Genomic DNA, 72,089 nt, shown 5'->3' on the forward strand with positions numbered 1-72,089 from the left:
ATGGGTTGGATGAGATTTACCATGTGATCAAGTTAGTTTTGTTAGGGTTTGATCCCTAGTATCCACTATGTTTTGAGATTGATGTTGCTATGACTTTGCTATGCTTAATGCTTGTCACTAGGGCCCGAGTGCCATGATTTCAGATCTGAACCGATTATGTTTTCATGAATATATGTGTGTTCTTGATCCTATCTTGCAAGTCTATAGTCACCTATTATGTGTTATGATCCGACAACCCCGAAGTGACAATAATCGGGATACTTCTCAGTGATGACCGTAGTTTGAGGAGTTCATGTATTCACTATGTGCTAATGCTTTGTTCCGGTTCTCTATTAAAAGGAGGCCTTAATATCCCTTAGTTTCCACTAGGACCCCGCTTCCACGGGAGGGTAGGACAAAAGATGTCATGCAAGTTCTTTTCCATAAGCACGTATGACTATTTACGGAATACATGCCTACATTACATTGATGAATTGGAGCTAGTTCTGTGTCACCCTATGTTATAGCTATTACATGAGGAATCGCATCCGGCATAATTATCCATCACTGATCCATTGCCTATGAGTTTTTCATATATTGTTCTTCGCTTATTTACTTTTCCGTTGCTATTGTTACAACTACTACAAAACCCAAAAACATTTATCTTTGCTTTTGCTACTGTTACCTTTATTATCATACTACTTTGCTACTAAATACTTTGCTGCAGATACTAAGTTATCTAGGTGTGGTTGAATTGACAACTCAACTGCTAATACTCAAGAATATTCTTTGGCTCCCCTTGTGTCCAATCAATAAATTTGGCTTGAGTACTTTACCCTCGAAAGCTGTTGCGATCCCCTACACTTATGGGTTATCAAGACTAATTTCTGGCGCCGTTGCCGGGGAGCATAGCTCTATTCTCTGAGTCACTTGGGATTTATATCTGTTGATCACTATGAAGAACTTGAAAGACGCTAAAACCAAGATTTTGCCCTCAAGTACGAGGGGAGGTAAGGAACTGCCATCTAGCTCTGCACTATATTCTCCTTCCGTTATTAGTAAGCTTGCGACACCTAAACCTGCTACTGCTATGAATTCTGATATGTCGCATGTTATTGATGATGCCACTTCTGCTATGCATGATGAAACTACTTCTATGTTTGATACTACTTTGCCATTAGGTGAATTTCTTGATGAACAACTTGCTAGAGTTAGGGGGAATGAAATTACTGAAGAACCTATTATTGATGATAGTGATGATGAAGGTTCTCCCAATGATTATGTATTACCTGTTGTTCCTAAGGGTTATGTTATGAATGAAGAAGCTGCTAGGGAAATCTTTGCTTGCAATGATAGATATGATCTTAAGAAATTATTAGCTAAATGGAAGCAGCAGTCTCTTAATGCTAGAATGAAACCCGACCCTGCTTTTGCTACTTCACCTATCTGTGTTACTGATAAGGATTATGAATTCTCTATTGATCCTGAGATTATTACTTTAATTGAGTCTGATCCTTTTTATGGCCTTGAATCTGAAACTGTTGTGGCACATCTTACCAAGTTGAATGATATAGCTACCCTATTTACTATGATGAGAAGTCTCGCTATGTTTATATCCTTAAGATATTCCCGTTCTCATTAAAGGGTGATGCTAAGACTTGGTATAATTCTCCTGCTCCTGGTTGTGTGCGTAGTCCCCAGGATATGATTTATTACTTCTCTGCTAAATATTTCCCTACTTATAAGAAACAAGCTGCCTTGCAGGGAATATATAATTTTGTGCAAATCAAAGAAGAGAGTCTCCCACAAGCTTGGGGGAGGCTTCTCCGGTTACTTAATGCTTTGCCTGATCATCCTCTTAAGAAAAATGAAATACTTGATATCTTTTATAATGGACTAACCGATGCTTCCAAGGACTACTTGGATAGTTGTGCTAGTTGTCTTTTCAGGGAAAGAACAGTCAATGAAGCTGAAATACTATTGAATAATATGTTGACTAATGAAAATAATTGGACTCTTCCTGAGCCAATTCCTGAAGTAATTCTTGAACCAATTGAGCCAACTCCTGAGCCTATTCCTAAATCCACTCTGAAGAAGAGAGCTGTTTTATTTCTCAGTCCTGAAGATATGCAAGAGGCAAAGAAATCAATGAAAGCAAAAGGTATTAAAGCGGAATATGTTAAGAATTTACCACCTATTGAAGAAATACATGGTCTTAATATACCTCCTGAAGAATCATATTGTCTTGATAACCCGACACGGGTAGTAAAGGTAAATTCTCTCTATAGATATGATAAAGTTGAAATCCCCTCTACTAAATTTCATAGCCCATGCTTAGATGAATTTGATGACTTTATGGCTAGACAAGAAATTTTTAATGCTTATGTTGGTAGAGAGTTAAAGAATAATGCTTTCGAGATAGGACGTGTAAGTGATAGTCTGGCTAGAGTTAAAGATGGACTTCACCGCATTAGCAAATATGCTTCTATGGTTGCTACTCAAGCTGAGCAAGTATTGAAAGCTTAGAATGATTTGCTTGATGAATTAAATAATAAAAATGACTTTGCTGTTAGAGTGGCTACTAGAACTAGTAGAATGACTCGGGAACCTTTGTATCCTGAAGGCCACCCTAAGAGAATCGAGCAAGATTCTCAGAGAAATAATTTAGAGGCACCTGGTTCTTCTAAAAAGAAGAAGAAGAAAAACGATAGGACTTTGCATGCTTCTAGTGAACCTACTGTAGACACACCTGAGAATCCCAATGATATTTCTATTTCTGATGCTGAAACACAATCAGGTGATGAACATGAACCTAGTGATAATGTTAATGATAATGTTCATGTTGATGCTCAACCTAGCAAAAACAATGATGTAGAGACTGAACCTGCTGTTGATCTTGATAACCCGCAATCAAAGAATCAACATTATGATAAGAGAGATTTTGTTGCTAGGAAGCACGATAAAGAAAGAGAACCATGGGTTCAGAAACCCATGCCCTTTCCTCCTAAACCATCCAAGTCAAAGGATGATGAGGATTTTGAGCGCTTTGCTGAAATGATTAGACCTATTTTCTTACATATGCGCTTAACTAATATGCTTGAAGTAAATCCTTATGCTAAGTATATGAAGGATATCATCACAAATAAAAGAAAGATACCGGAAGCTGAAATTTCCACCATGCTTGCTAATTACACTTTTAAGGGTGGAATACCAAAGAAACTTGGAGATCTGGGTGTACCAACTATACCTTGTTCCATTAAAAGAAATTATGTTAGAACTACTTTATGTGATCTTGGAGCCGATGTTAGTGTTATGCCTCTCTCTTTATATCGTAGACTTGAATTGAATAAGTTGACACCTACTGAAATATCTTTGCAAATGGCTGATAAATCAACTGCTATACCTGTCGGTATTTGTGAGGATGTGCCTATTGTGGTTGCAAATGTCACTATATTAACGGACTTTGTTATTCTTGATATTCCCGAGGACGATAGTATGTCTATTATCCTTGGTAGACCTTTTCTTAATACTGCAGGGCCTGTTATTGATTGCAACAAAGGCAATGTCACTTTTCATGTTAATGGTAATGGGCATATGGTACACTTTCCGAGGAAACAATCTCAAGTTCATAGCATCAATTCTATTGAAAAGGTTCCAACTATCATTTTTGGAGGTTTTGAATTTCCTCTCCCTACTGTCAAGAAAAAGTATGATATTCTTATTGTTGGGGATTTTCATATCCCCGTTGAGGTAACTTAGTGCTATTCAAAATTTCTCCGGTTTCGTGTTACTCGGAATGAGTTTGTTAACAAGACTTGATCAACCTTGTTAGTGGATTCATTTTGATGATCACGAGATGGATGAAACTAGAAGGCACAACCTTCTGTACCCACTTTTTACTTTCTGTTATTTAGAATAAATAAAGCAAAAATAGTATTATCCGTCTGTTCTCTGAAATATCCGTGCATTAAAAATAGTCTGAAAATAAAAGTGCTCCAAATGCCCTGCAAATTTAGTATGATTTTTTCTGGAATATTTGAGGATTTTAGGCACTGAAAACACTACAGGATGGGCAAGCACCAGGCCACGAGTGTGGAGGGCCCCCCCCCCTATAGGGTGCGCCCCCCTATCTCGTTGGCCCCTGGTGGCCCCCCTCCACTTATGCCAGCACCCACACACTTCAACTTCTACCCAAAAAATCCCCATCCAGCTCAAGCACGAGTTCTAGCTTGTTTTGCTACGATTTTCGATCTCTTAGCTCAAAGCTCCATTCCAAAACTGCTTTGGGAGATTGTTGCTCGGTATGTGACTCCTCCATTGTTCCAATTAGTTTTTATTCTAGTGCTTTATTCATTGCAAAATTTTGCTGCATAGGTGACCATGTTCTTGACTTTGCATGTTAAATTTTTGAGGTCCCAAGCAATTCCAATGCATGATATAGGCTCTAGGCACTTGTAGGAGTAGTTGCTATCAATCTTGTTTAGTTTTATTCACTTTTATTTTGAAGTTACTAAAATTTCAGAAATTTTCAGAAAAAGAAATATGCTTAGAAGAATGTACGAAGGTGGTTCCTCGGCAAAGAAAGGGCCAAGGATTGCTATACGTGAGCAAGATGTTAGGGTTTGATCCCTAGTATCCACTATGTTCTGAGTTTGATGTTGCTATGACTTTGCTATGCTTAATGCTTGTCACTAGGGCCCGAGTGCCATGATTTCAGATCTGAACCGATTATGTTTTCATGAATATATGTGTGTTCTTGATCCTATCTTGCAAGTCTATAGTCACCTATTATGTGTTATGATCCGACAACCCCGAAGTGACAATAATCGGGATACTTCTCAGTGATGACCGTAGTTTGAGGAGTTCATGTATTCACTATGTGCCAATGCTTTGTTCCAGTTCTCTATTAAAAGGAGGCCTTAATATCCCTTAGTTTCCACTAGGACCCCGCTTCCACGGGAGGGTACGACAAAAGATGTCATGCAAGTTCTTTCCCATAAGCACGTATGACTATTTACGGAATACATGCCTACATTACATTGATGAATTGGAGCTAGTTCTGTGTCACCCTATGTTATAGCTATTACATGAGGAATCGCATCCGGCATAATTATCCATCACTGATCCATTGCTTACGAGCTTTTCATATATTGTTCTTCTCTTAATTACTTTTCCCTTGGTACTGTCACAACTACTACAAAACCCAAAAACATTTATCTTTACTTTTGCTACCGTTACCTTTATTATCATACTACTTTGCTACTAATACTTTGCTGCAGATACTAAGTTATCCAGGTGTGGTTTAATTGACAACTCACCTGCTAATACTCAAGAATATTCTTTGGCTCCCCTTGTGTCGAATCAATAAATTTGGGTTGAATACTTTACCCCTCGAAAGCTATTACGATCCCCTACACTTGTGGGTTATCACCCACTATAATACTTATGCTATCTTGAGAGAAGCCACTAGTGAAACCTATGGCCCCTGGGTCTAACTTTTATCATATAAGCTTTCAATCTACTTTTATTTGCATCTTTACTTTTCCAATCTGTATTATAAAATACCAAAAATATATTTATCTTATCATATTATCTCTATCAGATCTCACTTTTGCAAGTGGCCTTGAAGGGATTGACAATGCCTTTATTGCGTTTGTTGCCAGTTCTTGTTTGTTTGTGTAGATGCGTGGATTTTTGAGGAGCCTCCTTCTGGATTGATACCTTGGTTCTCAAAAACTGAGGGAAATAATAACGCTACCAATGCTGCATCACCCTTTCCTTTTCATGGAAAACCAACGCAAGCTCAAGACGTAGCAAGAAGGATTTCTGGCGCCGTTGCCGGGGAGGTCTTCGCTCAAGTCAAAACATACCAAGTACCCATCACAAACTTATCTCCCTCGCATTTACATTATTTGCCATTTGCCTCTCGTTTTCCTCTCCCCCACTTCACCCTTGCCGTTTTATTCGCCCTCTCTTTCCCAATCTCCTCTCTCTCTTTCGCTTGCCTTCTTCTTCTTCCTCGCTCTTGTTTGCCGTTATGTCTGAAATTGGGGAGATTATCGTCGATATGGACAATAATGATAATATGGAAAATTTCGATGCTCCCGCTGAAGAACACCCTATCTTGCATACTAAAAGGTTTCAAATCGGTATTGGTAATATTATCGGAAAAGGGGTTATTCAAGATTTCTTTACTTGTGCTGGTGCTTTACCCTCTATGGGTGGTTCTATTCTTCATAGAACTAGTAGTTTCATGGATGTTATCGATATGCTTGTAGTTGAGCTTAAAAGACAATTTATGCATATGCATCCTTGCATACAAAGAGCTTTCCTGGAATTTTCCAGTATTGAGCATTCTTCTGTTAAGCGCGCCGTTACTATCTTTTTGGCTCATGAGTTTAGATTTATAATAAGAGAGGCAAAAGAAATCTTTTATGGCACCCCGATCCGCATGGAGCAGGGGGCCTTCGCACGTCAGCCCAGGATAACACCTGACGCACGACAGGTCCATGATACAACATTCCAGGTACAAGAATATTCATCAAATACATGTGTATATGAGTACATCAGTGATGAATATAATCTTCTGGCATAGCCCTAAGGCTATTTACATGGCAGCAGAAATCTATTTAAATGGCGGCGGAAGTCTTGGCGGCATATCACTCTGGCTGGGCTCCACAACTCACAGGACTGGCAAGATTACAGCCTAGCACGACAGAACAAGTGAACGACCTACAAAACTGGCATGACACGCCAGGTCAGTACATTTAATGTACTTGCAAGACAACCAAATACATAGCATCCAAACGAACAGAAGACAAAGCAGGAACCAAGCGTATGCAACAACCTACTTCATATCAGAAACTAAGCATGGCATGATATCAACCAAAGACATAAATCAAACCAACATCATGGCATCTACTAGCATGGCAACAACATAGTATATCAAATTTACTTCTAACATGGCTATAGCAAAACATAACATATCATCTCATGCAAATAAAAACTTACTACTCATGCAATGCAGCCAAACTTGTGCACTGAGTCTCTCGGACTCTCTTACCAACGGTGATCGCTACTGAGTCACAAACGTGCGAACCTAGAGACATCTCGTGATCCTTACGGCGATCACAACCACGACCAATATTTGGTCTCAAACCATGATCCTTACGGTGATCACAACCACGACCAATAAGTGGCCCGTGATCCTTATGGTGATCACAACCACGACCAATAACTGGCATGTGATCCTTACGGCAATCACAACCACGACCAATAACTGGCCCGTGATCCTTACGGTGATCACAACCACGACCAATAACTGGCTCGTGATCCTTACGGCGATCACAACCATGACCAATAACTGGCCCGTGATCCTTACGGCGATCACAACCACGACCAATACTTGGCCCGTGATCCTTATGGCGATCACAACCACGACCAAGAACTGGCCCGTGATCCTTGCGGCGATCACAACCACGACCAATAACTGGCCTGTGATCCTTACGGCGATCACAACCACATTAATCAGCTAAATTATTTCAGGTTTATACTCAATTTCGACCAAGACTCGATTGTGTACCCTACTACGAACTTGTGCCCATGACCGAGGACGTGGCTATTGATAGTTTAAATACACTCTGCAGAGGTAGCGCATTGTACCCACACCATGGAACCCATGGCCTCGTCATCCCATTCGGGTGGACCAACGGCATTCCAACGAAACTGATCTACTGCCATGACACTCTCCTAGCCACTCCGACTCACTCCCCTCTGGGCTAAGTCATGGGTGGCCCCGTGTCTACCTCAATACACAACGACCACCATCGTGGCCACGATCCACACTGGGACCCGGTACCAAAAAACTTAACAACGGGCTCACAAGGCTTATGTCCGCCTACCTGATCAGGGTAGCGCGCGCCCATAACCTTCCCTAGTTGGAGGCACCGACCAGAGGCACGACAATAGATCGCATTAAGGCCACCCCACACCAGCAAATGTGGCTGCACTGAAAAAGTTCGATTTGGCGGCACTATGACTCGATCCCATCGATGACGGAGGAGGTTTGTTATTATTATGTCATTTTATTTCCTTCTCCATCATCATGAAGATGAATGCAACAATGAGCATACATCGTACAATGCTTTCATAACATATCGAACAGCTCAAGTGAACAACTATAACATAAAGAACATGACAATACCAAGTACTAGCATATCAACGGTGTACCACAATCATCATAGCATTTTTATAACAATGACATGAAAATAAAGTAGAGTAGTGACATGGCATTATCAATAACAACATTCTAACTATCATGGCAAAAGATAGCATGAAAACACAAGCATGCATGGTAAGCATAATGGAATAACTGCAGATGAAAACGAGAAGAAATAACTGCAACTACACACACACAAGGTGCAAGCAAAGTCAACATGCAAGTTCGGAGCCCATGATAAGAGGTTGGCTTGCCTGGGGGTCGACAAATACTCCGGGAAGAAGTGAGAAATGATCGTGGACAAGGGCAAAATGGTCATTTTCAATATGTCAAACCATAGTGAAAATGATGGGAACGGAACGGGCTCGATGAGACGAAGACGTGGGCGTTGGATTTACCTCAGTCAGAGTTACGGTTGTCGAGATATGAAGGGTTGAAGTTCAGGGACCTATCGGTGAAATTTTTTCAGCCAACAGGCCCCTGGAGGAAAAATTGAACGCGTATTTCTGAGAATACATTTTCAAATCAGGAAAACGGCTTCGCGGCGGGCGCCTCCACTTATCCACGCTGGCGTTGGACCAGCCAACGCGGCCGAGGCGGGGCCGGGCGCCTGGGCCACTGCCAGGTGGGGCCACGGGGCTCGCCTGGACCGCCTGGCCAGGTCAACGCTCCTGCCTGGCCGCTTCCTTCTTCTCCCCGGCGCGCGCCCACGGGGCTAAGGATAGCCGCGCTCTGGCGATGAGCCCCAGCGACACAGGCCACCTCCGGCGAGGCTCCGGCCACCGGCGTGCTCCTCGGGGAGTGGCGCATCCATTCGCCCACTCCACAGACTCCAACAACGAGGGGAGCGACGAAGACCTTGAGAATGGTGGATGACTGAGAAGGGCTTCGATCGACGGCAAGGCAGCAGTTTCAACGGGGAAAAGAAGGGGCTGAGGCTACGGGGAGGCTCACCGGACCTCGGGGGATGCTACTGGTGGAGGAAAGGAGGCAAGGGGAGCATAGCACTGGCCCAATTTAGGTAGCGGCCGGCAGTGAGGCTTCTTCCATGGAGCGTACAGGGAGCTCCGAGGTGAGGGGGAGAGCTACGAGGATGGATGGTGGACTGCGAGAGAGCTCAGGAGGGATACTTATAGCCACGGGGAGAGCTCGGGAAGAAGGGAAGGAGGTGGCACACGGCAGGCCACGTGTCCGCCCGTCGGTGACGGCGGCAGCGTCGGCAGGCGCGGCCAAGGCTCACGAGACAGCGTCGGGTAGGCGACGAGGAGGATGCAGCCGAGCAGCAGAGGCTCACGAAGCAAGACAACGCCAAGGAGGCTCAGGGAGGAAGAAGACAGAGGAGGAAGGCGACGGTGCACACGGGCGCTTACTGCTCGACCTTTGGAATGGCTCGTCGGGGATGAAAATGGAGGGGAAGAGGGGTCCAGGCGCACGGCGATGACAAGGGGGAGCTATAGGACATTAATGGCGAGGTCAGAGATGGTCGGAGCACCGTTGTCGATGGGAACAGTGGCTAGACCACCGTTTTGGCTGGCTGCCCTTGTGGTGACCACGGACAAGGCGTGCTCTGGATGATTTATTGGGGACAAATCTTGTCTACCGCGTAGTCCTTCGAAGATATATTGTTACTACGGTAAAGGAACAGGCAGAGACAAATGGAGTTGAGTAAACCAAGCTCCACAAGTTTACTGTTGCAAACTTGGCAACATCCTAGAGGTAAAACCAGAGATGTTAAATGGTAAACTTGATGTCTAGGAGTCTTAGGGTAGCAAGGACTACGGTCCTGGGAATTATGAGGACATTAGCACAATGATTTAGCATAGCTGCAGTGCAAATGCCAAATCTGGTCTAGAAACTAGATGATGAACAAGCACTCACTAGGTGTGTTGTATTGATCTATAACTTGGCAAATCCTCATGATTTGGTCATAAGTAGATGCTGTAAAAAGATCACACCAAATGGATTTTCCAAATTGGTACTTGCTTCACAAGCATCACTTTTGACCAGAAACTTGGGAACATTCCAGCAAAATGTTGGCTACATGAAATGATCCAAATTCTTGGGTAGGTGGTTTATAGGCATAGGAGAACGCTTGGAATTATTTTTAGCCATAATGGAGCAAGATAAAATATACTTGCTTCACAAATTGAAAATTTGGATAGAAAACAAGAATTGCTCATGTGCTCACATAGCTCAATGAAATGAGCTGAATTTGGGTTAAGGCTAATTATTTGGGATCCTTGAGAGGATGGCAAAGTTTCATCTCATTTGGAAACTCTATGAAGGTACTTCCTTCACAAAGTGACAATCTGGTCAGAAACTTTGAAAAATTGCACAGGGAGCTAGGATGATTGGATTGAGCTCATATTTGGTATCCATGGGTGATTTATCAATATTAATCACCCTGCCAAATTGCAGCTCAAATGGAATTAGGAATAAGGCACTTCCTTTGCAAAATTTTAGAGAAGGCAGAATCTTGCATTGGATCATGTGCCCAATTTTTGATCTGATGAACATGAGATGATGATGTAACTAGTGATTATATATCAAGGACAAGCTCCAAAATTTATGTGAGAATTTTCGCTGCTATAAAATAGTAGTTCCTTTAGAAAATGGCAGAATTGGAATATTGGCATAAAATAAGGAAAGGCAATTTTCCTTATTTAATTATGGCCAATATAATTGCCAGAGCTTGGATTAGGCATAATTATCAACTCTACCAATTCACATGAATTTAGGAGATGGATAGCTATGCCTTTTGATTTTATTCCTTAAAAAAGCAAGAAAAGGAATAAATCATAATTCAAAAATATTGCATGGCACTTGGCAATATTTTTGCATATCCAAGGTTGAAAAGGATAGGAGGGTCTCAGGGAATAGATGAGATGATCAACAGGTCAAGTAAAATGATGGCTCCTTTGTAATCACAAAAGGCACATTCAAATTCCAAAAATTTGGAATTAGGGTTTGAGAGGGGGTTTAAGATGATGCAACTGAGGTCTTGCCCACTGAAAAAAGACATGAGCAAGTTTTGAAAGGTTGGAAATGACAAGAAATCTCAGACTCATCCAACAAACTCAGGAGAAAGATTTTGAAAAATGAGTGCCAGGAAGAAATAACAGCACAAAAATTGATAACCCAATTTTGGGGCTATTACATCTTTGCCCACTATAGGGTGGACGCCGGTCGTCCTCCCATAGAGGCGATCCTCTTTGATCAAGAGGAAATTAGGCGTTTTCAATCTTTGGACTATGTTGCTTTCAATGAAAACCTTAGAAAAAAGGTTCCTACCAATGTCCTAGTTGATAGGATTTCTGAACTTAATAATGATTTTGCTCTTCGAAACAATGAGCTAGGATACTCTCTTGAGTATAGGCTCACGAAGTTCTGCCAAAAGAATGCTTATAATGATGAATTAGTTGTGCAATATGAAGGGCCAAAGGAGGAACCCATACCTCCTGAGATTGATCTTGGGGACTTTTGTCCCATTAAATTTAGCCCTTTTGATTACTTTTGCTTGCCTCAAAGAAAACTTGTTGCTGAACGTAGAGAATATGAAATGAGTTTTCAAGATCTATCTTATTATTATGGCACTACTTAGCTTTTATGCCTAGCTAGGGGCGTTAAACGATAGCGCTAGTTGGGAGGCAACCCAATTTTATTTTTGTTTTTGTTTTTGTTTCTGTTTAGTAATAAATTTTGCGTCTACCTTCTGTTTAGATGTGTTTTTAGGTCTTATTTAGTGTTTGTGCCAAGTAGAACCTATAGGATAACCTACGAAAAACAGAAACTTTGCGCGCACGAAAATAATTTTAGTAATTCACATAAACGTGATTTTGCGTTGATTCTTTTTGATGTGGATCATTAGACAAATTTCCCAGGACTTCGTATTTTGGTAGGATTTTTAGAGTTCCAGAAGTATTTGAGAGTTACATATTACTACAGACTGTTCTGTTTTTGACAGATTTTGCTTTTCATGTGTTGTTTGCTTATTTTGATGCATCTATGGCTAGTATGTAAGGGTATGAACCATAGAGAACTTGTAATACAGTAGGTTTAACACCAATATAAATAAAGAATGAGTTCATTACAGTACCTTATGTGGTGGTTTTTCTTTCTTTCACTAACGAAGCTTATGAGATTTCCCGTTGAGTTTTGTGTTGTGAAGTTTTCAAGTTTTGGGTAAAGATTTGATGGACTATGGAATAAGGAGTGGCAAGAGCCTAAGATTGGGGATGCCCATGGCACCCCAAGATATTCAAGATATCCAAAAGCCTAAGCTTGGGTATGGCCCCAGAAGGCATCCCCTCTTTCATCTTCATTTATCGGTAACTTTACTTGGAGCTATATTTTTATTCGCCACATGATATGTGTTTTTCTTGGAGCGTCTTGTATGATATTAGTCTTTGCTTCCTTGCTGTACACACCTTTTGGGAGAAGCCCACTTGATTAGAACTTATTAGAATACTCTATGTGCTTCACTTATATCTTTTGAGCTAGATAGTTTTTGCTCTAGTGCTTCACTTTTATCTTTTGGAGCACGGCGGTGGATTAATTTTGAAGAAATTGTTGATCTCTCATGCTTCACTTATATTATTTTGAGAGTCTTTTAGAATAGCATGGTATTTGCTATGGTTATAAATTTGGTCCTAGAATGATGAGCATCCAAGTTGGGTATAATAAAAACTATCATAGAAAGTGCATAAAACACTAGGATCAATTTGATACTTGATAATTGTTTTGAGATATAGAGGTGGTAATTTTGGAGTCATGCTAGTGGGTAATTATGAAATGGAGAAATACTTGTGTTGAAGTTGGCAAGTCCCGTAGCATGAACGTATGGTAAAATTTGTGTGACAAATTTGTTGCATGAGGTGCTCTTTTAATTGTCTTCCTTGTGAGTGGAGGTCGGGATCGCGCGATGGTTAACTCCTACCAACCCTTCCCCTAGGAGCATGCGTAGTAGTACTTTGCTTCTAGGGCAAGTAAACTTTTGCAATAAGTATATGAGTTCTTTATGACTAATGTGAGTCCATGGATATACACACACTCACCCTTCCACTTTGCTAGCCTCTATATACCGCGCAACTTTTGCTGGTATCATGCACCCATTATTTACCTTCCTCAAAACAGCCACGATACCTACCTATTATGGCATTTCCATAGCCATTCTGAGATATATTGCCATGGAACTTTCCGCCGTTCCGTTATTATGACACGCTCGATCATTGTCATATTGCTCTTTGCATGATCATGTAGTTGACATTGTATTTGTGGAAACGCCACTCTCATAATTTTCATACATGTGACTCTTGATTCATTGCATATCCCGGTACACCGCCAGAGGCATTCATATAGAGTCATATTTTGTTCTAAGTGTTGATTTGTAATTCTCGAGTTGTAAATTAATAAAAGTGTGATGATCTTCATTATTAGAGCATTGTCCCAAGTGAGGAAAGGATGATGAAGACTATGATTCCCCCACAAGTCGGGATGAGACTTTGGACTTTAAATAAAAAAAGGCCAAAAAAGAGAGAAAGGCCAAATAAAAAAATAAAAAAAAATAAAAAAAGTAAAAAAATGAGGGAAAAAGAGAGAAGGGACAATGCTACTATCTCTTTTCCACACTTGTGCTTCGAAATAGCACCATGATCTTCATAATAGAGAGTCTCTTGTGTTGTCACTTTCATATACTAAGTGAGAATTTTTCATTATAGAACTTGGCTTGTATATTCCAATGATGGGCTTCCTCAAAACGCCCTAGGTCTTCGTGAGCAAGCGAGTTGGAGGCACACCCACTTAGTTTCTTTTGTTGATCTTTCATACATTTATAGCTCAAGTGCATCCGTTGCATGGCAATCCCTACTCACTCACATTTATATCTATTGATGGGCATCTTCATAGCCCGTTGATACGCCTAGTTGATGTGAGACTATCTTCTCCCTTTTTGTCCTCACAACCACCACCATATACCATCATAGTGCTATGTCCATGGCTTGCACTCATGTATTGCGTAAGAGTTGAAAAAGCTGAAGCACGTTAAAAAGTATGAGCCAATTGCTTCGCTGAAACCGGGGTTGTGCATGATGGGAGTATTTTGTGTAATGAAAATGAAGGATGGCCTAACTATATGATTTTGTAGGGATAAGCTTTCTTTGCCTATGCTATTTTGATAGGACATGATTATTTGTTAGTATGCTTCAAAGCATTACTATTCTTTATGTTTTATAAGCTTTTATCTTGAATCATTTGGATCTGAACAATCATGCCACAATAAAGAAAATTACATTGAGAATTATGCTAGGTAGCATTCCACATCAAAAATTCTGTTTTTATCATAGACCTACTCGAGGACGAGCAGGAATTAAGCTTGAAGATGCTTGATACGTCTCCAATGTATCTATAATTTTTTATTGTTCCATGCTATTATATTACCTGTTTTGGATGTTTATGGGCTTTACTTCACACTTTTATATCATTTTTGGGACTAACCTACTAACCGGAGGCCCAGCCCGTATTGCTGTTTTCATTTGCCTATTTCAGTATTTCGAAGAAAAGGAATATCAAATGGAGTCCAAACGGAATGAAACCTTCGGGAGCATGATTTTTGGAACGAACGTGATCCAGAGGACTTGGAGTGCAAGTCAAGAAGCAGTCGAGGCGGCCATGAGGGTGGAGGGCGCGCCCCCCTACTGGGCGCTCCCACCTATCTCGTGGGCCCCTCGGGCATCCACCGACCTACTTCTTCCTCCTATATACACCCACGTACCCCGAGAACATCACAGGCGACCACGAATAACTATTTTCACCACCGTAACCTTCTGTATCCGTGAGATCCCATCTTGGAGCCTTCGCCGGCGCTCCGCCGGAGGGGGAATCGACCATGGAGGGCCTCTACATCATCTCAAAGGCCTCTCCGATGAGTTGTGAGTAGTTTACCACAGACCTTCGGGTCCATAGTTATTAGCTAGATGGATTCTTCTCTCTCTTTGGATCTCAATACCATGTTCTCCTTGATCTTCTTGCAGATCTATTCGATGTAACTCTTTTTGCGGTGTGTTTGTCGAGATCCGATGAATTGTGGGTTTATGATCAAGTTTATCTATGAGAAATATTTGAATCTCCTCTGAATTCTTTTATGTGTGATTAAGTTATCTTTGCAAGTCTCTTCGAATTATCAGTTTGGTTTGGCCTACTAGATTGATCTTTCTTGCAATGGGAGAAGTGCTTAGCTTTGGGTTCAATCTTGCGGTGTCCTTTCCCATTGACAGCAAGGGCAGCAAGGCACGTATTGTATTGTTGCCATCGAGGATAAAAAGATGGGGTTTATATCATATTGCATGAGTTTATCCCTCTACATCATGTCATCTTTCTTAATGCGTTACTCTGTTCTTTATTAACTAAATACTCTAGATGCATACTGGATAGCGATCGATGTGTGGAGTAATAGTAGTAGATGCAGGCAGGAGTCGGTCTACTTGTCACAGACGTGATGCCTATATACATGATCATGCCTAGATAATCTCATAATTATTCGCTTTTCTATCAATTGCTCAACAGTAATTTGTTCACCCACCGTAATACTTATGCTATCTTGAGAGAAGCCACTAGTGAAACCTATGCCCCCCTGGTCTATGTTTTATCATATAAGCTTTCAATCTACTTTTATTTGCATCTTTACTTTTCCAATCTATATTATAAAATACCAAAAATATATTTATCTTATCATATTATCTCTATTGGATCTCACTTTCGCAAGTGGCCTTGAAGGGATTGACAACCCCTTTATTGTGTTGGTTGCGAGTTCTTGTTTGTTTGTGTAGGTGCATGGGACTTTTGAGAAGCCTCCTACTGGATTGATACCTTGGTTCTAAAAAACTGAGGGAAATACTTACGCTACTATTGCTGCATCACCCTTTCCTCTTCAAGAAAAAACAACGCAAGCTCAAGATGTAGCATTAACGGACCAAGATGATGGGGCCCATGATGCGGATCGTACATAGTGATTTGCACAATGGCCCGATTATGTACCGTAATTTTACGGTTTGGTCGGTTTACTGCGAAAACAGGATATATATACAATACAATAACTACAACATCATGAATAAGAAAAAAAATCTAGACTATACAATAAAGAAATTACGGCATATTACATCCACCGGGCATCAAAGTTCGCCACTATCATAATAAAGCACAAGCAAACAGCAGATTAGATACACTGGGCATCAAAGATCGCCACCAGTGCAAATAAACACACCGAAAAAATAATATACAAAACTGGCAGCACTTCAGTAGAGTTCAAGAAAGGTTAGCCCTGCTCGGGAGCTGCAGCACAAGCAGCTGAGCAAGCTGATGAGAATGCGCTTCATTGACACTTATATCCTCCTCCCTCTGAAAGATAAACAAGCAGACAGATGACAGGTTTTGCACATATAAGTATCGGTGCTGACAATTCACCACATTTCTTACTCACGAATAAAGTGACACAGTTTAAAATAGCATTAACACGATATGGTATTGTTCAGATCAAGACATGGAAGGAAATGACATTGTGAAGGAGTTGGCAGCTTCACGACACCACTCGATTATAGATCAAGAAATCATAAGTATCAATGGTTAGTGCTACGTCTTGAGCTTGCGTTGGTTTTCCTTGAAGAGGAAAGGGTGATGCAGCAATAGTATCATAAGTGTTTCCCTCTATTTTTGAGAACCAAAGTATCAATCCAGTAGGAGGCTCCTCAAAAGTCCCACGCACCTACACAAACAAACAAGAACCTCGCAACCAACGCAATAAAGGGGTTGTCAATCCCTTCACGGCCACTTGCGAAAGTGAGATCTGATAGAGATGATATGATAAGATAAATATTTTTGGTATTTTTATGATATAGATTGGAAATTAAAGATGCGAATAAAAGTAGATGGAAAACGTATATGATAAAAGATAGACCCGGGGGCCATAGGTTTCACTAGTGGCTTCTCTCAAGATAGCATAAGTATTACGGTGGGTGAACAAATTACTGTCGAACAATTGATAGAGAAGCGCATAGTTATGAGATTATCTAGACATGATCATGTATATAGGCATCACGTCCGTGTCAAGTAGAAAGACTCCTGCCTGCTTCTACTACTATTACTCCACACATCGACTGACTCCTGCCTACATCTAGAGTATTAAGTTCATAAAGAATAGAGTAACACATTAAGAAAGATGACATGATGTAGAGGGATAAACTCATGCAATATGATATAAAACACATCTTTTTATCCTCAATGGCAACAATACAATACGTGCCTTGCTTCCCCTGCTGTCACTGGGAAAGGACACCGCAAGATTGAACCCAAAGCTAAGCACTTCTCCCATTGCAAGAAAGATCAACCTAGTAGGCCAAACCAAACTAATAATTCGAAGTGACTTGCAAATATAACTTAATCACACATAAATGAATTTAGAGGAGATTCAAATATTTCTCATAGATAAACTTGATCATAAACCCACAATTCAATGGATCTTGACAAACACACCGCAAAAAGAGTTACATCAAATAGATCTCCAAGAAGATCGAGGAGAACTTGGTATTGATAATCAAAGAGAGAGAAGAAGCCATCTAGCTAATAACTGTGGACCCGAAGGTCTAGGGAAAACTACTCACAACTCATTAGAGTGGCCTTGGAGATGATGTAGAGGCCCTCCATGGTAGATTCCCCCTCCGGCGGAGCACCTGCGAAGGCTCAAAGATGGGATCTCGCAGATACAAAAGGTTGTGGCGGTGGAATTAGGTTTTCGTGGCGCTCCTGGATGTTTTCGGGGTACGTGGGTATATATAGGAGGAAGAAGTAGGTCGGTGGACGCTCGAGGGGCCCACGAGGGTGGGGGCGCGCCCACCCCCAGGGGGCGCCGGGCACCATCGTGGCCGCCTCGGTTGTTTCTTGACGTCCACTCCAAGTCTCTGGGGTTTGCATTTGTTCCAAAAAGATCGCTCCCAAACTTTCTTCCCGTTTGGATTCCGTTTGATATTCCTTTTCTTCGAAACACTGAAATAGGCAAAAAAACAGCAATTCAGGCTGGGCCTCCGATTAGTAGGTTAGTCCCAAAAATGATATAAAAGTGTAAAGTAAAGCCCATAAACATCCAAAACAGGTAATATAATAGCATGGAACAATCAAAAATTTATAGATACGTTGGAGACGTATCAAGCATCCCCAAGCTTAATTCCTGCTCGTCCTCGAGTAGGTCAATGATAAAAACAGAATTTTTGATGTGGAATGCTACCTAGCATAATTCCCAATGTAATTTTCTTTATTGTGGTATGAATGTTCAGATCCAAATGATTCAAAATAAAAGTTCACATTGACATAAGAAATAGTAATACTTCAAGCATACTAACTAAGCAATCATGTCTTCTCAAAATAGCATGGCTAAAGAAAGTTATCCCTACAAAATCATATAGTCTGGCTGTTCCTCTATCTTCATCACACAAAGTATTTAATCATGCACAACCCCGATGACAAGCCAAGCAATTGTTTCATACTTTAGTAATCTCAAACTTTTTCAACTTTCACGCAATACATGAGCGTGAGCCATGGACATATCACTATATGTGGAATAGAATGGTGGTTGTGGAGAAGACAAAAAATGAGGAAGATAGTCTCACATCAACTAGGCATATCAACGGGCTATGGAGATGCCCATTAATAGATATCAATGTGAATGCGTAGGGATTGCCATGCAACGGATGCACTAGAGCTATAAATGTATGGAAGCTCAACAAAAAAAACTAAGTGGGTGTGCATCCAACTCGCTTGCTCACAAAGACATAGGGCATTTTGAGGAAGCCCATCATTGGAATATACAAGCCAAGTTCTATAATGAAAATTTTCCACTAGTATATGAAAGTGACAACATAGGAGACTCTCTATCATGAAGATTATGGTGCTACTTTGAAGCACAAGTGTAGTAAAAAGGATAGTAGCATTGTCCCTTCTTTCTTTTGCTCACGAAGACCTAGGGCGTTTTGAGGAAGCCCATCATTGGAATATACAAGCCAAGTTCTATAATGAAAAATTCTCACTTAGTATATGAAAGTGACAACACAAGAGACTCTCTATTAGGAAGATCATGGTGCTATTTTGAAGCACAAGTGTGGAAAAGAGATAGTAGCATTGTCCCTTCTCTCTTTTTCCCTCATTTTTTTAATTTCTTTTATTTTTTTATTTGGCCTTTCTCTTTTTTTATATGAAGTCCGAAGTCTCATCCCGACTTGTGGGGGAATTATAGTCTCCATCATCCTTTCCTCACTTGGGACAATGCTCTAATAATGAAGATCATCACACTTTTATTTACTTACAACTCGATACTTAGAACAAGATATGACTCTATATGAATGCCTCCGGTGGTGTACCAGGATATGCAATGAATCAAGAGTGACATGTATGAAAATTATGAAGGTGGCTTTGCCACAAATACGATGTCAACCACATGATCATGCAAAGAGCAATATGACAATGATGATGCGTGTCATATAAACAGAACGGTGGAAAGTTGCATGGCAATATATCTCAGAATGGCTATGGAAATGCCATTATTGATAATAGGTAGGTATGGTGGCTGTTTTGAGGAAGGTATATGGTGGCTGTATGGTACCGGCAAAAGTTGCGCGGCACAAGAGAGGCTAGCAATGGTGGAAGGGTGAGAGTGCGTATAATCCATGGACTCAACATTAGTCATAAAGAACTCATATACTTATTGCAATAATCTACAAGCCATTGAAAACAGAGCACTACGTGCATGCTCCTCGGGGGACAGATTGGTAGGAAAAGACCATCGCTCGTCCCTGACCGCCACTCATAAGAAGACAATCAATAAATAAAATTGTGCTCCAACTTCATCACAAAGCGGTTCACCATACGTGCATGCTACGGGAATCACAAACTTCAAAACAAGTATTCTTTAAATTCATAATCACCCAACTAGCATGACTCTAATATTACCACCTCTATATCTCAAAACAATTATCAAGTATCAAATTGATCTTGGCATCCAATTCAGTTTATATGATAGTTTTTATTATACCTAAATTGGATGCCCATCATTCTAGGACCAAATTTATAACCATAGCAAATACCATGTTGTTCTAAGAGACTCTCAAAATAATATACGTGAAGCATGAGAGATCAACAATTTCTACAAAATAAAGCCACACTACAAAAAAAATACACTTCCGTGATGATACGTGTTTGTCACAGTAGGTCGCGTTTTCTGTCATGCATGTACATCCATGATGATTTTATGACAGAATCAAGATAGTCATACCTGTGCTGTCGTAGAAGTGTTCCATGACATTACCAAAATTATCATCATAGAAGTGTCCACTTCCATGACGATAAATCGCACGTCACAGAAGTGCTTTCGTCAAGGGTGACCGACATGTGACATCCACCATAACGGAACGCCATTAAGCTATCGGGTCGGATTTTGGATCTGATAACCCGTTAACAGCCACGACCAATGCCGATTTTCCACGTGTAAAATTCTCATTGGCTGATGGATCCACGTGTCAGCTCCGCGTTGGCACTGGTGTCACTCATCCAACGGTCGAGATGGGCCTATGATATGTTGACACGTGGACCGGCCCAAAAGTGGCCCACAAAGTTTAAATGGCCCGGCCCAACCGAAGGCCCATAAGATTTAGCGGGCCATAATGGGCCGGCCCAGCTAAAGGCCGACAAAATTTAGCGGACCATAATGGGCCGGCCCAGCTAAAGGCCCACAAGATTTTGCGGACCACAATGGGCTGGCCCAGCTAAAGGCCCACAAGATTCGTTAGACCATAATGGGCCGGCCCAGCTAAAGGCCCAACAATCTCTGTCAAATCGGTCCGTCAACGGCCTAGTCTAAACTTGTCATCAATGCGGCCCATGGTCACTTCTGGCCCGTTAACAGTCTGTTAAGTAATTGGGCCGAATTACGGCTCGGTGTATTTCCGACGTGTTAAAGGTCCAGCTTCATTTGGTCCCATTTACAGGCCATCAAAACTTTCGGCCCATAAACGACCATGAAGGATTTGGGTCATATTCAGCCATGACTGTCATTCGGCCTGTTAGAGGCCCACTAAAGATTTGGGCCACATTCGGCCTATTGTCATTTTCGGCCTGTTAACGCCGGACGTAAACCATGGGCCATATGTGGCCCAACGTCATATCGGTCCCATTAACGGCCCATATAAAAATGACGATAATCTAGCCCGACCGAAGTTCTGTCCTGTTAAAGGCCCGTGTATTAGGTCGGCGCATTTACGGCTCGTCCGAATTTCGGCCTATCAAATATCCGCATCGTAAATGGGCCACCATTTCAGCCTCCTAAGTCCAGTGGGTTATTTGGCACAATCAGGGCCCAATCTCACTTTCGGTCTATTAAAGGCCCATGTTTTTTATGGGCTCGAGATATTTACACCTGTAAACGGCCTATTTTTACTGAGGGCCCAAATTATGTTTAGGCCTGGTAAAGGCCCACTATGGGCACAGGCCTACTAGAAAAATTTGAAAGCTTATACTGATTTAAGCCTAGATATTTTTAGTGGGCTACATGCCAATTTCGGCCCGTAATCATTTTTAGCCCAATTGGAATGGGCCCGACGAATGTTGGCATGTTGGGCTCCTACGAAGCTTTCGGCCGAATACATTACTAAGATAAACCTACACTATACAAAAATAGCGTTGTAATTACTGCAGTCTGTGGCAGCATCATAAATGTTGTATCACAACAAAATAAATTCCAATCATACAACAAAAGGCCTGTTGGCATAAAGTTTTCAGTCCTTCCAGATAAAAGCACCATCAGATGTATAGAAGCACAGATCATTTGACCTGAGTGCTAATGTTTCAGGCTGTAGAATCTGATGGAGTAGCATGATCTCCACCTTTTTTCCGCCATTGCTCTTCAACAACGAAGCGAATGTCTGATAGTCTGGTTTCAAAACCATTCATATCTTGACGACATTTCTCAACCACTATTCTTGTTTCCGAAACAACGTCCATTAGGGATTGGACTTGTGTCTCGAGCACAGATATATCACTCTGTCTAGCAGGAAGATTTTGTTCAGTAGGCGATTTGGACGAGGTTACCTTGACAACCAACCCAGAATTACGCAGGAAGGTGCTTTTTGCACTGTTAGTGGAGAGATACTGACGCACTGCAGCAAGAGGTGACATTGTGCCTGTAGTAGCCTCGTCACCTTCAGGTGGTTGTGGCTGTTCAATCATTTGTTCCATAGCTTCCTGAAAGTTTGAACTTGTAGATTAGTGTACCAGATAAGTTACTAATGAGACAAAAACAAACAAAGTAGGTTAAACGTTTATACATAACTTATTTTGGTGAACTATTGTAATACATTAGCATGTATTGTAGTGCCAACTACATAATAAAATCACTTTCGGAACATATGTCCATGTAGCATGCCTACTGTATTATCTATTTCCTCACATTCGTTGACATCTAAGGATAAAGAGACATGGTTTAAAGTAGGATGAACATAGTATGACATCATTCATATCATGGGCAAACAGATATAAAACAAATAGGCTATTTTATCATTGTGTGCGCACGTGAACATAACAACTAGATTACAGATCAAGACCAAAAGAATATCCTTCGTTTCTTTTAAACCATGTAAGGTGAAATGATACGTTAAGAAAACTGTGTATAAAAGTGAACAGAGTAACTGACATTGGCTGCAAACCAATTAGTTAAATGAATACATCACAGTACCAATCAGTTAAAGGCAGGAGGAGTAAGGACTTACAACAGCGGCTTGAACTGGTGTGCTCATGCCCTTCATCTTGCTAGTGTGGCAATCCTTGAAGATTTGCACTGCATTCGGTTCAGGTTCTTTTTGGTCCGCACGGGCTTTTCTATGTATTTGGAACAATTCAATATAGATACGATAATATGGCACAAAAAAAGAAGGAAGTAGCAGCTATTTACAAGAGCCTCGCAGTGTGCAATATAGCTACGAGATCCTGTTGTCTGTTGGAATTTCACTTTAGAACGGTTGGTTTTGTTCTTCAAACAGTTAGCCTAGAAGAAGATACACTTGTAAGGCACATACATAAATACAAGTTCAATATGTGGTCTGATCAAATACATATAGCCTACCTGATACTTTGGATCAGACCAGTGTTTAACGAGGGTTGTACAGTCTTCATTTGTAATATATTCCACTGGAGATGTTTGGGCAATTTCATTGTTAGCCTTGCCTTCAAAGTGAGATTTTCTAAGGTGGTACCGATACTGTCGTAGAGCAGACTGAAAAACATGAGTGCATGCTTGTTTAGTTGCATCATCTTTCGGATCCAACTTGAACCTCATCTGTTGAAAAAAGAATGTGAGTCTTATTAGGAGGAAGCTAGAAAGTATGGAACAGAGCAAGACAATATTACTAATTGCGATGAATAACATTACTTACGGATAAATGGTCAAGGAAGGTGTTAAACTGGGTATTGTCTTTCTCATTCCTGTACTGGATCCACGTTGGGAGGATACGCGCATGACACCTAACGGCAACGGCTGCCTCTGTACTAACTTGGCTGACTCTGTAGCATCACGTGGCCTTTTTAAACCTGCCTCAAAACGGATCTCCATTCTTCCTCCTTTAGATTTTGTTAATCTGTCAAGCATTATCCCTGATGTCTGTTTCCGCTTGCGCCGTGGTGCTAGTTCAACAACGAATATGGAAAGTGTTAGTGTACATCAAACTGTGAGAGTACATATAAAGGAGCATGCAACTGCAACTTGACTCAGTCAGGTACCGTCTTGGTGTTGATGCTTGAGGGATTCCTGGATTAGGGGGTATCCGGATAGCCAGACTGTGTACAACGTCCGGACTATTGAAGCATGAAGATATAAGACTCAGGACTTCGGCCCGTGTCCGGATGGGACTTTCCTTGGCGTGGAAGGCAAGATTGGAGATCCGGATATTATATTTCCTTCCTTGTAACCGACTCCATGTAAACCCTATCCCTCTCCAGTGTCTATATAAACCAGAGAGGTTGGTCCTTAGAAGGCTGATCAAAATTACATTCATACCATCATAGGCTAGCTCCTAGGGTTTTAGCCTCTATGATCTCGTGGTAGAGCTACTCTTGTACTACCAATATCATCAATATTAATCAAGCAGGAAGTAGGGTTTTACCTCCATCGAGAGGGCCCGAACCTGGGTAAACACCTGTGTCCCTTACTTCTTGTTACCATCAGCCTTGACGCACAGATCGGGACCCCCTACCCGAGATCCGCCGGTTTTGACACCGACATTGGTGCTTTCATTGAGAGTTCCTCTGTGACATCGCCGTCAGGCTCGATGGCTCCTTCAATCGTCATTAACAACGCGGTCCAGGGTGAGACTTTCCTCCCCGGACAGATCTTTGTGTTCGGTGGCTTCGCACTATGGACCAATTCGCTTGGCCACTTGGAGAAGATCGATAGCTATGCCCCCGGCCATCAAATAAGGTTCGGAAACCTGAACTACACAACGGATATCCGCGGAGACTTGATCTTCGACGGATTCGGGCCAGCGCCAGAAACTCCGAACAGTCGCGATGAGCACGGCTTAGACCTGCTGTCAGGCGTAACTCGGGATATCGTCCCCGCAGAAGCCTCGGATATAAATCTGGGACAGGTCGCTTCGCCTAAGGACGAAGGGCCAGACCCGCCCCGCAGGCCGTACCTTCATCGGCGATGGAGCTGAACACAGGTTTCACCTCTGAGGGATCCTGTGACTCTGGACCCCTGGATTCATATCCGGACGCAGGTTCCAGTCCGCGCGCCCCCGAGCCCGCCGATCCTGGTTGGGCTCCGGTGATGGAGTTCACCGCGACGGACGTTTTTCAGCATTCGCCCTTTGGCGACATGCTGGACTTATTGAAGTCTCTCTCCCTGTCAGGAGACTCCGGGCCGAACTATGTCCGGCTCGAGTGGGAAGCAAACAACGATGGAATTCGTTACCCACCCACCACCCACTTCATTGCCGCGATCGATGATCTAACCGACGTGCTTGACTTCGACTCCGAAGACATCGACGGTATGGACGATGATGTAGGAGAATCACAGGAGCCACCGCTCACCGGGCGGTGGACGACCACCTCTTCATACGATATATATATATATATATATATATATATATATATATATATATATATATATATATATGGTGGACACTCCGAAGGAAACTAACGGCGATGAGGCAATGGAGGACAACCCCTCGGGAAGAAAATCAAAGAATGGGAGTCGTTGGCGCCGCTCCAAGCCCCGCCATAGCAACACCGGCCCCGGAGGCGAAAGTAATCCGGATGGCGCCGAAGAAGAATATGACCCTGATCAGCCCGCCTTTGAGCAGGCCGAACAGGAAGACGAGCAAGTCATCCCAGAAGAACAGGCGACAGACGCATACACGGAGGAGGACAACTACATGCCTCACTCTGAAGACGAGATCAGCCTCGGCGACAACGAGTTCGGCGTACCTCAGGATCCCGTGGAGTAAGAGCGCTTCAAGCGTAGGCTTGTAGCCACTGCAAGGAGCCTGAAGAAGAAGCAGCAGCAACAACAAGCTGATCAAGACCTGCTCACATATAGATGGACTGAAGTCCTGGCAGCCGAGGAATATGGACTCGAGCGCCAAACGGCTGACCGGCCACCCCGTGGCCGGGACAAAACGGGATACCAGCCCGCACCTCCATGCCGATACACTATGGCTCAGGGCGGCGGCGAGATCGGTGGGGAGCAGGGCGGCGGCGCAGTCCATGGCAAGCGATGGGCGTCATCAGGTTAGGGATATGGGAGGACATTTTTTTGGCAACCATGCTAAAAGGACTGTGGGTTTTTCTAGGTGACTGTGGGGCTTCTTTTTTGTACAACCATTGTGAAAGAACGTGGGCCTTCAGGTTCCTCGGTGAAAGGAACGTGGGCCTTTAGTTTTTTTTGCGAATTAAGCACGTAATTAAGCGAAAATAACATGAGTTAATCTCCATCGTAATAACTCGGTCCCGCCAGATGAACGGCTCCTAATTTCTGATTAACATGGTAATTACTTGGGAATCTGTAATTAGTATAGGTATAGAGGTATAGATAGATAGATAGATAGATACCATCATAGGCTAGCTCCTAGGGTTTTAGCCTCTACGATCTCGTGGTAGATCTACTCTTGTACTACCCATACTAGTAGAGTGCCCGTGCGTTGCCACGGGCTCTTGAAATATTTTACCAGAGTTACATGTTAAAATTCACACATACAAACAATATAACACAAACTGAAGTCCATTATTGCAATGTCACAAGCTGAGTGATGTTACAACTTAATATCTATTACAAAAATATTAATATCTAGATGATGCGCTTAAGAAATTCTTTCACAATATCAGGAAAGTTTCCTCTAGCTTCATTCCCGTGATGTTTTAGCAAGTATAATAAAAAATGCTTCCTCAATTCGTACCCATCCTGCAGAAAAAACAAATGTAGTTTGTATGAAAAATTCACGGAGAAGGTCTTAAAACATGTAACCCACAATACTCACCGCGCAAACCGGCTTGACCAATTCTTTACCGTTCCACCAGAATATAAAATGAAAAACAAAATAGCCAGACATATTCCTGGAAAACTTTCAATTAATATTATAAATAATATGATGATAACAAAAATAAATATTCTTGTTATGAATTCATTACCCGTCTATACTCGTTGGAACACCGGCCGGAAATAAACGATGCCATTTAGATATATCAGAATTCCACCCAGGCAGCTTTATTTCGAGTGCTTCTTTGAAATCCCTTGAAAAACTTTTTAATTTCAGTGAATGCCTCAAGTTTTTATCCTCTGACGATTGTGATGATTGAATAGGATCCATAATATATAGATGACGTGCCTCTTTGTCGATGATGTACAGGATGTATCGATCGATGGATGCATAGGGAAGATAAATCTACAAGTGGAGCTATTAGAAACAAAAACAAACCATGATTACAATGGTCAAAATATTTTATTTACCTTATTGCAAGATGAGATGTCGGTCTCCATCCCAGGCCAGCTATCAAATAATGTTGCCAACGTCTGGATAGTTTCCTTCTCACAAAACTTCTGACCTCGTGTTGACTCTAGCAGCATGGACTAAGTAAAAGAAAAAATATATTGTTTCAACATGTTGATACTAATGGCACCTAGAATGAAGAGTTACGGTAACTTACACAAAATCATAGATCCATATAGTGTATAGGAGGGTCTGTGAACAATACTCCCTCGTCACATGCCAGCATAAGCACGGTGGTGTTGAAGCAATCATTGTCCATGGGCTGCTCCATGTTAAGTATGCACTGAAGTTTCTTAAGACTTAATCTCATTGGATCGGGTGTGGAGCTCCGGACCCATACTTTCCTGTAATTTGGATGGTAAGAAGAACAATAATATACATCCGCACATTAAATATTGATACATGATACTTACTCCAAAGATCCAGCATCATTGATCGACATGATGTAGTTGCAGAGGCCAACAAGTATTTCACGTTGGTCCGTGAGAATGATAGTGATTGGGGCGGGACGTTTCTCTTTGACCACGTCAGATGGATTATTCAGGATCTCAAGATCAGAATTAGCTAAAGTTTCTTTGTTGAGAGGTTGATGGTACATGGGACGTCCTTTTAACTTATTAAGCTCTGAATCGAGCAAAATAATTGCTATTTTTTGTCGAAAATGTTTCATATCCTCCTACAAAAAAATATAAAAACAATTTATAAGATATTTTGATAAAACATTATGAGATAATGTATAAAACTGAAATACCTGCGTAAACTAGTCTGACAGTCCATGTGGTGTCCAGTATTCCATATAAGTTAGCATGAACAATCCACATGATATGCTATAATATTATAAAATAATGCTTTAGAATATCACACAGATGAATCTAAAAACAAACTATTGAAACAAGTGCTTACCCATCGGTTTGTATTACCTCCTGAATTTTCTCTACAACCATCCATTTTGTAATATTGAGATCAGGCCACTTATGACCTTTGATAAACTCCGGACTATGCTCTGCAAGTTTCAGCCATTTCTCGAGCCATAATAACTTATATATATATATATATATATATATATATATATATATATATATATATGAGAAATGTTAAGGATGAAGTCAAACAAAATAAATGGGAAGATGAGAAAAGAAATAGATAGTTACCGTAGTAGCAAGGTCATTGCGTTTGACATTCTCACCAAGTGAGTCCAATACTTGGATCTCTCATTTTTTGGCGTTGGCAACTGCTAGATACCAATGGTAGCCCGGCATGTCAATCGGAATGAACAACTGGTGTAAATAAGATACAGGTTACAGTCACAATTATATTTAGTTATTAATAAATCATTAAACATATGAACTAAATAAAAACAATCCATAATTATATGCATGGATTACGAGACAAAAACTAACCATATCTTGTTGTAGATAACTATTAACATGACACACGATGCGACGATATTTTGATGGGTCTATGTCTCTTTCCCCGTCTTCTTTTATCTGGCCCGATACAGACGTGCTAATAATGTGTACCTTTTCACCCGCCCTGTCTTGTAGATGCTCGTGAGCAAGCATGCAATATATGTAAGCATTTATCACCTGCAAATAATATTTAGATTATATTTATAAATTATGATATTATATATAATCAATTAATTACAAAGATTGTGCAATTGGTCTTACACCGTCATGTAAGAACATGTCATTTTTAATAAGGCATTCCAAATCGTCTATTGCTAACAAGGCATCTCCAATGTCCATAAACTGGGTATTCTTAAGGGCAGACTTGATTGATTCGATGACTGTAATATCTCTAGGGGTACAAACATAGTCTATGAAATTCATAAAAAAGTGAGCCAGCTTAGTAAACAATAAAAGCCAAATTAGTTGAATACAAAAGATAATATCACAAAAAATGTTGATAATAATATAAAAAAATACCTTGTGGGATAACATGTAAATTAGCATCCTTTTTGGTTTATTATGAGATATAACCTCTTCGACGTGATTATGTTGTGATTTTCCGGCCCCTTGCAGCGACATTGCATCTGAACCTTCAATGGATTTTTTCTGTGCATCTCCAGAGTCCATATCCATGTATACTATATTCTGAAAAAACAAAAATATAAATACACCATTTGTTTTATCGTATATAATATAGATACAGAGTAAGGCTAGTTATATGCACCTTTTCTCGCGGTGTTTCAGTGCGGTCTGTCATCATTGCATGAGTGCGTATGTCGGAACCATCAATTTATATCTATACTAAAATATATTTAATATTTTTTACTACATCATAAAACTATGTATAATATATAATAGAACTGTATCTGAAACTAAAACAACTGTTTATCTGATAATAAGAAAAGCATTTGGTTATATTAGAAAAAAATGCTGCTTAAATCATTTTACAAACAGAATAATTCGGGGAAAACAACAATCTATAATGTTCATATAAGTTAGTAGGCGTTTGAAGTTGCTTAAACTATTTTAAATTAAATGATAGGCTATGGAAAATTGACAAACAGAAACTAAAACAAATAACCCAACATTAACAAAGTTTATTTGTTTCATCTATGTTTTTTTTGTGATACCCTTAATATATGTAACAAGCATAAAAATATCTATTGTCATGAACCATGTTTATATATATAGAATTTTGTTTAATTACAAATCAATAATTACAATTTTTTTGTTTAATATCATTTTTTGAGGTACAAACAAAATTACAAAAAAATCATCCCAGCATTAAAAACAGGTATACCATGATGAAATATATATGATGAAATATAAATGATATTTCCTAATGCATCATATTATTATATGTAGTATATATTAAACCAATTTGATATTATTAGAATTATATGTAACATAACTTATTGGTATGCAGAAAAAATTGTTTAAATAAATATTATCAGAAACCAATTTTCCTTTTTATTATATTTCCTACTAAAAAATGTTTGTAACACAACTTATTGGTATGCAAAAAATAAAACCAATTTGATATTATTAGAAATATATGTTGTTTAAATAAATGTCATACGCCATGTTCCTAAAAATATGTTTGTAGTTTTCAAAAAATGTTCATGATATTTGAAAAATCTTTTTGCTTTTTACATAAATGTTCTTGATTTTTTGATATTTCATAATGTTTTTTTCAAATTATGCAGGTGTTATTGCTTTTTAAATAAAACTGATATATATTATCAAAAAATGTTAGGTATTTTTAAAATTTGTTCCTCAAATTCGAAAAATGTATTTGATTTTTAGAATTTTTTTATGGATTTACCAATAAATGTTCTGACTTTTCAAAAATTGACCTGGATTTTCAAAAATAGTTATTGTTTATTGAAATTAGTTCTCAAATTTAATACAATGTTCATATCTTAAAAAAATGTTCACGTTTATGAAAATATTATGGATTTTTTAAAAAGATTACGATTTTCAAAGTTTGTTCTTAATATTCAAAAAATGTTTGTGCTTGTAAAGAACTGTTCACACTTCCAAAATTGTTCATTTTTAAAAAATGGATCTCATTTTCGAATGTTTTTTAAATATTCAAAAACTGTTTGTGGTCCCAAAAATTGTTCATTACCCAAATGACCCGTTGCGCCAATGGCGCAAAGGCCGAGTGTAAGCCAAATATTGAAAGAGTGAGCATATATTTCTTTTATCATGGTTGTTTCAAAAGCATACCACACAACAGTCTAAGCAGCAAACAACGCACATGATGGTCTTAGGGGATTACATAAGACCCAAAAGGATGATAAACACATAAGTCTTGGTATGCATTTATACTAATATTAAGTTATATAACAAGGGGCTCTTGCAACTTGTTTATATTGAGTAGACGATCAGGCGCAGTCCCTTGGAAGTGCATTTGAAGGCGAAAGCATATGCTTGCCCTTTGTTCATGTGTGCCTGACGGAAGAAGTCGCTCCGGCCTTTAGTGATGGTGGCCCTTTTGTCAACACCCTTGATAAAGCGGGTTGTGACAGCGGTAGTTCCGTCTCTAGTAGTGATTGGTAGTTCACCACAGTTAGCATCCATGTATGAGAAAAGGGAACCCGTAGAAAAGGGAATGCTAAAGTACTGAAAATAACAGTAAAGGTTAGTTACTATATCATTTTATACCATGCTATTGTATGAAATAGGACAGATTACCATTCTTTTGCCGTCTGCTGCAAATGTCTCGGTCATGTGGCACACATAGTAGCGATTAGGCGTGGTGGTGCTACGCATGATCTTTCATAGTCTATGAACATTATGCTTGCAGAGCTTAACTGTGTTGCCCCACACAATGTGGCGACTAAACTCATCTAAGTAGTGGATGCAAGGCTCACCTATGTTAAATTGTATCAAGTTATATCGTTTAGCAGTTGTTGCGAGAGCTGTTGCAATGAGAAGAGTAATATAGCCCTAACCAGGGCGAATGTACTTTCCAGGCTTTAGATGGATTTTCTTGTCTTTGAACTTTCGGATTGAGCTTGCTTTGCGTGGGCGATGAAGATACTCAAATGGCCTATTGTGCTTGCGACACGGTGGTTCGGCTGTGATGAATAGATAAGGAGATCATGGTAGGAGTTTGGAACATCAAATAGAGGACAACATAAACAAACAGAAGACCTATTAAATTCGAAAACACAGCTCATTTAATTGGATGGTTAATTAGCTTGTGTGTATTAGTGAAAAACAGAAAAAGCTATTTATCATGTATGATCAGTGAGAAGTAGTAAGCATTGCTTGTACATGTAACAACAAATAAACCAGAGCATCAATGAATAGCCAACAGAACACCTACTGGACCCTGAAAGATGTTTGTTTTATTAGATAGTGTTTTAGAAGATTTTATTAGATAGTTGATCAACTTGCATGCATAAGTGACCAAAAGGGTGCCACGACCCCAGTGTACTATAAGCATTTGGCCCAGCCCACATACATCTGACCCATATACATCGACTAACTCCCACGCACGCTCCTCTCACCTCATCCTTTCCCAGTTCTCCAAAAAAAATTCTCCTTCTTTCCCAAACCAAACCTTATCTGTTCTCCTCCATTCCCCCAAATTGACCAGACCACCAGTCTGTCACTCGCTTCTCACTGCTGCCAACCGCTGGTCGCCGGTCTTGCCAACTCTCGCCGCCCTCTGCAGTGAGGGCCCTCCAGGCCTCCACGCCAGGTGCCGGGTGTTGGCTGCTGGTGCTTCTCCTTCTCTCACTGCTTCTCCGCTCACGCTGCATGCTGCCGTGCAGTGGACCGCTGATGCTGCCGCCGGCTAGTAAACTAAACAGTGAACTGTTGTTGAAGCGTCGAAGGAGCAAGACTGCTGCAAGAGCAAAGGTATTTTTTCAAATTAATTAAAGGAAAAGGATTCAATGATGTTCTTCATAGACTTGCGTAATGTTTTGATTGCCATGTAATTTTTTAAGTTATGTATTGTGTGCCAAATCTCGATAGCCTAACCATCTATGATTTTTGTGCTATGTACATCAGTAATGAAGTACAATTTCAGATCCATCATTCATTCATGCTTTTCGGGCTATGCTTTTTTAGTAGTATCGGACAGTCAGCCGTCTTCTGATTCAGAAAAGAGGTGACAGTGATTTTGAATTTTTGGCTCAGGTAACAACCATGGTCTAGGAGAGCATATCTGTAGTTATTGGTTGTAGGCATCTTTTGGTCAGTCCGGTGTGTTCTACAGTTGTGGCTATGGAGCACTTTTGGCCAGTTCGGTGTATTCTACAGTTGTGGTTATGGAGCACTGGATAACAGTAGTAATTATCCACAAGACCAGGTATGTTGGTGTTCCATTCTCATAATTACAGATAACACTATATTTGCTAGGTTAATTAAGTAAGGTACATACCCTTGCCTTGAGGCGGAAGGGAGTGGGGTGGGTACAACATCGATAACATGTGAGGTGGCGATGAGCCCGGCCAGATGGCTCATCGTTCCACGGTAGAAGAACAACGGAGCAGGCGCAAAGAATCTTCAGCAATAACAGAAAACAAAAATTACAATTTTTCAGCTAGACAACACACCAGAACTATCTCAATCATGAACTGACATCTAAAACACCAGAAACTGAAGAACGTTATAGCAGCACAAATCTTCATCTTCATAAGAAAATCAATCTTAAATTAGGCAAGGGCATTGATATGCAAATTTGAGATAGAAAAATGTTTATTTTCCTAGGTAATAACTCGCAACTGGTCTACGAATACACTGAATAAAAAGATATGTAGATTAAACATGATATCCTACTGATAGAAACGAATGGAGTTTTGTTCTTGGTTGAAATCTGCAAGGAGGTACTCCCTCCGTCCGAAAATACTTGTCATCAAAATAGATAAAAAGGGATGTATCTAGAACGAAAATACATCTAAATACATCCCCTTTTATTCATTTTGATGACAAGTATTTCCGAACGGAGGGAGTAGTACCTAAAGGCTAAAGGACTCCTCAGCTAGAGGCCACACAAGTAAAGGTAGCCCCTGACAAAGAGCTCATGCTCTTGTATATCTGTTCAGTTTGTGCACAACATCAAAGCAATTTGTAAGGTGATCCTCTCGGGCCATGTAGTATGGTTTGCTTACAGTTTTAGCAAAGCTCTCATAGATGATGAATAAGCATTAGGTTCTGGGGCAAAAATGTCTTAATATATATTCTGAATAAATTGTATCAATTAAGTTAACTCCATTATGTAGGGATGGAAAATCAAGCAAAATGCAGTAGAAAATGTATATTTTACATAATTTAACAAGAGTTTCCACATTTGCCTTCAGAGGCTTGAAATTACTAAACAAATCAGAGGAAAAAATGGGAAGATCTACATCGCTTATTTTAGCAGATCTAGATTATAAGGTGCAAAGGTATGTTCCAGAGAATAGCAGTCCTGAAGAACACAGATGGCCCAAAATCAATTGCCTTTAGAGAACTCTTCTTATTTGTGTGTAACTTGTCTAGTTTAAGGTCCTGATGGATGACACCATTCCTAATGGCACATCTGTCATAATATATAATAAAAAGAATATGTGTCAGATGTCACAAAACAACCCAATATTGGAAGAAACACTTGTGGAACAAAAATCTGGACTGAAGGTAACAATCAATGGTGGAACCCTATGTAGTTTTCAATGACATGACAAATTTACATAATTCTCGGAGAAGCATGTAGCATATTTTGTATCTCTGGAGTTCAACATGGCAATATTTTGTATCTACAATACTTTGTTTCATCATGTGTTTTAAAGGTCAGGAACTACCCATGGTTTGCTGGGGTAGTGAAGGCTGTGGTTTTTTCGAAGGTGGTCCAGGATATTCCTATGAACTGAACATTAAACAGATTGGAAATGAGAAAACACTTGCCACTGCTCGCTCCTGGCATCGTCCACAACCCTTCCTCAGCTGAAAAGAATGACATAAACGTTCAAAAAAATTTGAGCTCTAAACTCAGTGCATTTATTGAAATCAGACCGCCAAACATAATAGCAAATACAAATAAAAGTCGATGCGAGCTCCAGACCTACCGTCAAAAAGATATCAGATAGCTAATGAAATTAAGGATCATTCTTCAACACAGATCGGAATTTTTTTATTATTGCTCCTTGAATTCCTAACTCCTAAGCTCGAGAACGCTCAAATGCTTCTATAAAAGCTTTAGACCACCAATAACATCATAAACCATGTATGTAGGCATTGCTCGAAAAAATCAGTAAAATAAGCAAACAAAATCTCAGTTAACCACCTTGTACACAAAACAAAGGACATTTAAATTCCGAAACCTGAAGATATGCTACAGGAGCACAGGTATGTTTGATAGAAACTAATGTACATGTATATGCATGATTACTAAATATGGCAAGCCTTAGTTTCGTTTGGAGGAAGTGGTTTGCTTAAGGTCATTCATCCTTCCCACTTTACTTATACAAGTGTGACAACAAAACCATTACAACACAAGGCAACAATACATATTATGTGGTAGCAGGAATAGGAACTTGGGTGTATTTTAGTTCAGAGATATAGAAGTGATAAGTGATCTAGTTTAGGGCACATACTCCCTCCGTTTCTTTTTACTCCGCGTATAAGTTTTGGTCAAAGTCAAACTACACAAAGTTTGACCAAATTTATATTAAAACATATAAACATCTACAATACTCAAACTATATAATATGAAAATACATTTGATGGTGAATCTGAAAATGTTGATTTCATATTGTGAATGTTGATATATTTTTAATATAAAGCTAGTCAACTATGCAAAGCTTGACTTTGACCAAACCTTATATGCAGACTAAAAAGAAATGGAGGGAGTACCAACAAGTAGTTACAAGAGAAAACATTTGTTCACAGTAAGTTAGTAACCCTAAAGGATCTACCTACTCGGAGAAATTCATAAGAACAAAACTGCATATACAGTAAAACACAATGAGCTTTGAATCAAAGTATAACTATTTGAAAATCTTTGGAGAAGATCAAACAATACATCCTTGCATCACTACTCGGGGTCACTAACGGAGGCGCCAATTCCTTCGAGCAGGGGAAAGGGGAATTGAAGGTGCCAAGCACAAGAACTGGAAGGGGGGGGATGAAAACCTCAAACCCTACCATTTGAAGAGCAGAGGATATATATTTAGGCACTCACAGAAATAATCACCGGAGGGCATGTACAGATACAAGTAGGTGGTGGCATCGCCGTCTCAGCTTGGTTGTCCAAGCAACACAGAATGTCCTGATCACCACAGTTGCAATTGAAAGTGTTTGCAACTCTACGAATTATATATATATGTATATATATATATATATATCCAAGGATTTAATTAGGAGTTTATTCTGCACAATTTCTGAGAACACACACTCACAAGCAATTCGTTGAGTAGACACCTTAGAAATAAAATTACATTGTGAAGAATACTATTTATCAAACAGGTGAAACAAACTAATCAGGTGCATCTTCGTGAGCAAAGAAAAAGGCAGACCAAAATCTATAGGATATGAGGCAGGCAGGCAGGCAGGCACTTCCATCCCTAGAGGGGGCGTTGAGGGTCGGCGACCATCACCTTGACGCTCGGCCCACGGGACTGCCAGGCAGGCAGGCAGGCAGGCAGGCAGGCACTTCCCATCCCTAGAGGGGGCGTGGAGGGTCGGCGACCATCACCTTGACGCTCGGCCCACGGGACTGCCAGGCAGGCAGGCAGGCAGGCAGGCAGGACAAACAAAAATAATACATAGGGCACAACAATGACAAGGCATTTCTAGATGCGAAAATTGTAGTGCAATTAGATGAAAAAATATGAGCCGGACATGAACACTCGGTAGGCTAATTAACCAGAGGAAAGAAACGGCCACGACCTAAACTTTGAATCTCACTTACGTCTCTATTCCTCGCCCTTCTGCTACCTCACATCCCAATCCTTTTTCCCTTCCCTCTGTATCTTGCCACACGACCATGACGGATTGCGGTTGTTCTTGGCCAATCTCTACAAAAATCAATAAGCAGAGAAGCTGAACCAATCTCTACAAAAACCAAAAGAAAAAAATGTGCACACACAAGCACATATCAGCCAGTTCTAGCATGCATCCATCCATCAAAGCATTAAGCCATCAGCCATCCATTAGAGAAGTGAAAAAAGAAAGGATTCAAACTTACACATCAATCCATCTAAGCATTAGGCCAAAGCCAGTGGGAGCGAAGTGCTCTGATGAATCCGCTTTGCACAACTCTGATCCCCTCGCGCATCTCGGCGGCGACGCAACCCCGGCCCCTTCACTTACCTCTACTGCGGCGCTAACCTGACCGCCTTTCTCTACCTTGTCCCTTCTCACGTCGCCCCCGATCGACATCCAGACAAAGGGCGCATGCGGCTTGGCCCAAGCTGTGCGTGGCAGTGGATCCACGGCGGCGGCGGCAGCGTCCTGGGGATGCTAATCCGTGACGGGCGATGTATCCTAGGCTAGGTGGGAGAGATTGCTCTTACTTTACACATTGAGAGAGACAGACACAAGGGCTTGATTCGTTCCTCACATGCAGGCTAGGCGGGAGGATTAGATAGCTGTTGTTGCTGTTTTTTCAATCTCCCCTCAAGTCTTGTGTAGACTACTAGTGAGATTTAATCACACTGCGTATATATGCTCAACCAAACATGGCCAATTCAAGCTGCCGTAGGAAATAATCTAATCCATGATGGATTATGCGCCAGTTTATCCTCATCCTAGATCCATCACTACCACTAATCGACACATCAGCAAGCTGCAGTCTTGGTAGGGAGGGGAAAGGAAGGAGGAAGAGGCGTACCTTGGGCGTACAGGTCTGTAGCCCGACGAGAGGGAGATGCTGCAGATGTCGCCGGCGTCGAGGTCCACCGCGGCAGCAAGCACCCTCATATGCCTTACCCCAGCACCGAGAGCAGGGGTTGGATCCCGAAGCTGACGGCTAGGCTTGGGTTCGTCGTCGGCCTACAGCCCGACGGGAGGGAGATGCTGCAGATGTCGCTGGCGTCGAGGTCCACCGCGGCAACAAGCACCCCCATATGCCTTGCCCAAGCACCGAGAGCAGGGGTTGGATCCCGATGCTGACGGCTAGGCTAGGGTTCGTCACCGACCTCCATCCGGATGCTGCGGATGCGGATCCGGCGGCGTTATCGCCGTAATAGATTCGTGGCCATCTCTGCCGCCCCATCATCCGGATCCTCGGGAGAGGATGATCGGATCGGAGGGTGGCGGCAGCGAGATCGCACGAGAGGACGGCGGCTCTGTGTCGTCTAGGGGATCGATAGGTATGGTTTTTTGGCTGCATAGGTGGGAGGGGTGGTGGGGGGAGGGGGACGGAAAAAAACCGGAGGTGGGAGGATGATGAAAAAAACCCAGCGAAAATAAACCGCGTAGACTATTCACCAAGTCGTCCATTAGGAGTAGAGATCATCAATATTAATGAAGCAGGAAGTAGGGTTTTACCTCCATTGAGAGGGCCCGAACCTGGGTAAACACATGTGTCCCTTACTTCTTGCTACCATCAGCCTTGACGCACAGATCGGGACCCCCTATCCGAGATCCGCCGTTTTTGACACCGACAATGCTCATGAGGTTCATCTGATCTTGCCAAGTCCTGTTGTGTCAGCAGTGCTTCGGAAGTAGTGTTAGGTGTGAAGGCAGCTTGGGAACTGGCCAGTTCCGGAGCAAACGAACGAGTACCTGATTGAGATGCTGGTACAGTTGAAGCGGATGTTGCAGCTGGTGGAGCAGGTGATACTGTGTTTGTAGATTTAGCCGGTGGACTTGGACCTTCTACTGCACTATAAGTACCAGCAGAATCCCGACGGCAGAACCTTTTCCGTTTCACCTGACGAGTAACAACACTCCCTACTATATTATTTTCCTTGCTCTTTTTTGACTTTGCCATGTCAAACTGTACCCACAACACAAAAGAATAAAATCACTCTTCAGAACTCATTGATGCATGATACAGACAAGCAATACTTTGATGGAAGACAACGGTATGAGGATGGAATATGTAAGAAAAACAGGATGACATGACATATTCACAGCTACGATGTGCAAACTAAGCAGAAGGATTTTAAAGAAAATAGAAGTAATGCAAGCTAGATACCATATGAAAGATGCAACCAATATTACTCTGCCAAGTTAAAAGTGTCTTGTCATAAGTGGTAATTCGAAAAATTAGAAGCAGTACAATGTAGAAATCAATGCAAGATGCAACCACTATCAAACTGCCATGTTAAAAGCATCCAATCATAAGTTACTGATGCAGGATACACAACAGCAGTACTTTGATGTAAGAACATGGTATGATAGATAGATGCAGTGTATTCTAGACACAGAAAACCATGTCATATGCACATGTATAACGTATAAACTCAGCAGGTGCAATTTAATCAAAATAGAAGAAATACAGGCTAGACAACATATGCAACATGAAACCAATTATCACACTGTCAACTTAGAGAAAGCACCTGCGATGGTGGAGTGCGGGAGATGAACTCATCATGTAGACTTGGGACTTCAACTTCATTAGCAGTAGCAGTGGCGAATCTAGAGTCTCTGTTTGCGTCGGTGTGGAGTACCACCAACATCCCCTAACTTACTCTTTTCTTTCCTATTTTCTGATATTGCCTTATGAAGTCAAAACCACAAGAGGATGAATAAAATTAGCTCTGCATAACTGGCTGATGCATGATACAGACGAACACTATTTTGATGTAAGGCAAGCGCAGGATAGGAGGATGGAATGTATACAAAAAAAGACAGTGTTTCATATTCACACGTACGATAGAAGGATGGAATATGTATGAAAAAATAGTAAGCGGAAGGCATTTCAACAAAACTAGAAGAAAATGAAAGCTAGGCATCGTATGAACATGCAACCAATATCACTCTATCAGGTAAAAAGTGTCTCGTCGTAAGTGCCATTTCAAGAAATTAGAAGCAGTACAAGCTAGAAGACAATGCAAGATGCAACCTACATCACAGTCCCAAGTTAAATGTGTCTTATGGGTAAGTGATTGTTGCAGGTATAAGTTGTAAGCTATGCAGATGCAATTCTACATAATCAGAAACAATATAAACTAGACATCATACGAAAAACGCAACCACGTATAACAGTTCCAAGTAAGAGCAAGCACCTGTGATGGTGGAGTAGGGGAGATGTGCTCATCATGTACATGTATGTTCTAGAAACAGGAACACGTGTCATATTCACAGGCATTATGTGTAAAGTAAGAAGATGCAATTCAAGTTATAAGCAATACAAGCTAGACATCATGCGCAACATGCAACCACATATAATAGTGTCAAGTTAGAGCAAGCACCTGTGATGGTGGAGTAGGGGAGATGTGCTCATCATCTACACAGCTACGTTGACTGTCCATCCTTGTGTTGTCTTGCGAATCTTGTTGGGAGGATGGCGGAGTAGAATCTGTAGAGACCCCCTGTTTGAGTTGCTCCGAAGGACCACCATCATCCACTGCCGGACTAATTTCCTTCAGCTATAATGATAAGAAAAAGGAATAAAATTTGCTCTTCAGAACTCATTCATGCATGATACTGATGAACACTACTCGGATGAAAGACAAACACATGATGCGAGGATGGAATATGTATGAAAAACATGATGGTGTGACATATTCACACCTATGATGTGGTAACTAAGCAAAAGACATTTCAACAAATTAGAAGCACTGCAAGCTAGACACCATATGAAAGATGCAACCAATATCACTCTGCCAAGTTCAAACTGTATGGTGTTTCAACAAATTAGAAGCAGTATATGCTAGAAATCATATGCAAGACATAACCAATATCACAGTGGCGACTTAAAGGTGCCTTATCATAAGTGACTGATGCGGGATATGCAAGAATAGTAGTCTGATGTAGAAACAGGAACACATGTCATATTCACAGGCATTATGTGTAAAGTAAGCAGATGCGATTCAACAAAGTTAGAAGCAATACAAGCTAGACATCATATGCAACATGCAACCACATATAATAGTGCCAAGTTAGAGCAAGCACCTGTGATGGTGGAGTAGGGGAGATGTGCTCATCATCTATACAGCTACATTGACTATCTAGCCTTGCGTTGTCTTGCGAATCTTGTTGGGAGGATGACGGAGTAGAATTTGTAGAGAACCTCTGTTTCAGTTGCTCGGAAGGACCACCATCATCCAATGCCTTGCCAATTTCCTTCAGCTTTATTGATTTTGCATTGTGAGGTCATACCGACAAGAAAAAGGAATATCATTCGCTCTTCAGAAGTCATTCATGCATGATACTGACGAACACTACTCTGATGAAAGGCAAAGTCATGATACGAGGATGGAATATGTATGTAAAAATGGACGGCTTGACATATTCACACCTATGATGTGGTAACTAAGAAGAAGGCACTTCAACAAATTAGAAACACTGCAAGACACCATATAGAAGGTGCAATCAATATCACTCTGCCAAGTTAAAACTGTCTGGTCATAGGTGGCGTTCATCAAACTAGAAGCAATACATGCTAGAAATCATATTCAGGACGCAAACCAATATCACACTACCAACTTAAAGGTGTCCCATCATAAGTGACTGATGCAGGATACACAAGAAGAGTAGTTTCATGTAAGAACATAATATGATAGACAGATATAGTATGTACCAAAAACAGGAAAGCGTGTCATATTCACATGTATCATGTGTAAGCTAAGCAGATGCAGTTTACACTAATTAGGAGCAATGCGAGCTAGACACCATATGCAACATGCAACCAGATATCACACTGCCAAGTTAGAGCAAGCACCTTGGATGGTGGAGTAGGGGAGCAGAGACTTGGACCTTGTAATGCACTATCAGTACAAGGAGAATCGGTACAGATGCTCCGTTTACATTGCTGTAGAGGACCACCATCATCGCCTTCCTTACTCTTTTCCTTCCTTTTTCTTTATGTTGCCTTGTCAAGTCAAACCCACAAGAAAAAGGAATAAAATTTGCTCTTCAGAACTTATTGATGCATGATACTGACGAACACTACTTTCATGTAAGGCAGCCGCATGATAGGAGGATGGAATATGTATGAAAAACAGGACGACGTGACATATTGACATGTATGATGTATAAAGTGTAAACTAAGCACAAGGTGCTTGAACTTGTTAGAATCGATGCAAGCTAGAAACCATATGAAAGATGAAACCAATATCACTCTGCCAAATTAAAAGGGTGCCCTAACAAATGTATTTGACCAAATTAGAAAAAATACATGGCAACATGCTAGAAATAATATGCAATATGCAACGAATAAAGGTGACTCATCGTAAGTGATTGATGCAGGATACAGAAGAGTGGTAGTTTCATGTAAGAACAAGGTTAACACATAGATGTAGTGTGTACCAAAAATAGGAAGGCATGTCATATTCACAGGTATAGTGTGTAAACTAAGATGCAATTTACCCTAATTAGAAGCATTACAAGCTAGACACCGTATGCAACATGCAATGACATATCACACTGCGAAGTTGGAGCAAGCACATGTGATGGTGGTGTAGGGGAAGTGCTGTCTTCAAGTAAGAGCAACATTCAATATCTTCATTTAGGCTTGATGTTTCTTAAGAATCATGTGGAGAGGATGAAATTGCATTCTTTATAAGAGTATTGCGTCTCATATTAACCCACGCGCGTGACTGTCTCATCATAAGCGATAGACGCAGGATACACAAGAACAGTAATTTGATATAAGAATATTGTGTGATAGGCAGATGTAGTATGTACCAAAACAGGAAGGCGTGTCATATTCACACGTATAATGTGTAAGCTAAGAAGATGCAATTTAACAAATTAGGAGCATTGATGAGGGATACACAAGAAAAGTAGTTTGATGTAAGAACATGGTTAATAGAAAGACGTAGTATGTACCAAAAACAGGAAGGCATGTCATATTCACAGGTATAATGTGTTAACTAAGCAGATGCAATTTACCCTAATTAGAAGCATTACAAGGTAGACACCATATGCAACATGCAACCACATATCACACTGCCAAGTAAGAGCAAGCACGTGCGATGGTGGTGTGGGGGAATTGCGGTGATCAACTAGAGAGCTACGTTGACTATCTTCATTTAGCCTTGCTGTTTCTTGAGAATCATGTGGGGAGGATGACACTGCACTCTTTAAACGAGTAGGGCGTCTCACAGTAACCCACCCGGGTGACTGTCTCATCATAAGTGATTGACGAGGGATACAAAAGAGCATTAGTTTGATGTACGAACATGGTTAATAGACATATGTAGTATGTATCAAAAACAGGAAGGCATGTCATTATCAAAGGTATAATGTGTAAAGTAAGCAGATGCAATTTAACCAAATTGGAAGCAATACAAGCTAGACACCATATGCAACATGCAACCACATTTGACAGCGCAAAGTTAAAGCAAGCACCTGGGATGGTTGTGTGTGGCAATTGAGATCATCAACTACAGAGCTACTTTTACTGTCTCCAACTGCTGACAATGCACCCATTAGAGCGCTGAAACGCTTAGTGCTTATCTTCGAATTACACTGGAGCGACTTCTGTCTTTTCTTTTCTGCATTCATCAACACTGCGTCAGAGTCTGAAATACCCATGCATAAAAAACAATAGTGTGAGTATGGGTGAAGTGTGTGCACAATTAGTACAGTGTAAAGGTAGCAGATAGCAGGTCGGTGAGAACTAAATGATGTGAGACATATGATAGCTGTACAGCATGCATGGCACACTCAATTACTACAGGATTTTATGAAAATAACAGCCGACTGGAAGCAAATAGGTCAGTCCATTTTTTCTGCACCGTCCGATGTACAAAGAATGGGCTGATCGCCTTCATCTACCTTCAGCCAGCCAGTGGTGACTATCTTCCTCGAAACGCCAGCGACCACCGGCCCAGTATTCCTCCCCTGCCTGCGCCCTCCCCTCGACCTACCGCACCGCTGTGCTTGGCACCGCCCCCAGCCATCCATTCAAGCCCCGCTGACCTCCAGATCGAGCGCAAGCAGCTCCTGCACCCCACACCCCTATGATAGACACCGATGTGCCGCTTCCCCGGGGAACAGGCGGACTAGGTGCTCCGTGCGCCTAAGCAGGTGCTGCTTCTTTTAATTGCGGTTCGACTGACCCTGAATTGAAATCCAGGCGGGCTACTGACCTCTAGCAAAGGTGAAATAGTAAAAGGGAGGAAACCTTGTGCATTTAGTATCACGAAGAAGATGCAGTAAGAAGCGCGCAACTAGTTTATTTTATGGGATGAATACGGTGTGAGCGGAGACGTAAGATTTGCACGAATAAGGGAAGAGGAGTACCTCTTTCTGCTGGCAGTGCTGTGTCCTCCTTCTGTTTTTCCGACGATCTTGTTGTTCGCCGAAAACCAGAAGTTGGAGAGGATGGTGCAGCCTTGAAAGAACCCATGGCCAAGTTGAGTGTGGTGCGGTGGCCATCTGTCGGCGGCGGGGAAGCGGATCCAAGGCGGCGAACGGCGGCGTAGCGGGAACAGCTCCGGTGCGGTGAACAGTTGCGACAGTGGAGCCACAGCAGTGAGGCGCAGGACGGCATGGTCAGAGTGGTTCTGGTACGGCGCATGTCGGCGTCGGCATCATGGAGGCAGCTCTGCCTCGGCTTCAGCTGCTAAGTCCTTGAGGGCATTGCGGTTGCGTTGGACGACAACGTCGGGGTACCAGCTCCAGCGTGATGGAGGAGGGCGGCAGTGGATTGGCCGCTATGGGGTGGAGGACGGAGGAGGCTGGGGTTTCGCGGCTGGTGGTGAGGGCGTTTTCACGTCCATGGAGTATGAATGGGGAAACAGAGGGAGGCGAGGAAGTAAGGGGGAACAATGTTTCGGTTTGAGACGCGCTTGTTTGAAATTTGGGGAAAGTTACAAACTTTGCCCCCATCTAAAATTTCGGACATATTGCGGGTTGGGGGTAGGACAGTCATGTCAGGTGTCCCAAATGTGGGCGTTATAGATTTCGGCTGAGCACATGGGTGTTTAGGCGCCCACGGCGTATGAATGCTTCTCGGAGGCGGTTGAGACTGGCGTCTTGGTGAAGTTACAAACCTACCCCGGTTTAGACCTTTGGACATTGGGCCGATAGGCTACATGGGCCAGAGTCAGGACATTAATTTCCTACCACCAAAACATTAGTCTCGCGCGGTTTCGGGTGACCAGAGGCCTATTTGGCGCTTCGTTCAATATTTGGGAGCAGAAGCATTAACGTTTTTGGTTCTCTTGAATTGAACTTTCAGGATTTGTCAGACTTCACAAATCTTCACTCTTGAAAATCCTAAAGCTACAATTATTTTGGAATGAAGGGGGTACATTTTAATATACATTGTACATGAGCATATATTAAAAAATATGCAACTTACCTCAGTTCATGCATGGTTCCAGATATAATCTCCTTGGTTGCAAAAAAAAGTTAGATATGCGTATGAATATATATAGCATGTTCAAACTCACAACAAAGATTGATGCCCCTTTTACATCTGATTTACAAATGCCATTATCTCGGGTTCAAATAGATGAATGCACTTCCTATGAATTCGAATCTTCGAAACCCCCTTTATGTTGAATTCGACATGTATTTTATTTCGTAGCTAGCAATTTGGAATGTATCCATGCAAGTGACAAATGTATAAAGTGCTTCACACTAACAACATGGAGTGCACTAATTAATGTTTATATATGAATTGCAAAAGCATCCATTGCCTGTATTTCAAACCACTCTCACTCTATGGATCGATAATATGAAATAAACACATGCACATGCTAGAATTCAATAGAGTATGGGTGTCTGATAGACCGATTTTCGTCCATATGCAATTTTGCAAAATTCATGATCTCATCCAAAAATAATAATGCCATTTATATTTTAATTTAATGCGTAGAACCGCCTTTTACACGTAGATGCACTATGCCTCGCCCCGTTCTCACAAACGCGTTATATATCTCTCTATCTAACGCATAAGTGCACACACTTTATATGCATCGGCATTTCTCTTTCACACATGCTCACAATCTCTCTCAGGGTGTCGGGGTGTCTCACGCACATGCTCTCTCTGTTTCTCTCTCTCTCTTTCTGACTACTATGTACCACTCTTTTCACTAATCTCAGTTGGAAAACACTATTTCTCTCACATGCATATATACACATGCACGGTCTCTACTAGCCCTCTATACGCACATATATGTGCCTACGTGTCTCCCGCACGCACATTATCTTTAGGCCTCTCTCGCACACATTGCCCCCCCGACACACCTCTCTAATAGTAGTTGGCAGATATGATTTCATCATATCATTCGGTAGGATATCCCTGGCTGTTAGGCTGGATGGTAATACGAGGCAAAGTTTTACCCTAGTTCGGATCGGACCCTTGCAGTTGAAGAAAGAGCCTACTCCTGGTACTGTATATTAGTGATAGGGGTGTGTACAAAGTACACGTGAATACCAGGCATTGTGCGTGTGTGTATACTATCGACGAACTAGCCCCCAAGCTTGTATAACATACTAAGGGCCTAGGGTTACAAATCATATATAGTCGGCTTATCACCAGTGGGGATAGAGTCCTCCGCGACTCTGGTAGCTTCGTGTTGTACGCCGAGTCCTCCACATGGGTCTCCGTATAACACGTCTCGGTCCAACCTATATGTGGCGCAGGATGGAACCGACCCATGAGTCTTCATGTTGACCCACCACAACTAGAAATGATGTGCCCACCACACCACACACGCAATCGGCCACTAAGAAAATAAGCATATACAATAGTACAACGGTATCTAGCTCACGATACGTCTCCATATTTTGTTGATGACACTGACGGACTTTGCATTTGATGCGTGCTCCGTATTTGTTGACGACACTTACGGTCATTGTATTTGAAGCGAAAGCACGATATGGTCACTGGACTTCAGAATAAGCTCATCACGGTCACCACATACATTTTGTCGTGCTAACCAACATGTGGTTGGATGGTTAGAGGACAGTGGTTTCTCGAGCCCACCAAGGTTAAAGTCCTGGTGCTTGCATTTATCTTGTGTTAATTTCAGTATTTTCCGGCGATGTACGTTCAGTGGGAGGAGACGTTCCACTCGACTACGAGGCACCTATGGTGACTTCGTAAAATCTCAAGATCATATATGCTGGCCCACTCTCTCAAAGGTGCTCATAGGGGTAGGGTTCACGTGTGTGCGCTTATAGCGGTGAGTGCTTGCGTGTATATATGAGCCCTTGCGTCTGTACCATGTTAAACAAATACATGTCATGATTATACTATCACTGGCTCACCCGTACAACTCCGTATTTTGTTGATGACACAATCAATTGACCAGTCAAACGACACAACTAGTGTTGCACCATTGGGGTGCGTAACCATGGGGCCCACCTGTCAGCCCGTATATGAAATAAAGAAATGGTAGTTTGAGTCTGTACTGTGTTAATAAAATAGGAGTACATTTTAGGTTTATCATACGGTCACTGGCTCATCATACAGCTCCGTAATTTGTTGATAACACGATCAATTGACCAGTCAAACGGTCCACATTCAGCAGCACACATTACCATAGGGCCCACCCGTCAGCACGTATATGAAGGACATAAATGGTAATAAACTAGTGGTCGGTCGATATTCGAAGTCGTGAGACCTCTGGTTGGCAGTCACCGGCAGTTGGGGGGCGTTCATTGGGAGGTGGGGTGGGGATCCCTGGAGAAAAAGCTCGGCGCGGGGGGGGGGGGGGGGGAGGGGGGCTAGAGGGCGGCCGGTGTGGCGGCGGACCGGCGGTGGGGAGTGGCTTCGGGGAGCGCGGGCCGGCTGCGGGCGGCGGGGGCGGGCGGTTCGACGGGTGGTGGCTGGCCGCTCAGGGGGGGTGGAGTTTGATGATAAACCGGAGGCCCTTGATTTCGTATCCAACGGATGGAAAATCTAATGACCAGAGATAAAAAAGTCAGTCGACTGACGTGTAGCCTCACCCCGCACGTACACATGCATGCATGCAAGACACGCACGCATGTAGGCGTGCTACACTGACACGTACACATAACGTACACACGCACGCATGCTGGCATGCAACACTGACACATACACATGCACTCATGAACACACGCACGTACGCACCCATGCATGCAACACTGAAACGCACCCTTGCACGCACGCAACACTCGCACGCCTGCATGCACACAGCACAGGACGCAAGACACACGCTCAACCTATACGTGCATGCACCCTTTGTTAAGGACATGGATTGTTATGGGTATTAATCAATCTTATCTGTGATAAGCAGAACATTGATGTTTGCATCAGTTTTTATGAATCACAACGTATCGAACGGGCTATAAACATAGTAGGCTTAACTACATGAAAAAGATGACGTCACACTAAATGAACAATCATCGGTTTATGAAATGCCCGCTTCTGACCGCCCTGGCCCACCAAAGGTTCCTCTGCTGTGCGCTGCTTGCGTTGGGTCACTGACATGCAGGCCATGCACCCAAAGAGCCCACACGTCAGTGGAAGAACGGCGTGGTGTCCTAGGTCAGAGTTGAGGGTGCCACTCGTGGCACACCCAGCTGAACACGCCTCCGTGCCGCATTCAAACGCCTCCATGAAACCCGCCCGTGTGGAAGCCGAGAAACCCACTCTGGACACACGTCCATTCATGACCGGGCCGGCGTTAAACGCAATGCCGTCCGAGCTCCTCCCGTCCACTGTCTATTCAATCTCTTATTTAAACGAGGCCAAACACCGGCCAAGAATCGCACACCTCCGCCGCTCCCCTATCTCCTCCACCATTTTGTCCACTCTTACAATGGCTTAGGAAGAGTAGTTATTCAGCATCCAAGCCGGTTGGGTAGCCCGCCGGATACGAGCTATGCAGCTCGCTGATCAACCTCCCTTCCCTCGCCCGACGGAGCCAGTTGCCGCCCCAAGCCGGCGCGCGGTTCAGCAACTCGCCGCTCCAGGCCAGCTCGACGAGGAGCGGCGCATGGGCGTCGTTGTTGCCGTCCACGCCGCCGCCTCGTACCGCGTCTCCCATTTCTGTGGCCGAGACTCCCATGCCGGCGGCCGCGCCATGCAAGCAGTGATAGAAGCCGGGTGCGCAGAGAGCGGCGAGTCGGTGGCCAGCGCCTCCGCGTCCGCTGCCATCATCAAGGAGAAGTAGAACATGGGAGGCCGCCGCCGCTTGGGTCCCATGAAGGCCACCACGGAGGCGACGCCGGCATACACAGCAGGTGTCTTGCCTGATCCTTTTGTTACGAGGACCTTCGTCGACCCCGCATGGGCTCCATGGAAGAGGGGAATGTTAGGATGAACTCGAGCTGGTGCCGGCCATGGCGAAGTAGTGGCCGGTGATGAACTCGAACCGGTGCCGGCCACCATCATCTTTGGCACCAGCCAATGATATCAGTTGGGCAGTGGGGAAGTGAGCCGTCCTTTGCGCTGAAGCATATACCTCCGGGGCTCCCGGCAGTCCGGTGATCGTGCTGCCGGACATGAGGAACACAAATTGATCGGCGGGCGACCATTTAGGCCAGGTATTATATACCTGTGCTGTCCAGAACTAGCACCGCGTAGTTCATTTGAATGTAATGAAATCTGTCATGTTTGTGTGAAAATTCGGTGTTTTATATGATTTCCGTCGTTGTTTATATGAAATATCAGTTTGTCTACGTGTTTGCGTGAATTTCGTCCGGTTGGTTGAGTTGCTGTCATAATGTGTAATTTGCGGGTCGCTAGTCGATCTGCGGGCGGCTCGGGCGGTGTTGTGGGACAAAAAAACACAGCTCGTGTGAGCTCTTCTCCAACGTGTGCGCTGGAGGATGCATGACAGCATGAGCACCCGAGCCATTCCTCGTTCATCGGTGGACAAAAGTGTCGCCAATATTTTGGCTACCCCAGGCAAGATCCAAACAGCCCCTCCCAACAGATTCAAATCCCTCGTTCGCCATGGAATTTTGCCATGTGTTGTTTTCATGGACTAGCAACATGCCCGTGCATTGCACGGAACATCAAGATGCATTTTTTTACAAACTCCCGCATGCATGCAAGGGATAATTAATGTCCTTCTTTGCTAGTACCACGAGGCAAACACCATTAATATTGCATCGATTAGTGTTAGTGGCCTTGTATATCTGCAAATTGTAATTTTGATAGTGGCCCCTTGTATATAAAAATGGAGGGAGAAATATGAGAGATAAGGTGAGGAGGAGTGGGGCGTGGTGCCGTGGTGGTGACTAGTGGTCGGACTGGGCGGAGGCATGGGGATGGACGGCGCATTATGTCTAGGTTTGTATCTCTCTCACACACACCCACGTAGGTGGGGGACGTGCACGAAGAGAAGTGGTGCACGCACGGCGCACGTACTACCGTCTCTTTCCCAACCACATCCGTGCGGGTACACGGTGGAGCTCATTTCTGTACGAAAAAGGCAGCCCACTTGGTAATTTTGCACATGTACTAGTTGTCCACTTGGTGGAGGGAGGATCATCTATAACAAATTGCGACTTGACGTGTTATGTTAAATTAAAAAAGAGTCAAACCATGTGGGGCCTACCTTAGAGGCAAGGCTGTATACACTGGAGTACTTTTGATGTGTCCCGTCAACTCGCAGAACGAGGAGAAGCTTGCTTAGCACGCCGTCTCCCCCGCCCACGGGCGCCGTGGCTCGCAAGATGAGGTGAAGCTTACTACTGCTGTACGCCTTTACGCCCACTCCCTCGCCCACGCGCGCGGTGGCTCGCAGCACGACGAGAAAATTTTACTACTCCCTCCGTTTACTCCCCGTCCCTACTACGTACTTTGGTTAGTACTCCCTTCATTTACTTATACAAGGCCACTATAGAAAAATACATTTTGCATCTATACAAGGCCACAAATAGTAATCGAGACAAAAGTTACTACTCCCTCCTTTCTAGGTAGACGGTGAGTGGTCGAATTAATTTCGTAGTTTGCACAGTACGCTCGTTTTTCTCAAGAACTTATGTTTACCGAGGCATTAATTAGAACGGATGCATGAATGACCACTAAATTTCCATGAACTTGTACATGCATTGGTTAGTTTCCTCTTGACACTGCTTGCGTCGGGTGATCTAATGCACCTCGAAATCCAACATGTAATGGTACTACTACTAGTATAGTAGAATTGAGACTTATCAAACGGAAAAACGAATGTATTTTAGATGAGCCCTATAAACCCTAGTGGGTACGTACTCCGTAAAAACAGATTTTCCCAAAACTAAGTCGCTCCCTTTCATGAAATTCTGTAGTATACTCCTCCGTCGACGCTCCCTTTCATGAATTATGTACTTTCTGTCGCTGACATGTGGGACATATAGCAACCGGGTCGACGTGTCAAGCACCAAATAACAGTGCAGAACATCAGGGGGACGCACCCCACTCGTACCGGCCTAGTAGTAGTAATGAGCAATGAGACGTCAAATCACAATGCCGCACCTTCCCAGACGGACGAAGCAACCATTATTTCACACTTCGGTTCGACATCATCTCAAACCACGTACTAGTATTGCTTCTGCCTCAAGAGGGACACGCACATCGCCTTGGTACATCATGACACGTGGGACCGCATGACAGGCCATGCTCCCCCGCCGATCGCTCGGTAAAATTACCTCATTTTTACTATACTTGCTCCGTATCGGTTTACTACATGGCATGCACGTCGTTCTAGGTTAAGAATTTAACTGGCTATATATATATGTGATGAACAGTACTCTAGCCTTTTAAAAATGTATACTTTTGTACAGTAGTACTATCGATGGATTGCGCCATGGAGCAAAAATTGAAATTTTAAAAAAAGGTGGTACATATAGAGAGCGCTCGTCGCCAAATTATGCATATAGTAGTATTAAAAAAGCTAGTACGTGCTTAATTGGGGTGCTAAATTCTATTAAAGAAATACTAGTACTAGTATGTACATACTGAAGAGTTAAAGTAACGAGAAGAAACATAACATAGTTCTGCTGGGGGCTCAGCACAACACACCCCTCAAATTAAACTAAGCACACCTGAAATTAAACTATGCAACTAATCCGGTAGACACTACATTAGAAGTTTAGAACCACCATGAGCAACGACACTGCCACCTTACTCGGAGTCCTCGTCCACGTCCTCGACTTCGTCCTTGTCCCTCATCCTCTTAGCCAATACTTCTTTGCTTGAACCGCCAACTTGGCTGTTGCTCTTCATCTAACCCTTGTAGATATTGAAACAAAGGTAGCCATCCATTGCAGCATAGTGGATGTGGTCTATATCTAGTACATTCCGCTGCCATGCATGACGATCAAACGTGTAATGAGGTTTCTCCAGTTTACGGTACGAAGGATGAACCATGGCTCCTGCCAGGTTCAGCATTGAGGGCTGGCGAGAGGGTACCAGCCGATTCTTCTGGAGGTCGAAGGGGTTGCCTACGACGAGACCTATCCAACCCAGGACTTCTTTGTCATTCTTAAAGTCTACAGTAACGAATTTCACTGTTTTGTCCTCGAGGAAGTTCTTAAAATCCTGGCACTCAACGTCGGCATGGCATATGTGGTAGACCAAGCAAACATTATGTACGCAAACCTGGATCACGGCAGGCTTCTTCCTCTCTTCGTCCTTTAGATCCTTCTCTCGTCCCACGACTGTGGTGTACTCAACATCTAGCCCAGCGACGCACTCATCATCTGAGTTTTCGAACATGCATCTGAAGCGAGAAAGGCATCCTTTCACCATCGCGGAAGTATGGGTGTAGATGACGTCGAACTCATTGCCGGTGATGGTTCTAACCTTGTACTCACCGCCGATCGGGGAGATTTGGGACGCCATTGATTTGGGAGGATGGTTAGGATTAGTGGAACTGCCGTAATGTGAATGGACGGGATGACTAGGAGTGAACCGCCGTAGTATTAAAGGATGTGCGGGGACGAGTAGGAGCGAACTGCCACCGTGCGAATGACAGGGTAGTGGCTTTCCATTCTCCCATGATACGGGCTTCCGAGAGCCCTTGGATCTGAGATCGAGTGGTTGCATGGCGTGATTCTAGACCTATGGGTGAATATCCTATCCTGGAGGGTTATTCTGCAAATTTTCAGCAACTTAGCATGCGACCGTTTGATCTCAGATCCAAGGGCTGCCAGCAGCCCGTATCATGGTCGCGCCTACCACGACTGTCGCGTCGCTCGCGCGTTCGCGCCCTTGGAGATATAACACGGTGCGTTAGGCTATCTGATGTTGGCATGTCATACATAGTCATCACTTAGTCACTCATACTACAACAAGGTTGGCTATAAGGTTGGCTATAAGTGTATTTTTTTACTCCTCTCTATCTCTTTCTTCGTACTCCCTCCGTCCCATAATATAAGAACGCTTTTGATACTAGTGTAGTGTCAAAAACGTTCTTATATAATGGGACACAGGGAGTACTAGTATTTATTGCATTTGCCAAGGAGTGACCTCTTCCAATGAAATGGTGTTGCTAAGTTTGCTTCATTTAATTAGCTATAGACTCAAAATTGTCTTTTCACCTAGGTACACGTGCTTAGCACCGTTTCTTCCTTGGGTCACCAAACTAGTCTCTCTCTTCTTCTTTAACTTGCCACATCAGACTTTATGCCTATGTGGCAAGCTTAAGCACCTGTAGGAGCAAGTAAGTACAATAGTGCGCTTTACATGGCATTTTTGCATATGTGGAGGAAAGAGAGGCAAGGAAAAAGTGGAGAAGTGGGCTCTCATGCAAGAGCCAGCCTCTACTACATGGTGGAGCATTGGGAGAGGCACCTGTATGGAGGTGGTCAGGAATCAGGAGACTCACGCCGGTCGTGGCGCCGCAGTTAAAATGATAATGGCAAGTCAAATCACGGGGCCCCACCTGTCTAGCAGTAACTCGCTGTCAAATCACACAGCCCTACCTTTGCAGTAGCCTACTCCCTCGTCTTCTCGCGTCTCTGTCGAACCGACTAGGCAGAACTGCCCCACCTACCACACAGGAAAAGCCCCGCCCTCGACTTTTAAATACAACTACTCCCTCCGTCTAGGTGAGTAAGTCATCTTACGAAAACCAAATAATCCCAAAATACTACTCCCTGTTTCTTGTTTCTTCACATATCAACCAATAAGAATCCAATGATATACCTTTTGTGACATAGTAACTCATATTTAGTTAGTCAAATGGATGACCTAGAACTACGTGCAGGCCCTATAAACCGAGACGCCTACAAATAAAAAACCGAGACGGAGAGGGTAGTTCAGCACATATCTTTTTAGATCAATATAGTCATGATTCACCAAGGAGCAAAACCAAGTGGTAGGTTGCTCCTGTCGTGTTGGCGTAGCAACTCAAGCAGGGTCAGTCCGCACACGAAAAGGCGACACACTTAACAGGACCCCTTTAGCAGACATGTGGCTCATCCACCGTCTTGTTCCACGTGCGATGCACCAAATTACAGTTCGGAGCAGCGGTTGGAATTGGAGGCACCCCGGTCGTAGCGCCGCAGTAGTAGAAAATGAGCGATGAGGGGTCAAATCACAAAGCCCCACCTTTCCCGCATTAAGCTGGACGGATGAAGCAACCATCATTTCACTCTAGCGCGCAAGAGCATAAAGAAAACGGAAAACAATGATGCATGCGGCAGCTACCTAGGGCACCCTAGGGTAGGGGTCTCCACTACAGATCCTTTTTTTGAAAGCGCCTCCACTACAAATCGGCTTCTCCCTCGTCCTCTTGAAGAAAACCGATGATGAGTGCGGCGGTAGGGTGTGTAGGAGTACTACGGCGTGCGGGGCCACGTCATAGTAAACGGGTTCGAGTCGACGCCTTAAATATGTGTGGGCCGCTTGGTTTTACGGGAACGAGGAAGCATTTTGGGTTCGGGGACCAGTGGAGATATAGCACGTACAAAAAATTGTGGACGTAGGTTCGACCGAGAGGCAATGATGCATGGGCCCTGCATGTTGATATACCCGTGGCCGTGTGAAATTTGCTACTCTACTGAAAACTAGTAAGGTACACATGTATTTAACGCATGAGATTTCGAAACCAAATTATGAATAAATACACACTATAGCATGTAAAGCTTCGAGTCATATATGCATGATGTAGATGTTCGTTTAGGTCTTATAGCTCATCTCATTCAAAATCAATTAGTTTTATAAAAATGTTAAAGATTCATGGGGTTGTGCATTTATTGTAAATCATAAAGTAAAAACAAATAATGGCAATTCATTTACAAAATAATAATCAATTATGATACAAAAGATTCTAGTACAAAGGAGAAGTGCTTGTGTTTTGAGGTTTGTGCATTATGCTTAAGTTCAACCATGGAGTCTTCTAAATTGTACATGTGGGGTGGAATGTTGATGATATCCAATGGCCAGTAGTGCTTGGATTTGCCCATCTCTGCACTGTCGGGTTAGCTTCATCCAGCGAACATCTTTCAAAGTTATTGGCACACTATATAGTTCTTGTGCCATAGTTGCATGTTTTGGAAAAAAGCTATTAGTGGTTTGTACTATCTATTTAGGAATAGAAGATGTATACATGGAAGTTGTAGGGAAAGAGATGACATGGAGCATCTCAATTCCTATGAGTAGGGATTGGAAAAGAGATGTCATTTGGTTCACATCGTAGGAACTTTTCTATTGAATCTAGAAATGACATGTATCCCAATTCTTATGAGGAGGGATTAGTAAAGAGATGTAATTTGGTTCATATCATAGGAACTTTTCTATTGAATATACGCTAATGTTTATTTTCCTTTGAAATTAAGGGAGTATAGGAATCCATTCATATGAATCAAGTGGCTCTAAATCTATAGAAATGATATCATGTTTATTTGCTTTGAAATGTAGAGTATATGAATCTATTCCTATGAACCAATTGGCTCTAAAGGAAAAAAATCCTATAAAGATCATATCATATAGAGTTCGTATGATATTCCTCGACACTAAAGGATGGTTGAAATTGCTGTGGGTGATACGATGGTCTTTCTTAGTAGACTCCTCACCCATCTTTATAGTTACCTCTCGAAGATGAATGAAATGATATATACAGGGTATTCTACATGTGCAATTTGGTACACGGAAACTTGGTAAAAGTTTGCGAGGTTCTAATTTTCAATAAAGCTATATGCACTGCATTTCGAAACGGAGGGAGCATACGGCAGTTTCTAACACTCACGTGGAAGATTTGTGTGTAGGAGGAGTGGCTGTTGTGTTAAATGACATGGCAAAACTGACACTGTCGGATGCCGATCTAACGGTTCTTACGGCGTTCGCCAGGAAAAGTCTTGTGGCGAACGTTTGTCGGATAATGATTTACGGACACATGCATTGCATTGATACGTGCCCCCTCTCTCTCACGCACACGCACCCTCACGAGTCACAACTCTCCCGAGTCCTCTCGCAGACTCGCACGTCGCACGCATCGTCTATCTGCAGGTAGACGTCATGCACATATGTGCTCTTCACACCCTACCCTCAGAACTTCTAAAAAACAAAAGACGGCACGCACATTTTATTTTAGCTCACACGTCACACACTTATACTATTAATCTTGCGGCGAACGTTCTTTGGGCATAGTATATATTGTACTCTCATGAAGGGAGGCGGTGCACGCACGCACTAGTTCTCTCACACCCACTCGCGGGTACACGTAGGAGCGCATTTTTTTGAAGACGGTACAACAAAATCACTCCACTATATATAAAAGCAGGAGCCTTAGCGCTTGCTTTACTAGGGTTCCTCTCGTTCACTCTCTCATGATCTCCAGATCTAAGCAAGACATAGGTCGCCACACTCTCTCTCTCAGCTCACGGCTGGTCACAAATCCGACCGGACAACCTCGACCGGGGCAGGGGGTGTAGGTGCATCATTCACGCTGTCGTCGGTGGCGAGGGAGGAGACCAACGGCTGCCCGCGCGTCCCAATCGGCGGCCGTGCCGTTCTCTCAGATAGAGCGCCGGCTCGGGAGGGCCTCCGACCCCTTCTTCCTCCCTGCGGTGTTGTGGCCAAGATGCAGCCTCTCGACGATACCTTTGCCACATGCGGATGACCCTCAGGTATATATTCCTTCGAAACCTGCCTTGCTCTACTGCCCCAGCTCTTCCCCCTTCGTGTGGATCCTTTTCTACTTCCGTCCGCTGTTCCAAAGCCACCTAGACTTCTACTATTGTTAGAAGTAAAGCTAGTTCATACAGTCAACTCAAAGCGTTGGTTCAAACATGGAAGAAAGTGGGAAAGTTGTAGCATGAATCTAGGACTTGGTTCTAAGAGGAAACGAGGGAAAGTAGTAATATCTGTCACTGTTTAAATAACCGTATTTCGTATTTGTGCAAATAGGGAAGTTTGTCTCCATATCGTTTCGGGATGTCTGTCTCCGTATTGTTTCTATCCGCGCAATCAAAAGCACACACCTCAGTTTTAGTACAACTGCACAAAATGAGATGGCTATCCCTCGTTGCCGTCGTCTAACCTCCTGTCTTCAAGGTATCCCTACATTGGTAGTAACTAAGGTAGAATGACCAACACAATCTAAAAGAAGCTGATTCGTATGTTTTACTTCCTGATTGAAGTGCAGGGACGAGCGAAAACAATTACATCCTAGTCCGGAATGCACTTTCTACCAGTTCATCCATGGACCGAGGACTAGCTGGCACGGCTGCACAACGGTTTTTTGGACAGGTGCGTAGACAAGAGGCATTGTGGTCTGCTTATTTCTGCAAATAGCGGTGCCTAAATTTAGTGGAATGCACAAGAATGTCACCTGGTCAGTACACTGCATGGTTCAGTTCAGCATTCCAGCTGAGACCACAATTATAATTGGTTATTCTGGAATGAGAGAACCTAACCCTGGATGGTGGCAACAAGAAAAAACCAGAGTGAACTCTAGGAAATTTAAGCCTGCTGGGAGGCCCTTTGCTCAGAGAAGCCTTGCTTGTTTTTTCCTGATTTGTAAACCTTCTCACAACTTTGTCTTTTGCTGTGAACTAGTATATGTTTGTTATGTTCTATGAATCATTGAGATGTATAAAACTGCTTAACTTATGCTTTTCAAGATTTTTATGAAGACGAGTTTATTGTGAGTGTTCCACATGAGCGCTGGACTAGCCTGTGAACATTTGGAATTTATTACATTGTGGCATCAATTAACTGCATGAACCACCGTAACAAGATACATAGTTGCTTATATGTCAGACAACAGATTGTTGATTGTTAGCTGGTCGATAGCCTAGTGTTGAAGCGAGCTGAGCCAATGTGCCGTGTTTTGAACAACTGCTTACAAGTGGGGTAGCACCAACAGTGTTTACAAGTACTTATGTATATGTCGGCGCACGGTCCTTGAACAAGTGCTCTATTTCATCAAAACACACACTGCTCGTATGATAAACCGTGACAACTTATGTCTTACCATGCCATATTCGTGAAAAAACTAGTGAGGACACATCTGTTTCGGCAACAATTACGATGGTTCTCACATGATTCACGGGCACACAAAAGTAGCAGCAGTTCCCATAGACGGATTCAAACAGAGTACTAGCCCCAGAGGGGTCGATAACAGGCAAGGTTCGGATAATTAGACACAATCCAAGCTACTATTAAACACTAGCTGGGGCAACTATTTCATGCCTCGATCTAATTTGGGTTGGACACAAGACGGACCTTGCCATGAACATCATCAAGGACGTCCCGCAACAGCTCAATCCTGTGAACCTTCATGAAGACAACCTTGTGGCCTTGCCACAGATAAACTTGTTTGTGGAGGCATGCCACGTCATCTTCCTGCGTAAGCTTGACAAGAACAGTATGCCTCACAAATGAAGGAGTAGCTTTGAACTTCTTGTGCTTCAGTACACCCTGGACAACACGCCTGACAACAGTGAGGCTGGAATAGAACTCTTCATTGGTATAACCGCAAATGGCTTCCAGGATCCAACAGCCTAAGAACTCTGTTTTCCCAGTGCGTATATTCAGGTCGTCCGCCTCATAGCGAGTGACATGCACAACCAAACAATCCTTGTCTGCATCAAGGCTCTAATTGAAACAGAAACAAATTTTGAATTACTTTTCAGTATAAGAAACACAAGTTATTTAAACCACTATGTATAGCAAGGCATCGAAGCTAATAAAATTTTGCATTATTAGTCACCCACTACTAGGGAAAAGCCTATACACAGAAATTTAGCAACAACGCGGGTCAAAAAAGAGCGCTAGTGCTAGATAGCAGTAGTGATTGAGGAAAAACCGCGCTACAGATATAATCTTAGCAATAGCGCATGTAGTGCCAAAAGCGCTACTACTAGTATTCCCGTTGGTAGAATGATAGGATACGCATAGCAGTAGCGGGCTTGGAGCAAGTGCGCTACCGCTAGGGCATAAGTAGTAGCGCGTTTCCTACGAAGAGCGCTACTACTAATGGAAATAAAATAAGATGAAAAACAAATAGAAAAGTAAATGAAAATGAAAGAAATAGAAAAAGGAGAAAGGAAAAAATAAAATGTAAAGCATAATAATTGAAAAAGCGAAAAAACGGAGGAAGGCATAACAGTAGCGTGTGTTTGTAAGAGGCGCTATAGCTAACATAGCTGCAGCGCGTGTCCTAGACCCCCGCTATAGAAACAGAAAAGAAAATTAAAAAATGGAAGAAAATTACGTAGCTATAACAGCAGGGCGTTTTGTAAAAACCGCTATAGCTATCTTAGCTATAGCGCGTTTTACGAAATGCGCTACCGCTAAATTTGACTTAACCAAAAAACTATTTCCCCCGGCCACCACTTCTCCCCCAAATCCCTTGACCCACCCCGCTGCCATCTCCCTGATTCGCCGTCGCCCCACTTCACCGCCGTCTCCTGCCGACGTCGACGCCACCAGAGCCGTGCGCCATCGATGCCACCGGAGCCGCGCGACCTCATCAGCGCCACCAGAGCCGCCGTCGACGCTACCGGATCCTCCCTCGCCACAACTGCCTCCCTCGCCGTCACCGGAGACGCCCCTGCCTCCCTCGCCACCACTGCCTCCCTCGCCACCACTGCCTCCCTCGCCACCACCGGAGCCATCCTCTGTAAGCCCCCACCCCTCCTCTCTCTCTCATGCATAGGTTAGCTAGTTTAATTAGCTTAATTATCTAGGTTAGGGCAAAATTTTAGTTAGGGCTTTGACAGAGAAGTAGTTAGGTTAACTAGTTTAATTAGGTTAATTATCTAGGTTAGTGCAAAAATTAGTTAGGGCTTTGATAGAGAACTAGTCAGGTTAACTAGTTTAATTAGGTTAATTATCTAGGTTAATTAGTGCAAAAATTTATTTAGGGCTTTGATAGAGAACTAGCTGTGTTAACTAGTTTAATTAGGTTAATTATGTAGATAAACTAGATTAACTAACTAGGTTAAATAGGTAGGTTAATTAGGTTCGTTGGATTAACAAGCTAGGTTAGGTAGGTTGGCTAGGTTAGAGGAAAATTTTATTTTAGAGCATTAGGTCAGAAGGGTTAGAGAAATGGAGTTCCTTTGCAATTTAATTGGGTTCTGTCCTAGGCAGAGAAGGGTTAGAGATAATAATGTGTGTTTGTGTGAGAGAGAGGAATAGCTAGATCAACATAATTTGGGTTTTGTCCCAGGAAGATAAGTGTTTAGTGAAGGAAAAATTTTTAGGCAAATTTTATATTAAAGATGATCCCTTCCTAGACTTTTATTGTTGATTATATCTTTTCATTGAAGTGTTCATGTTATATCTTTTCATTGAAGTGGTTCGATTGTGCCCAAGTGGCTTTGTTGTTTCCAGGGAATGATGCTGAGTGGCCTATGTTTTGTCAGAATGTTGATTCATTTCTGTTCCGGCAAATTTCAGGTTCTCGATTTGTCCACTTTTTAGCAATGGTCATGCCGAAATTTTCCGTGAATTTAGGCATGACTTGTGCTACAAACTAGGACATATCGAGTGCCCGAGATTTGCCGCACCAGGAAGGAGTCAACATTCCTGCAAAACAATAGGCCTTTCTTATGTCATTATTCAGTTTATTAGGTCTAGAATTAATTGACTAGATTTAATCATAGGAAACATGGCTAGGAATGATGAAGGATAGGGTTCTGGTGATTGCGTAGACGCCTACCGGGCGGCAGACGAATTTTTTAGCCTTACCGATGATCAACCGATGTTGTTGCTGGGCCCACCGGTGGCATCGGGGACTGAGACCGACACGCAGACCGGTGCTGAGACTGAGACCAGCGCTGAGACTCAGACCGGCATCGGGACCGGTGCTGAGACTAAGACCGGTTGAGGGAGTCCCGGATTAGGGGGTGTCTGGATAGCCGGACTATATACTTTGGCCGGACTCCTGGACTGTGAAGATACAAGATTGAAGACTTCGTCCCGTGTCCGGATGGGACTTTCCTTGGCGTGGAAGGCAAGCTTGGCGGTACGGATATGTAGTTCTCCTCCCATTGTAACCGACTCTGTGTGACCCTAGCCCTCTCCGGTGTCTATATAAACCAGAGGGTTTTAGTCCGTAGGACGAACAATATTCATACCATAGGCTAGCTTCTAGGGTTTAGCCTCTCTGATCTCGTGGTAGATCTACTCTTGTACTACCCATATCATCAATATTAATCAAGCAGGAGTAGGGTTTTACCTCCATCGAGAGGGCCTGAACCTGGGTAAAAACATTGTGTCCCTTCTCTCCTGTTACCATATGTGACGCCCCCGATTCAATCGTACACTAATCATGCACGCAAACGTGTACGATCAAGATCAGGGACTCACGGGAAGATATCACAACACAACTCTAAATACATAAATAAGTCATACAAGCATCATAATACAAGCCAGGGGCCTCGAGGGCTCGAATACAAGTGCTCGATCATAGACGAGTCAGCGAAAGCAACAATATCTGAGTACAAACATAAGTTAAACAAGTTTGCCTTAAGAAGGCTAGCACAAACTGGGATACAGATCAAAAGAGGCGCAGGCCTCCTGCCTGGGATCCTCCTAAACTACTCCTGGTCGTCGACAGCAGCCTGCACGTAGTAGTAGGCACCTCTAGTGTAGTAGTCATTGTCGACGGTGGCGTCTGGCTCCTGGACTCCAGCATCTGGTTGCGACAACCAGAAAGAAAGGAAAAGGGGGGGGGGGGGGAAGGGGGGGGGGAAAGGGGGGAGAAAGCAACCGTGAGTACTCATCCAAAGTACTCGCAAGCAAGGATCTACACTACATATGCATGAGTATATGTGTAAAGGGCCATATCGGTGGACTGAACTGCAGAATGCCAGAATAAGAGGGGGATAGCTAATCCTGTCGGAGACTACGCTTCTGGCAGCCTCCATCTTGCAGCATGTAGAAGAGAGTAGATATAAGTCCTCCAAGTAGCAACGCATAGCATAATCCTACCCGGCGATCCTCTCCTCGTCGCCCTATTAGAGAGCGATCACCGGGTTGTATCTGGCACTTGGAAGGGTGTGTTTTATTAAGTATCCGGTTCTAGTGGTCATAAGGTCAAGGTAGAACTCCAAGTCGTCCTGTTACCGAAGATCACGGCTATTCGAATAGATTAACTTCCCTGAAGGGGTGCACCACATAACCCAACACGCTCGATCCCATTTGGCTGGACACACATTCCTGGGTCATGCCCCACCTAGGCACAATAGAGAGGTCAACACGCCGCTCTAAATCCTATGCGCGCAGGGGTCTGGGCCCATCGCCCATTGCACACTTGCACGTTGTGAGGGCGGCCGGAAGCAGACCTAGCCTCCCTTATACAAGAGTAGGCGTTCCAGTCCAATCCGGTGCACGCCGCTCCGTCGCTGACGTCAAGAAGGCTTCGGCTGATACCACGACGTCGAGTGCCCATATCTTTCCCACGTAGTTGGTTAGTGCGTATAGGCCAGTGGCTAGACTCAAATAAAATACCAAGATCTCGTTAAGCGTGTTATTATGAAGCAACCGCGGACGCCGACCAGGGCCAGGCCCACCTCTCGCCTAGGTGGTCTCAACCTGCCCTGACGCTCCGCCACAAAGATCCACACAGAGGGCCGTCGGGACAAAGGTCCTTTCAGCCCCCAATCCGTGAACGCGGGTACTCTTCGAGCGGACCCGACTTTAGTCACCATCTGAAGTATGTATATATGTATAGTATATACCCGTGATCACCTCCCGAGTGATCACGGCCCAATAGTATAGCAAGGCAGACTAACAAGAATGTAGGGCCAATGGTGATAAACTAGCATCCTATACTAAGCATTTAGGATTGCAGGTAAGGTATCAATGACTGTAGCAACAATGACAGGCTATGCAACAGAATAGGAGTAACCGAACAGTAACATGCTACACTACTCTAATGCAAGCAGTATTGAGAAGAATAGGCGATATCTGGTGATCCAGGGGGGGCTTGCCTGGTTGCTCTGGCAAGGAGGGGTCGTCAACTCCGTAGTCGATCGGGGTACCAGCAGCATCGTCAACCTCGTAGTCTACCGGAGAGAAGAGGGGGGAGAAACAATAAATACAATGCATTCAAAGCATCACAAAGCATAACATGTCAATACGCGGTGCTAGGTGTGCCCTAACGCAGTGCGAGGTGATACCGGCGAAGGGGGAAAACATCCGGGAAAGTATTCCCGGTGTTTCACGTTTTCGACAGATGAACCGGAGAGGGAAAGTTGCGTGTTTGCTATGCTAGGGATGTGTGGCGGATAAACGGACTGCGTATTCGGATTCGTCTCGTCGTTCTGAGCAACTTTCATATACAAAGCATTTTCATCCAAGTTATGGATTATTTTATATTAATTTTTAAAGATTTAATTCATTTTTAGAATTAACAGAATTAATTTAATTAAGAAATGCCATTATGACGCCAGCATGACATCAGGGTGATGTCAGCAGTCAACAGTCAATTGACTTGGTCAAACTGACGCGTGGGTCCCATTGTCATTGGCCAAGATTAACTAAAACAGATTAATTAGTTTAATTAGTGATTAGGTTAATCTAATCAGGTTTAATTAACTTAATTACTCACTTAATTAATTAATTAATTAATAATTTTATTTATTATTATTATTTTAAGTCTTTTTTTAAAACATTCCGGGGCTGGGCCCCGACTGTCATTGGGCCAAGGGCCTTAGCGGGTGTGGGGTTTACGGGCACCGGGCGTGGGCACCCGAACAGGCGAGTCCAGAGCGGAGCTAGCCGGGGTGCCGCGGGTGGCTCGCCGGAGCGCGGCCACGACGAGCAGACGAGGGAGGGCGCAAGGAGGAGCCAAGGCGCGTGAGAGGAACGGCGGAGGCAGGGGCACGGGAGCACTCCGCGAGCGGGCGCGCCATGCACGAGTGGGCGAGGGCGGGGGTTGCAGTGGTGGTGGCGGCAGCGCCGCAGCACAGCAGCAGCTACGGCAGCTCGTGGCGGGGCACGGCCAGGAGCGGCAAGGGAGGCGACGGCATGGCCGACACGGTCGTCGAGCAGGAGGGTATGCGGGCATGGACGGACCTGGAGCGCACGGGGGTACGGGGCGGGGCGTGCTCGACCGCAAGGCAGAGACGGGGCAGAGGCGAGCGGACCGCACGGGCGCGAGGTAGACGAGCGTGGTGTCCGTGGACGAAAAGAAGGGGAGAGGGGAGGCGGAGGCCGAGGGCCTCACCAGCGTTTGCAGGGGCACATGGGCGTCGAGGCTCGGGGGCGACCCTTGGGGAGGAGGACGGGGACGATCGACGGAGACGGGAGGCGAGGTAGTCGAGGCAGAGAGGCTCCGAGAGGGTGGCTCCAGCGACTAGACCTCCAGGCGGCGGCAGTTGGTGTCGAAGGGGGCTCGGGAACGCTCCCTCGATCCAGATCGGATCGAGAGGGGGGAGAGCGACGTGGGGAGTGGGGGATGTGTGTGGTCGGGAGTTATGGTTTCCGGGATGGGGGGATAAGGGGAGTGGGGTGGCCGGTTGGGTCTTTTGGGCTGGTGGCCTGCTGGCTAGCTGGGCCATTCGGCCCCCGGGGGGGGGGGGTTCTTCCCTTTTCTCTTTTGTTTAAGTTTATGTTTTTATTTATTTTTCTTTCTACTATTTTAAATTTTTTATCCACATTATTTTTACTTAGTAAAATATGACAACAACTCCTAAAATAACGTTTCAAAATAACCCTCAGGCACAAAAGGTTTTAACCCAAAATAAATTAGTTTTGTGTTTTATAAAATACCAAAGGCATTTACAAAATGTTTTTGCTATAGTTTAAATCATTTTAGTGCATTTATACATTATATAAAAATGTGTATTATTCATCATAATCATCTATGCATTAAGTGACACAACCCGAACATTTTGGTTTTTAATATTTTAAAACTTTTGATGTTTGCCTGATTTTGAATTTGAATTTGAATCAGTTTCGAACTAACGTGAGATTAGTAACAGTAATCGAAGTGACGTGGCACCATTAGCACAGGTTACTGTAGCTTGATTATCCGGGCGTCACAATTCTCCTGCACTACAAGAAATCTCGTCCCGAGATTTAGGAGCAGTAGTAAGGGGGAAGGGATTTGGTTACGAATTTCTAATGAATCTTCTCGTTCTGGCTTGCTCTTCTCGAAGAGGTGGATCCATTACGTTGAAGTCTTTATTTCTCTGCTCCAGGTCATCATGATCAATTCGTCATCCTTTGTTCGGGATATCCATCGTCCTACGAACGTGATCAAGGGGAAAAACTCCGGAAGAACGCATCTCCACTAAGATGGGCATCTGACGGTGAACTCAATGGAAAATACACAAGGTACCCCACGAGTTGTATTTCGGTGAATTCGTTGAGTGCAATATACGATGGTACCAAAGTTTCAAACGGGTAGGCGATCATTCAATGACTAGCCAGAAGCTGGAATGGGGGCTTGAACCACGAGAATAACATGGTGTTTGATCCCAGGATGAATAATTGTATAGCATTCAGCTCGTGAATCACATACGAAGCTAGGTGCAAAGGATACATTAGAATCCGGGTTGTGAAGAATAGTCAGGTTTGGATCCGGTGGACCTGTGGGTTATGGGCCCACCATGTGGGTTGAAAGTAGGAAACGTGGTGACATCTTGCACAGCCGCGACAGGGAGGCATGTCAGTGGATAGCTTGTCAGCTATGACGGCAACAATGTTAGTACCAAGGACGAGGAACGAAGAGAAACCATTTTCCTGCTCGTTGAACGAGGCGAACCAATTGGCGAAGTTCTCACCAATCGGTGGTTACCGGAATGTCATCAACAATAGTAACAGGGTCTTACAGACAGAGTGGTACAACAAGGTGCTTACGTAAGCAGGGAATTATCTCTGCTCAGTTAAGTCAGATTACAGGAAAGGTTAAACAAAGCAATGGAAAGGAAAACGTGATTATCAGATTAAACGGAAAAATGGAAAGAAAAATTATGATTACACACAATTATTAGGAGTATATCCTTCCCATGTACAAGCAGAGCATGGCATACAGGATGGGAGAGCAAGTACTCAACCATTCAGAGAAAGAGGCAAGGATTAATCAAGATGTTACCCATACAAAGGTCTTTGGATAACTGACCAAGAAACATTTAGCATCGCGCCTCCAATGTTCTTGTTGGTGAGCGGGGTATCATAGTCATGCTTCGAGGTAGCGATGATATGGTGTTTCAATCAAGGGTCGGACTTTGGATACACAAATGATCCATCAAGAGCAACTTATAAAATAAGCCTTACAATTTCCTCATGGAAGAATGGCTAACCTTGTGAAAAAGAAAACTATAACAATAGGTCCTCAGACCAGGGGTGCTAAGCAAAGGCACCACCTTGCCGGGTCATGTAAAGATGTTATAACTCCTGGAAATATGTTCCAACCATCATATCTGACCGAGATTTAGATCTGATTGGTGTCAGGATACCTCAGACTCAGGATGTCTGAGAAGAAAAGGTGCAACACAAATTGACGAGATGACATTGTAAGATTATCGGGAATTGAACTATGGAAGCAAGTTTCGAAACAAGAGTTCACCATCAAACCAGGGAGAGGACGAGGAGGTGACTGAGGGACTCAGCGACAATTCATCAAGATTTCCGACAAGATGGATTTCCACAATTATGTGAACAAGAAGATAACACGTGTCAGATCAAATGATATAATGATGTATGCCTGAGGAAAACATACACAATTAAACATTGGTTGAAAGGTGCGCTCGAAATATGGGCATAGGTAGCCTGATCAATTGTTAGAGTGGTGATTCAATAACCAATAGGCTAAGAATGAAACATCGACCATTATCTTCAAAGCAATAGGATTGCTAGAAGTTTTAAAGTCGCACATCATAGTTCGATTGTCGGTTTTTCGGTTAGAAGTAGCACAGGGACCAAGAAGGAGAGGTTATTGTGAGAAGTATTACTTGCATCAATAATTCATAAGAGGTGGTGAAATTCTCACGACATTCTTGACATAAACGATGGTAATACCCCAATGTAAAGAAGAACAATTGCTGGATAGCAAGGAACTCAAGGTATAACACAAAACAAGAACAAGTTTGTGTTGGAGGAAAGGTAGTAGAGTGGTCGATGATCACACTAATCATCGAGGGAAAGGATTGTCTTTCTCATCCTGAATTCCATTGATATCCTGGAAGAGCTCAGAATGCTGATGATGAGCACGACACACTTGTCGAGAGAATTCATGAAGTTGTAATCAATTGGCGATGACATCAAGTCAAAGGAATGATAAAGCAAATGGTTATTGAAACCATGGGTACGACACAATCTCCAAAGCAAGCTTGCTGTCCAAAGCGAAATGATATGATGAGGAAGATCGATGTAAGCTTAGCTCATCGTCAAAAATTGTGCTCTGGGAAGAAGGACCAGGTAGCACAGTTAAAATCGGCACGACAAGGATATAGCCAAACAGGCTAGGAATGACGTGATTGAGTTCAAACTCGTAAGTAATGAATGTTACCAAGAGTTGTTTAATCGCGATGCGGACTTGAGTCAGTTATCGGTGTCTTTGAGTGTTTAATAACTCAGAGCCCGTGAAAAATTGGAATCAATGAGAATGTAGCACTTGATGAAGAACTCATAAGAAGTTATGCAGTTCCGTGATAATCTTGAGATACCAGGGGGGTGATACTTGACGACAAATCGAAGTAGAGGTTGGACTGGGATATTACTCCGCAGAAGACAAGTGCTTAAACTTGCACAAGAAATGGTATTTAAAGGAGAACATGGTCGGAACCATGATTGCAAAAGGCCAGATTCCAGATATAAAATGAACTTATACCAACGGAATTATTAATTTAAGAGAAGCTGTAATGATACGATCTACATCGTGTCCATGGGCATGAACACAAAGTTCAAGGTCGACTCCCTCTTCTCTAATGCATAACCTTTCATTCACTTCTCATTTTTGAAGAAGTTGAAATGTTGAAATTTTATCTAGCAAAATACCAAAAGAGTATGACTCATGAAAACTTTCGAGTTCACACATATTAAGGAAGGTATAGGTTCAACCCGTCAGGGTATCGTGGAAACATATACCACAAGCTTCAATAGTAAATACCACCAGCTCGAAAGTAGAGCATGGTTGGCCAAGCAGATGATACAACTTACCAAAGGCACTATGTATCAGGGGAAGAACTCACAAGGTGATTGACTATGAAGGACACTGTCGGATAACAATCCACAATGGATCGGGTGATCCACAATGGAGCTGATGTGAGTATCGGTACTCCATCAGAGGAAGAAAGAATGCACGAGCATCATATTATAGAACATCAAAATAATTCGATGCTTAGATAACAAAGGAATTACGATTTCCAAAACAAAGGATCAGAAGCAGTCGCTCTGATCAAGGATGGATAAGTTGGATAGACCAGAGGCACAATTGGCGACAAATAGTTTGGTCGAGAACCAGCTCATGTTAAAAAATGATGTCTGAGCCAGAAAGATAATTTAGAAGGGTTGATAGATGATTCTGTGCATTCGCACACATGTTGAATCAATAGGATCAATATGACGGTGTCAAAAGATACTAGTGTATATTGCCAGATATATGGGAAGCATCCATAATGCTAGTAGACAAGTATTTGCGGAGCAATAAAGCTGCTAAGGATTTTCGGAGGATTGAATAGTATTTCAAAGACTTTTGTGAAACACCTGAACAACTGGGATGAGCGGATACTCGGAAGGTGTGAGAAATTATTCTTAGGGGTACTCAGGTGGCAAAGAACTGCAAGGCAGTAGGCACAAAATATTCTCGGGGTATCTTGTAATAACAAGATCGACTGGGAATAAAAGTAAGCACGACAGGTGTAAGTATTTATCCATAGGGATATTTCGGTGGTAGGGAATTGCAAAAGCAACGGGCACAAGGTCTCGAGAGAAAATCTGAGAGTATCTTCGAAATCTTCTGGTGCAGCCGGCGATCATCTGGACTGAAGGGGATCTCCGAGAAAAAGTATTTTCGAGAACCTAAAGTTAGATTTTAGTAAAAAAATCGTTTAACCCGATAGAAGAGAGTTCAGAATCCCAGAGTAAAGATCGAGGAGTAAAAGATCCTAATACCACCCAATGGCGACGTGGGCCCATGGGCCGCACAGCCATGTTAGTAAAAGTTTTGCAATGTCTAGACTCGACTTCGGCCAAGGAGTGTGGAAGGGGCATTCCTACAGGTAGTCGGCTCTGATACCAACTTGTGACGCCCCCGATTCAATCGTACACTAATCATGCACGCAAACGTGTACGATCAAGATCAGGGACTCACGAGAAGATATCACAACACAACTCTAAATACATAAATAAGTCATACAAGCATCATAATACAAGCCAGGGGCCTCGAGGGCTTGAATACAAGTGCTCGATCATAGACGAGTCAGCGAAAGCAACAATATCTGAGTACAGACATAAGTTAAACAAGTTTGCCTTAAGAAGGCTAGCACAAACTGGGATACAGATCGAAAGAGGCGCAGGCCTCCTGCCTGGGATCCTCCTAAACTACTCCTGATCGTCGACGGCAGCCTGCACGTAGTAGTGGGCACCTCCAGTGTAGTAGTCGTCTTTGACAGTGGCGTCTGGCTCCTGGACTCCAGCATCTGGTTGCAACAACCAGAAAGAAAGGAAAAGGGGGGAAAAGGGGGGAGAAAGCAACCATGAGTACTCATCCAAAGTACTCGCAAGCAAGGATCTACACTACATATGCATGAGTATATGTGTAAAGGTCCATATCGGTGGACTGAACTTCAGAATGCCAGAATAAGAGGGGGATAGCTAATCCTGTCGAAGACTACGCTTCTGGCAGCCTCCGTCTTGCAGCATGTAGAAGAGAGTAGATTGAAGTCCTCCAAGTAGCAACACATAGCATAATCCAACCCGGCGATCCTCTCCTCGTCGCCCTGTTAGAGAGCGATCACCGGTTGTATCTGGCACTTGGAAGGGTGTGTTTTATTAAGTATCCGGTTCTAGTTGTCATAAGGTCAAGGTACAACTCCAAGTCGTCCTGTTACCGAAGATCACAACTATTCGAATAGATTAACTTCCCTGCAGGGGTGCACCACATAACCCAACACGCTCGATCCCATTTGGCCGGACACACTTTCCTGGGTCATGCCCAGCCTTGGAAGATCAACACGTCGCAGCCCCACCTAGGCACAACAGAGAGGTCAACATGCCGGTCTAAATCCTATGCGTGCAGGGGTCTGGGCCCATCGCCCATTGCACACCTGCACGTTGCGAGGGCGGCCGGAAGTAGACCTAGCCTCCCTTATACAAGAGTAGGCGTTCCAGTCCAATCCGGCGCGCGCCGTCCGTCGCTGACGTCAAGAAGGCTTCGGCTGATACCACGACGTCGAGTGCCCATATCTTTCCCACGTAGTTGGTTAGTGCGTATAGGCCAGTGGCCAGACTCAAATCAAATACCAAGATCTCGTTAAGCATGTTATTATGAAGCAACCGCGGACGCCGACCAGGGCCAGGCCCACCTCTCGCCTAGGTGGTCTCAACCTGCCCTGACGCTTCGCCACAAAGATCCACACAGAGGGCCGTCGGGACAAAGGTCCTTTCAGCCCCCAATCCGTGAATCACTCGCGGGTACTCTTCGAGCAGACCCGACTTTAGTCACCATCTGAAGTATGTATATATGTATAGTATATACCCGTGATCACCTCCCGAGTGATCACGGCCCAATAGTATAGCAAGGCAGGCTGACAAGAATGTAGGGCCAATGGTGATAAACTAGTATCCTATACTAAGCATTTAGGATTGCGGGTAAGGTATCAATGACTGTAGCAACAATGACAGGCTATGCAACAGAATAGGAGTAACCGAACAGTAACATGCTACACTACTCTAATGCAAGCAGTATAGAGAAGAATAGGCGATATCTGGTGATCAAGGGGGGGCTTGCCTGGTTGCTCTGGCAAAAAGGAGGGGTCGTCAACTCCGTAGTCGATCGGGGTACCAGCAGCAGTGTCAACCTCGTAGTCTACCGGAGAGAAGAGGGGGGGGGGGGGAGAAACAATAAATACAATGCAATCAAAGCATCACAAAGCATAACATGTCAATGCGCGGTGCTAGGTGAGCCCTAACGCAGTGCGAGGTGATACCGGCGAAGGGGGAAAACATCCGGGAAAGTATTCCCGGTGTTTTGCGTTTTCGACAGATGAACCGGAGAGGGAAAGTTGCGTGTTTGCTATGCTAGGGATGTGTGGCGGATAAACGGACTGCGTATTCGGATTGGTCTCGTCGTTCTGAGCAACTTTCATATACAAAGCATTTTCATCCAAGTTATGGATTATTTTATATTAATTTTTAAAGATTTAATTCATTTTTAGAATTAACAGAATTAATTTAATTAAGAAATGCCATTATGACGCCAGCATGACATCAGGGTGATGTCAGCAGTCAACAGTCAATTGACTTGGTCAAACTGACGCGTGGGTCCCATTGTCATTGGCCAAGATTAACTAAAACAGATTAATTAGTTTAATTAGTGATTAGGTTAATCTAATCAGGTTTAATTAACTTAATTACTCACTTAATTAATTAATAATTTTATTTATTATTATTATTTTAAGTCTTTTTTTAAAACATTCTGGGGCTGGGCCCCGACTGTCATTGGGCCAAGGGCCTTAGCTGGTGTGGGGTTTACGGGCGCCGGGCGTGGGCACCCGAACAGGCGAGTCCAGAGCGGAGCTAGCCGGGGCGCCGCGGGTGGCTCGCCGGAGCGCGGCCACGGCGAGTAGACGAGGGAGGGCGCAAGGAGGAGCCAAGGCGCGTGAGAGGAATGTCGGAGGCAGGGGCACGGGAGCACTCCGCAAGCTGGCGCGCCACGCACGAGTGGGCGAGGGCGGGGGTTGCAGTGGTGGTGGCAGCAGCGCCGCAGCAAAGCAGCA

General features: G+C 43.2%; 1 long non-coding RNA gene across 5 annotated transcripts; it reads left to right on the forward strand.

The window, feature by feature from the left end:
• The first annotated feature begins 32,239 nt into the window (after positions 1–32,239).
• On the forward strand, positions 32,240–57,410 carry LOC123136847 (uncharacterized). 5 transcript variants are annotated; one of them, XR_006467335.1, is made up of 3 exons: positions 32,240–32,594; positions 32,877–33,048; positions 57,330–57,410. It is a non-coding gene; the product is annotated as an uncharacterized lncRNA (long non-coding RNA). The 5 variants fall into 5 exon arrangements; XR_006467333.1 differs by lacking the exon at positions 57,330–57,410 and adding an exon at positions 36,183–36,907; XR_006467332.1 differs by lacking the exon at positions 57,330–57,410 and adding an exon at positions 35,794–36,022.
• Positions 57,411–72,089: the final 14,679 nt, after the last annotated feature.

Source organism: Triticum aestivum, chromosome 6B (assembly GCF_018294505.1).
Source record: "Triticum aestivum cultivar Chinese Spring chromosome 6B, IWGSC CS RefSeq v2.1, whole genome shotgun sequence".
NCBI classification, from domain to species: Eukaryota; Viridiplantae; Streptophyta; class Magnoliopsida; order Poales; family Poaceae; genus Triticum; species Triticum aestivum.